Source organism: Onychomys torridus, chromosome 15, assembly GCF_903995425.1.
Source record: "Onychomys torridus chromosome 15, mOncTor1.1, whole genome shotgun sequence".
NCBI classification, from domain to species: Eukaryota; Metazoa; Chordata; class Mammalia; order Rodentia; family Cricetidae; genus Onychomys; species Onychomys torridus.
This window is the reverse complement of record NC_050457.1, coordinates 54,343,406-54,415,494: the sequence shown is the minus strand read 5'-3', so window position 1 is coordinate 54,415,494 and position 72,089 is coordinate 54,343,406. Positions and strand designations below refer to the sequence as shown.

General features: G+C 36.7%; 1 pseudogene; it reads right to left on the bottom strand.

Annotated features, from left to right (window-relative positions):
• Positions 1-45,137: 45,137 nt before the first annotated feature.
• LOC118596060 lies at positions 45,138-45,506 on the bottom strand (annotated as a pseudogene).
• Between the last annotated feature and the right edge of the window lie 26,583 nt (positions 45,507-72,089).

The window sequence follows — 72,089 nt, the reverse complement described above, 5'->3', positions numbered from 1 at the left end:
GGTAGGGGGTGGTTTGGATTGGGGGCAAAGGCTGGAAGAGCAGAAGCAGGGAAGAAAGGGGGATCTGTGGTTGATATGTAATGATTAAAAATTCTTTAATAAAAGAAAAGAGAGAGAGATCTGAGACCCATGTAGTCCAGTCTTTTCTCTTGCTTGTGGGCTGTATGGTACAGACTGTCCCAGCGGCACACCAGTGTACCTCAGCCTCCAGGACACTATGATAACTATCCCGTGCTGTAGTGAGTTTTCCTCCCTAATAAATTCCTTCATCCTTTAAGTAGACTCTGTGGATTTCTTGTAATAGTGTGCAACAGTCAGTGTTGCTTGCTCTGCAGCTGGGGTCCCACTGTCTCTGATCCCAGGGAAAGGCTGTGAATAGACACAGAACCAAAGGACACAGGCTCTGGGAGGTTGTAAGCAATCTCATTTATTAAAAAAAAGGACTGAGACATTTATGTGTGTACTTTTTAGCAGGCTCTGCTTCCAGCTGCCACGGTATTTCTTGGATGGCTCTGGGTCATACGTCAACAGTGGTCGTCTTGAGGGTCCAGTTTCAGGGTCCTCTGGGTCAGGATACTACTGTGTATGTCAGATCTCTTTGTTAACTTAAGACATGGTAGTGCTTTAGGTCTTATCAGCCTGAAGTAGGAACATCTACTATCTAGGTAAAATAACAGGCATGGGCAACATTATGGATCTAAAATTATATTTGGACATATTTTAACATCAAAGTTAATGGAGAGAGATTGCTAGGGTGTAGATCACTATGAAACCATCACTACACCAATTGTCACTATGATGGGAGCAAGGACTGTAGAGTCAGAGCAATTTCGTCTGATGTTTGCAGTACCTCTCCATGGAAAATTACGGTTACAGTCAGAGAATGGGAAAAGTATAAGTTGTAGCTATGTAATTGTCCTTGAATTTTGTTGAGAAGATTCTGGAAGTTGAAACCCACTGGCCTCATTTTCTCTGTAGATATGATAGCACAACAATCTCTGATAAATGACATGAATAAAGATATATGTACCTTAAAGTATGCTTATGAGTGTTTAGTCCTTACATGAGCCTGATACTTTGGTACATGGTATATTTCATTACCTTTGTAAGGTTTCTTTCTTTTTCTTTACTTTTTGTTTCTTTGGTTTTTCTTTTTTTTTTTTTTATTTAAATTTTATACATCAGCCATGGGTTCCCCTGTCCTCCCTACTCCCGCCCCCACCCCCACCCTAATCCCAGCCCCTCCCCTCCATTCTCCTGTCCTCCAGGATGAAGGCACCGCTGGGGATTCATTTAAACCTGGTGGATTCAGTACAGGCAGGTCCTGTCACCTCCTTCCAGACTGAGCAATGTGTACCTGTGTAAGCCCAAGGTTTCAAACAGCCAGCTCATGCACTAAGGATAGATCCTGGTCCAACAGACTGGGTGCCTCCCAAACAGATCAAGCTATTCAATTGTCTCACTTATCCAGAGGGCATGATCCAGCTGGGGGCTCCACAGCCTTTGCTTCATAATTCATGTGCTTCCACTTGTTTGGCTATTTGTCCCTGTGCTTTTCCAATCTTGGATTCAACAATTCACTCTCTTGCAGACCCTCCTCTTTCTCGACAGTTGGACACTTGGAGCTCCACCTGGGGCCTGGCTGAGGATCTCTGCATCCACTTGCATCAGTTATTGGATGAGAGTTCCAGCACGACAGTTAGGGTGTTTAGCCATCTGATCACCGGACTATGTCAGATCAGGCTTTCTCTCGACCATTGCCAGCAGTCTACAGAGGATGTATCATTGTGGATTTTTGGGGACCTCTCCAGTACTCTGCCTATTCCTTTTCTCATGTAGTCTTCATTTATCAAGGTCTGTTATTCCTCATTGTCCCTTTCTGTTCTTGATCCAGCTGGGATTTCCTGCTCCCCTAAGCTTTCTTTCCCTCAAATCTTGCCCTTCATTACTCCCACTGTCATCCAGGTTGTTCAGGTAGATCTCATCCATTTCTCTATCACTGGGTGATCCTTGGGACTTTCCTAGCATCCCGTTTTCTAGGTAGCCTCCCTGGAGTTGTGTAGCAGTCTAGTCATCTTTGTTTTACATCTAGTATCCTCCTATCAGTGAGTACATACCATGATTGTCCTTCTGAGTCTGGGTTACCTCACTCAGGGTGATTTTTTCTATATCCATCCATTTGCCTGCAAACCTCATGATGTCATTGTTTTTTTCTGCTGAGTAGTACTCCATGGTGTATATGTACCATATTTTCTTTATCAATTCTTCAGTTGAAGGGCATCTAGGTTGTTTCCAGGTTCTTGCTATTACAAACAATGCTGATATGAACATAGCTGAGCAAATGCCCTTGTGGTATGACTGAGCATTCCTTGAGTATATGCCCAAGAGTGCTACAGCTGGGTCTTGGGGGAGATGGATTCCCAATTTTCTAAGGAAGTGCCATATTGATTTCCAAAGTGGCTATACAAGCTTGCATTCCCACCAGCAGTGGAGGAGAGTTCCCCTTGCTCCACATCCTCTCCAGCATAAGCTGTCTTCTGTGCTTTTGATCTTAGTCATTCTGATAGGTGTAAGGTGGTATCTCAGAGTCATTTTGATTTGCATTTCCTGGATTTTTAGGGATGCTGAGCAATTCCTTAAATGTCTCTCAGCCATTTGAACTTCCTCTGTGGAGAATTCTCTGTTTAGTTCTATAGCCCATTTCTTAATTAGACTGTTGGGCATTTTGATGTCTAATTTCTTATGTTTATATATTCTGGATATCAGCCCTCTGTCAGATGTGGGGTTGGTGAAGACCTTTTCCCATTCTGTAGGCTGTTGCTTTGTCTTGTTTTTTTGGTTTTTCGAGACAGGGTTTCTCTGTAGTTTTGGAGGCTGTCCTGGAACTTGCTTTGTAGACCAGGCTGGCCTGGAACTCACAGAGATCCACCTGACCCTGCTTCCCGAGTGCTGGAATTATAGGCGTGTAAGCCACCACCACCTGGCTAAGGTTTCTTTTTTAAACAGTTTATAAAAACAGGGTTTCCTCTATGTAGCCCTGGCTGTCCTGGAAATCACTCTATAGACCAGGCTGAACTTGAACTCACTGAGAATGTGTGCCCTCTTGAGTGCTGCGCTCAAATGCATGTGCCACAACCACCGGGCTATTTTTTCCTAATGTAAATTGTTTTTTACTGCTTTCAATACTGCCTAAAGGCATTTTGAAAGATCATGTGGAAACTTACTATTATAGAAGCTTTTTTAAATAAAGAATAATAAATTTAAATGGAGTTTTCATATGTACAGTGCTTCAATTAGACATCATATGTGACAAGTAAAACCTAATAACTGGGATTAGTTACCTCCTTTTAATCACTGGTCAAAGGGTCCCATAGACCCACCTCAAACATTATCAGCTACTTCCAATGCTACTGGTAACCTTTTATAACCTGATAAACCTCATCAAAATTGAGATGATGATAAATGAAGACCACATGAGAAGATGAAGAAGCAAAGTGCTAGAGAGGTCCCCAGAAATCCACAATGATACATCCATTGTAGACTACTGGCAATGGTGGAGAGAAAGCCCCAACTGAGCTAGTCTGGTGATCAGATGGCCAAACACCCTAACAGTCGTGCTGGAACTCTCATCCAATTACTGATGGAAGTAGATGCAGAGATCCTGGGCCAGGCCCCAGGTGGAGCTCTAGAAGTCCAATTGTCGAGAAAGAGGAGGGACTGTATGAGTGTGAATTGTTGAGACCAAGATTGGAAAAGCACAGGGACAAATAGCCAAACTAAATGGAAACACATGAATTATGAATCAAAAGCTGTGGAGTCCCCAACTGGATCAGGCCCTCTGGATAAGTGAGACAATTGAATAGCTTGAACTGTTTGGGAGGCACCTAGGCTGTGGGACCCAGACCTGTCCTTAGTGCATGAGCTGGCTGTTTGGAATCTTGGGCTTACATAGGAACACTTTGCTCAGCCTGGAAGGAGGGGACTGGACCTGCCTGTACTGAATCCACCAGGTTGAAATGAATCCCCAGGGGATTCTTTGCCCTGGAAGAGATGGGAATGGAGGGCAGGGGCTGGGAGGAAGGTGGGGGTGGGGGCGGGAGTGGGGAGGACAGGGGAATCCATGGCTGATATGTAAAATTAAAACACAAATATAATAAAAAAAGAAAAAAAAAACTCTTCAAAATTATTATATAAAATTGTTTTGGTATTGCTAAAGTTCCCCTACATGTGAAAACCTGTATATAATATTAATTGTTTTACACTTACAGAATCTCATAGGATCAGAGTATATGCACATTTCAAATCAACAGCTTTTTATGATTATAATCAATTAAATCATTTATGGAAATTAAAGTCTGATTAGTTCTTGGCTTAGAAAAGAAATGATGTTTCTAATATGCTATACATACTAATGCAAAATATCCTCAACATGTTTTATGATCTTAGCTTATATTTTGCTGTGTTTTTCTTTATTAGTTATAAAGCTCTTAGGTACAAATTTTATAGCATAACAAGCTATTAGGTGGTTGTCACAGATTTGAAAAAAATAAGCTTGCTTTTGACACCTCAAATATGAAGATCAGAAAAAAATTAATATATTAACCACACTACAAAATATGGCAGTGTTTAATTTCTGGAAGCATTCCCTAAACTAAGAATAAAATATAAATACACAGACCCTAAAACTCTAGTTAGCTACAACACAGACACATCAAACTTGTCTTGAGAAGTATTATTTGCTATCAAGGTTGCTCTAAGAAACACTTCATGTTTCTTGGGGCAATGATAATATATATATTCTCTTGCACCTCTATGGATTATAGAGAAGCTGTGAATGCAAGCTTGAACCCACAAAATCAAGTGGTTATACAATGAAATAAGATCCTACTAAAATTAACTTTAACTACTTTGTTCTTTATGATTCTCAAATTCTGTGAAACATTGGGAATGAATGCAAGCTTTTTAATTCAGATCTAGAATCACATGATGGATGGATGATATGATGGTATACATACATGTCAATGTTGGAAAGAAAGCTGGGATTGTTTCCTTAGGTAAAAGTTTCTGAGACAAAATAACACCATGATGCCAATCAGAAATTTATATTTTATTAATTATGTGATGTAGTGGATAGCCATCCCAGCTTTGGCCTGGAAGTTCCAACCCCCATTGAGGCTTCAGTAATGGTCACACCCACAAGGCGGGAAGGAGGAGGAAGCAGAAGACCCAAGATAGAGAGGAGGTCGCTCTCTTGGTTCTGGGATGCTGGATGCAGTAGTAGGTAGACTGAGCAGAGTTCTCCAGAGAACACTGCCAGACTGTGCCATACTTTTACCAGACCCTACAACCTATCCCTTCATTTGTAAGTTACCCCACAAAATAAACCTCCCTTTTAACTACGTGGAGTGGACTTAATAATTTCACCAATAATGTTTCTTCTCAAGAAACTTACAATGTGAAAACAATATCAATGACCACAGTTGTGAATTTCACCTAAGCTAGGAGTTCTTTGATCATCCAGGGATGTCCTTTTTATGTCCACTTTTCAGGACAGTACAAAACAAGAACAGTATAATTTTCATAAAATTTTAAATAAAACCATCAGGTGGTTGCGGCCCATGCCTTTAATCCCAGCACTTAAGAGGCAGAGGCAGGCAGATCTCTGTGAGTTCGAGGTCAGACTGGTCTACAAAACAAGTTCCAGGAAAGCTAGCACTGTTAAGTAGAAAAACACTTACTTGAAAAAAGATACCAAATTTTTTTTTAAAATAAAATCAGGGTTGGTTATTTAGCTCAGTGGTAGAGCGCTTGCCTAGCAAGTGCAAGGCCCTGGATTCGGTCCTCAGCTCTGGCAAAAGAAAAAAAAAAAAAAAAAAGGTAAAATTAATTAATTAATTAATTAAAATCAACACTATTTTTATGACTAATGACTTCACAGTACTTGATTTTGTTAATTATTTACAAATAAGTATGAAATATATAAAAAATGTACATATATACATACATATTAATTGATAAGAATAATAAAGCAAGAATACTGGATTATTTATTATGCAGAGTTGCATTCATCTTCTTTAATTACTAATTTAAATGTATTAAAGTTAAGTATATAAATCATGATAATAAATGAGATTTTCAATTAGAAAACCTTATTTCATGATGCTCAGCAAGAACCATTAAACTGATTATGGGAAACAAGAAAAGACTTAATTTTCCAAATAGAAGTATCATTGATATACATGCATTATACTATGGTTTCTATGATAACATGAGGATAATAAAATTTTCAAGATGTAGTTTAGACAAAGACTACAACATGCAGATATTCACAGGGAAGATGGTTCACTGAGTATTTCAGAATCCTATTTTTATTTGAGGAAATAAAAGGGTGATCAATGTTCCTCTGTCATCCAAAGGGATCACAACATGAGCACAGGGCCTGTGAACTCAAATATATTCATATATTTTTAGCTTCATTCATCTGCTTCTCATGATATTATACAAATAGTAAAATTAAGAAAATGATCAACAAAAACTTCAAATTACACATTTTTGTTCAGCCACTGCAAACACAAGACACAAGTCAACTGTCTAAGACTCAGTCTTCCTGTTTTATAGAATATAACCCACATGATTCATAACTACATGTTTAATAACCTTAAACATTAGTAGGTTTTATAATCAACTTAGCTTCCTGGTTCTTACAACTCTACTTGTGCTTTTCTTGGACAGAAATAATTTTGTGTACCTTTTAAGTTAATATTTTATTATAGATGATATACCGTCTTGTATAAATATTTTGGTGCTTTTAAGCTTCTGTTCCTGGTATTACTTCTACAGCTACAGAAAAGAGGCTTTGGTGTCTCCCTATCAAGTATTTCAACATTTTAAACGTTTAGATGGAATACAAATACAAAAATCGACTAAATCTTTACTAACACTTACTGTTCTAAATGTCATTTTCTTTTGTAGGGCAGATTGGAAACCTATACTTGACAAAAGTCAAATGAAGAGGGAAATGTCAGCTCTGAAGTCCCTGTGGAGCATATGCAAGGCTTTGTAGTTGTATCCCTAGCGTAGAAAAAAAAAGTTGTCGACAAATGTGTCACAAGATAGCACAAATAATTAGCATGCATTTGCTTACATAAATAAACCATGTAAATATGTATACATGATATATATTATATATTATACAAAAGCATAGCAAATGTGAAGCTATTTAATTTTATGAATCCATGAATCAAGTAAATATTTGCTTATTGACCATTACTTTCTTACAAGATCAAAATTATATACTTTGTGTAGTTCATCAGATATTTATATACTATTATTCACATTTCCAATTGTTCTCAAGTTAAGCAAGTAAATGGATTATAATTAGATGCTTATTTTAGATTTTTTTCTAAATCTTTATGCTGATCAATTTCCCTCTAATCTTTTCAGTTGCTCTAGTTTATTGAAAGGATTTTATAAAAATTAATCATCATGTTCTTCTTCCCAGCATAAAAATGTACTTTTTAGCCACTGTGTGTTTATTTTACTTCCCAATCAGCAATTATAATGCCAAATAATTTAAATTATCTTACAAATTTTGAGGTAAAAATTGATGATAATTGCTAAAATTCTAGAACAGGTGTATTGGGAAAATTGTCAAATGAATTGACCCAAATAAAGTTTCATATGAAATTGCTAATAAAGCATGACTGTTGAAAACTCAGCAAAATCTGTCTATAGTTATTTCCAGTTTAATGAATATGTGAACAAAAACACAATAAAAGTTTTAAATGTCTTGACTAAATTTTTTCTTATTATGTTCAATGAATGTGTTTTTGCCATTGCTTTTCATAGAAATTTATTACTCAAATTAAATATTCCAATGTATTCTTTGAGCCATGACTCACAAATTACTAACATAAGATAACATTTCAGTAAGAAGACTTTATTTGTTCAATGTATGAATAAACTGTTTTTGGGTTCTATTATAATTTGTAAAGTGCTTTGCAAATCAATTTTGTATGTAACATTTGAAGAAAGAAAAAAATCAACTTTAAACTTTGTATTTGAGTCATAATATTTTTGCTCTCCTGTGATGTATATACTGGATAAAATTATTTCTTTTTTTTGTGTTGTCATATATATGTGTGTGTGTGTGTGTGTGTGTGTGTGTGTGTGTGTATAACTTAATTTCACATATCAGCCATGGATTCTCCCATCCTCCCTCCTCCCAGCCCCCAGCCTTCTCTCCTAATCCACTCCCTCATTCCCACATCCTCCAAGGCAAGATCTTCCGTGGGGAGTCAGCCCAGCCTTGTAGATTCAGCCTAGGCAGGTCCACTACCCTCCTCCCTACACCAAGGCTGAGCAAAGTGTCCCAGCACAGGCCTCAGGCTCCAAAAGGCCAGCCCAAGCACCAAGGACAGATCCCGGCCCCACTGCCTGGGGGCCTCCCAAACAGTTCAAGCTAATCAATAGTCTCACTTATCCAGAGGGCTCAGTCTAGTTCCATGGGGGCTCCTCAGCCATTGGTTCACAGTTCATGAGTTTCCTCTAGTTTGGCTATTTGTCCCTGTGCTTTTTCCAATCATGGTCTCAATATCTCTTGCTTATACAATCCCTCCTCTCTCTCACTGATTGGGCTCCCAGAGCTCCACCTCGGCCGTGGATCTCTGCATCTGCTGCCATCAGACACTGGATGATAAAATCATTTCTAACCAGGAGAGCAGACTTTCAACAGGCCTACTTCAAACGTAGCCATGATCGCTTTCATTCAGGTATCAATCTAAAACTACCAATGACTTTGCTTTTGCCTTTCAACAACATGCTGATTAAAATATTTGAAACTACTGATCAATATTCTTAAATTTTAATAGTCGTTGAACTTGATGTCAGGAATAATTATTATCCACTTACTTTAGTTATTTGTAACCCTTAGTTCTGACACAGCATGTCACTCTCTCAGTTTTTGTCTACAAACAGCATTATTCAACAATTTCTCACTGACTAACTTGTATTACTGGTTGCATTTATTATCTGTGGTTCTTGTCAGTGTGGTGGTAAATATATCTCACAGTTGGATTCACAAAATTAAGTTATTTAATGGATTTGTAGTTCAGTTGATTGAGGTCCACAGGTCTCTGTGAACTTCTGGAAGCCATTTTATTTTTCCCGTAATTGTCAGTCACTGTCATTTCCACTTGGCCGCTGGCCTGAGACTAGTCTCAATACAGTACACTAAATGTGGTAGCAGAGTAGAGATAGTGGGGCCTAAATTGACCAGGACACACACACACACACACACACACACACACACACACACAATCTCATGTACACTAAACCTGTTAAGACTCTTTATGACTTTTTGAATATTATCTTCATTTTACTGATAAGATAAAACTATATCTTTTTTATTCAAAGTACATAGCAATATGTTGCTTAGTATTTAAACACATGGAATAAATCATACCACATTGTAGAACAGAATCGTACATAAAAATAATTTTGATGATTTCAAAATTCAAGGCAAAATTCAATTGTTACAAAATGTTACAACAAAAAGCAAATCTTTTCTACTTCCATGTATTTGGTAGCTCTTCAAGAAGTAATGGCCATTTAGGAAGCTAAATTCATAGCTCTTCTATTTCCAGAAAATGTACTTGTAATTTTTTTAACATTATCTTAGGAAGCAGATCACACCTTTGAAGGGCAAGTTTGCTTCAAAATGATTTCCTGTGAATAGTTTGGTGCTGTTAGGAACTTGCTGGGATGAAAGGGTTTGTTCTTCATTTTTCAGTGCCAGCAGTTTTTGATGTAAAAATCACAAGCACAGCAAATTTTTTCCTTGTATTGACTCTGAGAACACTAACAAATCACAAATAAATAGAAGCTCTGTACTCCAGAGGAGCTCTGCAGAACAGGCTACACTCAACATGGAAAACTCAAGCTAGCCACCAAAATAAAAGAGTGTAAGCAAACATCGGAAGCTACATGCAAAAAAAAAAAAAAAAAAAAAAAAAAAAAACTTACCTATTATGCTCAGCATTTTCTTTTGTGGAAATGCTTCAGCTAAACATAATATATGTAGTTTTAAAGTCAGATTTACATATTTTATTGATATTTTATAAGGAAATAAATACAAAATTAGAAAGCTGTACTTTAAAATATAAGATACCAGAATTTTCTATTAAAATGTCAATATTGTCTTGAAAAAAAAACTTTTGTTCTCAATAGTAAAAGCATTATTAAGATATTAAACTTAGAAATGCTGGAGTAGATTCATAGGAGATATAAATGTACACACATGTAAAGGAATTCAATAGAATAAAGAGATTTGAGAACACTGGTGGTTTTATTCAGTAATAAAGCAAAGTCTACCATGCATGAGGATTTAACTTTTATGAGGTTGAAAAATACAGGAAAATCAGTGACAAAGTGCAGAGGGGTGCAGAAAGTGAGAATAGTCTACCACATTTTCACATGAAGAACAACATGCATGGAGTAAGAGATAATTTGATGAACTCTTAGTCAAACATTGAGTGACATGTTGGTACAACCATTGTTGCTAACATATAGTTATTATATTCTTCAATGTAGGTAACTTGTTTGAGATTTTAAGAATGACTTTTTTCCCAAATGAATAGTGCTCATTAGTAAGAATAGCCATGGAGAAAGAGGAAGGACTGTAAGAGCATGAATTGTTGAGCCCAAGATTGGAAAAAAGCACAGGGACAAATAGCCAAATGAATGGAAGCACATGAGTTATGAACCAAAGGCTGTGGAGCCTCCAGCTGGATCAGGCCCTCTGGATAAGTGAGACCACTGAATAGCTTGAACTGTTTGGGAGGCATCCAGGCTGTGGGACCAGGACCTGCCTTAGTGCATGAGCTGGCTGTTTGGAACCTTAGGCTTACAGAGACACATTGCTCAGCCTGGAAGGAGGGGACTGGACCTGCCTGGACTGTGTTTCCATTCGTTTGGCTATTTGTCCCTGTACTTTTCCAATCTTGGTCTCAACAATTCACACTCTTACAGTCCCTCCTCTTTCTCAACAATTGAACTCCTGGAGCTCCACCTGGCAGGGACACTGCTCAGCCTGGAAGGAGGGGACAGGACCTGCCTGTACTGAATCCACGAGGTTGAAATGAATCCCCAGGGGAGTCTTTGCCCTGGAGGAGATGGGAATAGAGGGGAGGGGATGGGGGGAAGGTGGGGGGGGGAGGGGGGAGGACAGGGGAACTCATGGCTGATGTATAAAATTAAAACACAAATATAATAATAATAAAAAAGAATAGCCATGGAGTAATGACTAAGGAACATGTTTATAGAGAATAAGGCATAATTAACTTAAAAGCCAAAAATGTATGAAGAAATTGCATATTTTAAAAGCATTGATGACCATAGTTCAGTGCCTTAAGCAGTCATCATCAGAGAGACTTCCAACAGCAGCAAATAGGAACAGATGTAGATACCCGCAGCCAGATATTATGCAGAGAATCTTTACTGGAGATCTCCATCAAATCCCTCTGCACTGAGCTCATGGATTCCCACAGAAGAGGAAGCAGAAATACTGTAAGAATCAGATGGTTGGAAGATACCAGGAGAACAAGGCCTGTCTGAATTAAGCAAGCAAGGTGCATATGAACTCACAGAGACCGAAGCAGCAAACACAGGGGCTTCATGGGTCTCTGATTTGTTTGCCTGCTCTTGGGACTCATTCCCTCATGCTGGGTTGCAGTATCCAGTTTCATTATTAAAGTTTTTGCTTCATCTTATTATATTTTATTTTAGCATGTTTGAGTGTCATCTCTTAGAAGTCTGTTAATTTCTAATAAGAGAAAAAAAAGGGAATGATTCCAGAGGAAGGAAAATCGGGGAAAAGCTGGTAGTAGTAGAGGGAGGGGAAAGGATTTATTTTCAAAAAATATGAGTTACCTAAATAGATTACAGATAAATGGAAAATTAATGAGATATATAGTGAAAAGTAAAAAAGAAAAGAAAGGAAGATAGTTAGATGATAGCTAGAAGATAGATAAATAGATTAGACAGATATGTAGATTAGATAGATGATAGAGATAGATAGACAGATAGATGATAGATAGATAGATAGATAGATAGATAGACAGACAGACAGACAGACAGACAGATAGATAGATAGATAGATAGATAGATAGATGATAGACAGATAAATGAGAGACAAAGGAAGATAGTTGTATATAGATAGACTTGTAAATGATAAGTGGACAAAACTGTTAAAATGTTTGCATGAGTAAATGGGGCAGTTATTAATCCTAAATGAAAGAAATACTAAATGAATCTTCAGAAAAATAAGTGGAATTATGGTCTTCAATCATGAGAGCAAAATTCCAGAATAATATAGCACTAGGAACAAATAAAAAATACATAAATAATGGCATTAGTTAGCAGGAATGACCATTGATGTGTAATAGCAATTCTGAAGTTACAATGTGATTACAAATAAGATTTTAGATCATGAATAAAGCCACAATGTTAAAAAAAGGTTGGGTGTATAATCAAAGTAAGTACTAGAACTCAGAGGCTGAGTCAATTATCCAACTTTGGTAATTCAAGTCTTCAATAAAATTAAAATGAGTAGTCAAATGAAATGTGAATTCAGAACTGTAAAATATTCCTTATAAGAAAATGCATAGTGCAATTCCATGGAGAATCTACAATGGAAAAGCATTTGAGGAATTATCTATGAGGAAAAAATTCCCAGTGGCACAAAAACAGCTGCTCCCACTTAGCCAAGCAAACAAGAACTTCATATATGTGAAAAAATAGGATATTCCTTCTTGATAACTCAAATATTCTCATTTTCAAATATCTGAGTATGATTTAGAGCTTCTGTTAGTAAGGTTAAGTAAAATTATTTTGACAAAACAATGACATGTGGTAAATATAAGTATAGTTTTTAATGGAGTATAGTTTCATGAATTAAGTTTACTCCACACACATAAATGTACACATGTGTTTATTTTGTGGTAAATAAAATTCTTTCATCAATATGTTTATTATGGAATACTACAACCATAATCATTATATGAAAATTGTATGACACATTACATAGAATAGGTGTAGAATAAACCTTCACCATTGAATTCTAATGGTAACTTCTAGGTTACTATCTGTCTTGTATTTTGTTTTCTACTTATGCAAGGTAAATGTAAAACTATATCAATATACTTAGCACATGTGATGAAATCCAAAATCAGCAATAGAAATATTTTATGCATTTTGATATGTGAGTCCTGAGGCTCCCATTAGCTTGCTTATGCTTTAGATTTCAGTATCAATGAAGACATTTAAATTAGAGTAATGTTAAACAAAATTCAGGTCTTAAGTATGTTACCTATACAGAAATTGCTAAATTTATACTAAATACCTTAAGATATTAAATGCATTGAACTTTGTAAATCTTTGCAAATTTATATGGAGATAGTCTATGGAAATATATAAATAGCAATGATCCACAGAATAAAATAAATTTAGAAAATATTGATACAAGAATAGATTTTTCAGCCTTAGAAATGTCTGGGTAATTTTTAAAGCATGTATGACTTTACTTATGAAATTAGGATCTTTATCTTCAGCCATTCATAGTTGACATGTTGAGTCAATTTAGTTGAATCTTGGAATGAGATATGAAGGTTCAATGACGTATTTCTTACTGTTTTTCATTCCTGCTCTAAGAGTGTATAAAAATACTATAAAGATTATAACAGAATGCTACAGAATTCAAAATTAGTATCTGAGGAAAGGCAACTATTATCAATATACTTATAGGTTGCCAAAGCAAGTAATGTTCAGTTTTATTTGCATATTATTTTAATAGTATCACTGATGGCAAAACAAAATAAGTAGAAAAGAGAGATTCATGAAACAAAAGTAAAAAAATGTATCTGAAAGAGGAAGTTTCATAACAAAAGTTAACAATCATAACAAAAATAAGTAACATAAACATCATATCATTAATATGAAAAGTACTACTTAAATGTTTTGTATCTCAGAAGTGAGTGTGTCATTTGAAATGGTCGTTCTTAAATTTAAATTTTGATGGTCACTTAACACTTTTAAAAGTAAATAATTAAGGGTGGTGAGATGTACAATAACTTTTCAATGAGATATATATGTTCAAAGGACAAGAAAAATTATATTTCATTAATTTGAGGGTTTTTTATTAAATTTGAGTTTTAATTTTACACATCAGCCATGGGTTCCCCTGTCTTCCCCCCTCCCACACCCACCCCCAACTTCCTCCCATCCCCTACCCTTTATTTCCATCTCTCCCAGGGCAAAGACTCCCCTGGAGATTCATTTCAACCTGGTGGATGCAGTACAGGCAGGTCCAGTCCCCTCCTTCCAGGCTGAGCAATGTGTCCCTGTGTAAACCCAAGGGTCCAAACAGCCAGCTCATGCACAAAGGACAGGTCCTGGTCCCACTGCCTGGATGCCTCCCAAACAGTTCAAGCTATTCAATTGTCTCACTTATCCAGAGGGCCTGATCCAGCTGGAGGCTCCACAGCCTTTGGTTCATAATTCATGTGTTTCCATTAGTTTGGCTATTTGTCCCTGTGCTTTTTCCAATCTAGGGCTCAACAATTCACACACTTATAGTCTCTCCTCTTTCTTGAAAACTGGACACCTGGAGCTCCACCTGGGGCCTGGCTGAGGATCTCTGCATCTACTTCCATCAGTTATTAGATGAGAGTTCCAACATGACTGTTAGGGTGTTTGGCCATCTGATCACCAGGCTAGATCAGATCAGGCTTTCTCTCAACATTGCCAGCAGTCTACAGAAGATGTATCATTGTGGATTTTTGGGAACCTCTCCAGCACTCTGCCTATTCCTGTTCTCATGTGGTCTTCATTTATCATGGTCTGTTATTCCTTGGTCTCCCTTTCTGTTCTTGATCCAGCTGGGATCTCCTGCTCCCCTAAGTTTTCTTTCCCTCAAGCCTTGCCCTTCATTACTCCCACTGTCATCCAGGTTGTTCATGTAGATCTCATCCATTTCTCTGTCATTGAGTGATCCCTTTGTCTTTCCTAGGATCCCGTTTTCTAGGTAGCCTCCTTGGAGTTGTATAGCAGTCTAGTCATCTTTGTATTACATCTAGTATCCTCCTATGAGTGAGGACATACTATGTTTGTCTTTCTGAGTCTGAGTTACCTCACTCAGGATGATTTTTTTCTAGATCCATCCATTTGCCTGCAAACCTCATAATGTCATTGTTTTTCTCTGCTAAGTAGTACTCCATTGTGTATATGTGCCATATTTTCTTTATCCATTCTTCAAGAAGATGTCAGAAAATGGAAAGATCTCCCATGCTCATGGATAGGCAGGATTAATATAATAAAAATGGCGATCTTACCAAAAACAAACTACAGATTCAATGTAATCCCCATCAAATTACCAACACAATTCTTCACAGATCTGGAAAGAATAATACTCAACTTCATATGGACAAACAAAAAACCCAGGATAGCCAAAAAAATCCTGTACAATAAAACAACCTCTGGAGGCATCACTATCCCTGACCTCAAGCTCCATAGAGATACCATAATAAAAAACAGCTTGGTACTGGCATAAAATCCCCCATGTGGACCAATGGAATCGAATTGAAGACCCTGACATTTACCCGAACACCTATGAACATATAAGTTTTGACAAAGAAGCCAAAAATGTAAAATGGAAAAAAGAAAGCATCTTCAACAACTGGTGCTGGCATACCTGGATGTCAATGTGTAGAAGGCTGCAAATAGATCCATATCTGTCACCATGCACAAAACTTAAGTCCAAGTGGATCAAAGACCTCAACATAAATCCAGTTACTCTGAACCTGATAGAAGAGAAAGTAGGAAGTACTCTTGAACGCATTGGCACCAGAGATCACTTTCTAAATATAACACCAGTAGCACAGACACTGAGAGAAACAATCAATGGGATCTGTTGAAACTGAGAAGCTTTTGTAGAGCAAAGGACATGGTCAACAAGACAAAGCAACAGCCTACAGAATGGGAAAAGGTCTTCACCAACCCCACATCTGACAGAGGGCTGATACCCAGAATATATAAAGAACTCAAGAAATTAGACATCAAAATGCCCAAAAGTCCAATTAAGAAATGGGCTATAGAACTAGAGAATTCTCCACAGAGGAAGTTCAAATGGCTGAAAGACATTTAAGGAATTGCTCAACATCCCTAATTATCCAGGAAATGCAAATCAAAATGACTCTGAGATACTACCTTACATCTGTCAGAATGGCTGAGATCAAAAACACAGAAGACAGCTTATGCTGGAGAGGATGTGGAGCAAGGCGAACTCTCCTTCATTGCTGGTGAGAATGAAAGTTTGTACAGCCACTTTGGAAATCAATATCATGCTTCCTTAGAAAATTGGGCATCCATCTCCCCAAAGACCCAGCTGTAGCACTCTTGGGCATATACCCAACGAATTCTCAATCATAACACAAGGGCATTTGCTCAGCTGTGTTCATATTAGCATTGTTTGTAAAAAGCCAGGACCTGGAAACAACCTAGATGCCCTTAAACTGAAGAATGGATAATTTGAGTTTTAATGGATATACATACATTGGAAATTAGAGATATACATGTATTTATGTATTTGTTTCAGATGAAAATAATTCATTGATGTTTTATATTGAATGCCCTCAAAACAGTCTTTCATAATAGACACATTTTCAGACTTTTTAACATTTCATCAACATCTTCACATCTAAACACATTTCTGCATTTTATATAGGCTGTAATTTAGAGTTTTAATGACACTCATTTAGTCACTAATTCTATAGTCAATGGTGGAAATTAGGAAACCTTAAATGTGTAGGTAATGAATTACAAGAAAATTTGTCTTTTCATGTTATTATTCAGATGAAAAGGTCTTTGGAAATAATTTAATTCCACACATATCAGTTCAATTTTTTGTAGTGGATATTATGTGTACTTAACAGATATTACTAGACACCTAGACTAATAATTTAATGGCAGGCTAATATCAGAAAAGGTTAACTCTTTTGAACTTGTTGGCCAGTGAGTTCTCAAAGAAGTCCAAACATGGCAGGCCACTGACAATTCTTAGTTAATATAAGACACTATTGCTCCATACAGATACCAACTAAAAAAGCAATAAAAAATATTGTGGCTACTTTAGTTCCTTAGATCTAGAAATATAACTCTATTAGTAAATATTACCTTGCAAACATGAAGCCTTAATTTTATCTCAGAATTTATGTTGAAATAAAAAAGGAAAACAAAAGGCTGAAATTGTTAGCACACACTATAATCCCAACATTGGAGTTATACAGATGTGTTCATTCCTGGGACTGGCTTAGGGAGGAAGTCTAACCTCTTAGGTGAAGTCCAGGTTACTGAGAGACCTGTTCTCTAAGAAAAATTACTGATGTCTGAAATTTATACTCAATGTTGTCCTCCAACCTACATATACACCTAGGTGCCTGCAACTGCATAACACATACACACACACACACACACACACACACACACACACACACACACTTCACAATTACAAGTCTAGTTTAGTCCAGCTATTTGATGAGTAAATATTTCCAGTGTTTATAAAACTAGCACTGAAATCTGTAGATTAAAAATAGATTGTCTCACTTTTCAAGATAATTGAGTCTCATAAACTTAATTGAAAGACATAATCAATGTAAAATGACTCTCTTCAGTCTATGGAAATGTAGAATTCATTTTTTCTGTTATTGAATATATATATATATATATATATATATATATATATATATATATATATATATATATATATATATATATATATTAGTATAATATATTCCAAAGATTCCATGGAGTGTAAGAACCAGAGGGGATGAAAGTCACCATGTAAAACTGGGTCCTTTAACCAGCAAGATTGTCTCATGTATAAACTCATAGATCCCAAGGCTGCATGCACAGGACCTGCATGGATTTGTATCAGATTGGGTCCTAGAGCTGAAAGGAAAAGTGGGTAGCCTCTATCCTTCATTTTGAAACCATCACCAACTGATAAACACTTTAAGATTAAAATATATTCTCCTCCAAAGGAAACTCACTGAGAAAACAAAGTGCTCTTTGAGAGAGGCTGTATGCCCCCCAGTAGCTGATGGAAACATTAGGGGTTCTTTTTTATCTTACAATGTCCTGTAAGTACTTTTCCTTTATAAATTTTTAAATTTTATCTTACTTTTTAAATTTTTATTTTATTTATATATACTTTCTTCAGTCTTTTTAACCTTTGTGCAAGCATTTTGTCTTTCAATGTTGTGTTTGAGATTTCTAATCATGTGGAAAAAAATGGTTATCTTTTTCTCTGGCCTTTTCTTGGGCTCTTTTCCTTCTGTTTATTTGTTTTGTCTATTCCAATGTTTCAGTTTTTCTAATTTAATTTTATTTCATTAATATCCCTTAGAAGCCTGTTTGTTTTCTCATGAGAGACAGAAGTGGTGATTCTGGTGGTTGGGAGGTAAGGAGGAACTGGAAGGAGTAGAGAAAGGGGGAACTACAATTGGAATATATTGTGTGAGGAAGAAAAAAAATCTATTTTCAATAAAAAGTGGGGAAAAGATATCATCGAGTTGTCTTTTGTTTTGCTTGATTACTTGTTTTTACTGTTGGCCATCTACTAATAGGTCATGTAGCCTACCCTTAAGAGTAGTTTGTTTCCCAGGTAAGACCACCCTAGAGAAAACTAAATTTCCCTTTGCAAGTAGAATTTTTAGTTGTTTCAACCTTGACACTAGCCATGTTTGCTAGACATTGGCATGTTTGCTGCTTCATAAATAAAAGGAAAGGTAGGTACTACCCAAACATCCCTGTATTGAAAAGATTAGACCCAGCTTGACTGTGGTGGGAGGTGTCATACTGGGAGGTCTTCAGTCATTGAACTCTTCTTTCTTTTCCCAACAAGGAATTCTGTTCCCTGCAAACTCCTTCCTGTGAGGAAGACTACCTTGCCGCAAGTTTAGAGCAGCAGGCCAAACAATCATACCTTAGAACTTATATCTACAGTGAGCTAAAACATTTTTTCTCTTTTTAAGTAGATTTTCTCAGGCATTTGTAGTAATGGAAAGCTGATGACTTCACAAACCAGCTCTGACACTCTCTATTAATGTGGTTGGGGTAGACCACGTATTTTAGAGTGCTTACCTTGAGTCCACAAAAACATAGATTTAATATCAAACATCCCATAAACTGGATCTTGTGGTACCAGCCTGAGATTACAGCTCTCACAAGATGAGGGCAATTTAATCAGAAATTTGTATACATCATCTGTTTCATAATAATTTTGACAAGTCTTGGGAGGAAACCTGATACAAAGCTTAGAGTTGTATGAGCAAAGCCAAAAGAGAGCAGGTAGAGAATGTGTAAACTATGATACTGATTGAGATATATACCACAGTATCTGCTCTTGGTGTTTCCAATGACAATGAGGATTTTTTGGACAGTCTATGCTTTAATGTTTTATTTTATTTATGTGTGGGCATGACTCAGTGTATGTATGAGAAATGTATTGGGAAAAGAGAGATACAGAGACAATGTGCAGGTACATTTGTAAATGGATGTTTGGGAAGGTCACAGAATTCTATGGAGCTAGAGTTATACTTTGTGAACAGCTGGATGTGTGTGTAGAGTCCAAACTATAGTCTTCATGATTGAGCAGCAATCAAAGTTAACTACTCAATGATCTTTCCAGCTCCTGGAAAAGATCACTGTTTTCTAATAATAAAAATAACCCATTTTGTCTATACTTGAAATTGTATAGAAGTGAATGTACAGATAATAGACTGCTTTATCTGATGAAAGAAAATCATATTGACCTGTAGTGGATAGCCATCCCAGCATTGGCCTGGAAGTTCCAACCCCCATTGAAGCTTCGGTAATAGTCATGCCCACAAGGCAGGGCAGAGGAGGAAGTGGAAGACCCAGGATCTAGAGGAGGGCTCTCTCTTGGTTCTGTGATGCAGGAGGTAGACCGAGCAGAGTTCTCCAGAGAACACCGCCAGACTGCGCCATACCTTTGCCAGACCTGACAACTTATCCCTTCATTTGTAAGTTACCCCACAAAATAAACCTCCCTTTTAACTATGTGTAGTGGCCTTAATAATTTCACCAGTATCTGGCACTCACATGGGGCAAATTCCAAAGGCCTAGGCAGGTCCCTCCCTCAGCCTCCTCCCTTGCTGGCGGGTACCTAAACCTGCCTGCAAAGTTCCAATTAACCAGGGGATCACCTACATTCCTGAAAAAGGGAACAGCTAGTCCTGTCTCAGTTCCCTAGCTTAGCCCCTAGATCAGCAAAAACCACTGTGAGTGAGGCCTTCCCACTCCTCCCTGAGTGCCTGCTCCCCGCCATCTTGGCTCCTGCCTTCAGCTGCCGCCAGCCAAGGTCACCCCAGGCCCTGCTTTGGAGCTATACCAATGCCTCCTGCTGGCTAAAAAGTGCTACTGCACCCCCCAAAACCACGGAAAGGTAAGCTTATTTCAAGTAAAAGTACTTGATAATTTTACACCTTAAAAACTGACTAACAAATTTTGAGTAATTCTTGTAATATGGCTGACAACATTACCTCACAATAATTTAAAAACCTTTTTGCCTGTATGATGAATGACATTTTCCTGGAAATATACAACCTCCCTAAGACATATCTGGCCTATACCATTTTGACATTCATTGTAATAATTCAAACAGTGTTCAAACACTGGTTTAATAATAAGAACAAAGATGAGTTATTATTGGGACTGATACAGGCTTTAAAAGAGAGCAATGAAGGCTTACAGAAATAGATTCTCTTTCTGGAATCTGCCAACCAGGATTTACAGGCTTTAAAAGTTAGCAATGAAGGCTTACAGAAAAAGATTCTTTCTATGGAATCTGCTGACCATTACTTACATAAAAAGATTCTTTCTCTGGAATCTGCTAACCAGGACTTACATAAAAATATTCTCTCTCTGGAATCTACTAACCAGAATTTACAAAACAAGCTTGTACCCAAAATTGCTTTTATTGATAATAAATATGAGTATTTAATGAATAGAACACTAACTCTCCAGAGTGAAGTTGTAGCTGCTACTCAGATACTATATTAGGAAGAAAATTATCATTACTTGATAAGATAAGGTCCATGGAATCATATGTTTCAGAAGAACATAAAAACTTCCATGATTCCATGAAAAATCTGGAATCCCTTACAAGAGAGGAGGTTTACTCCCTGGAACAGACCCTAGGTTCTCGTTTACAAGCCCTGGAGGAAACTCTCAATAAACATGACAAGGAACCTAATAAGCAGAAGGGCAAGACCATACAGGTTGTAACATCTCCAAATAGCTCTCATACAATGGCTTATCCTGTTATCATCCATGAGAAGCCAGCAGATGACACACACCCCGAGCCATATATGACATATACATTACAACCAATTTCAACAAGGGACTTTAAAAATATAAAGGAAGTAGTAGTTACATATGGGATACACTCCACATATGTAAAACAGATGTCTACCTCACATAGAATCATTCCAGATGACTGGCATCAGTTAATTTCAGCTGTTCTAGAATATAGCCAGCAGTTACAGTGGAAAAGCTGGTTGAGAGAAGAGGCAAGAAATTTAGAACAACAAGGTAAACTCAGAGGTTTTGAGATCTCCCAAGATCAAATACTTGGTGAGGGATGTTTCGCTGACAGGAATGTACAAGCCATTTATGATGAGCATACAATACCCCTATGCCGTATAGCAGCTCTAAATGCTTGGGAAAAAATTACAGAACCTGGAAAAGCAACTGAGGTATACACAAAGATATTTCAGGGACCACATGAAACCCTTCACTGATTTTTTACAAAGGCTGAACACAGCTATAACAAAAGCTGTATCAGATAAAGAATTAAGAAAAGTGTTAACTGAGTCCTTGGCATTCGACAATGCTAATGCAGAATGCAAAAGAATACTTACACCATTAAAGATCAGATCAGCTCCTTTGGAAGAATGGATTCAGTATACTAATAGTGTTGAATCTCTTAACTACAGTAATGAGGCTTGGATAGGAGAGACAAATCCCAGAGGTGTAAGAAGGCCCCGTGGTACCAAATGTTTTAAATGTGGTACACCAGGTCATATAAGTAAAAACTGTACATGGGGCAATCCTAGAAGTAATACTCCTTCTAGGAATAGCCTAAACAGAAGACCCCAACCACCTCCTGGATTATGTAGAAGATGTGGCAAAGGCCGACATTGGACCAGTGAGTGCAGATCAAAAATAGATATACGAGGCAACCCTTTAGTAGCGGGAAACACCTCAGGGGTCCTCTTGCAGGCCCCCAAATCAAATGTGGTAAGAACATTCCCAGCCACTGTGGAAGACATTCCTCTCCAGGACAACTGAATAAACCAATGTCTAATGTAAAAACTGATACTGCAATGGATGATAAAACAGCTCTGATAGATGAATCGCAGTTTACAAAGAACACAATAAAACAAATATTTTGGCAGACTTCCATAAATGAACAAAGGCCAAAGCTTAGAATTCGAATTAATGGCTTGGTTCTGGAGGGCCTGGTAGACACAGGTGCGGATGTGACTGTAATTACACCAAAATCATGGCATCCAAATTGGCCTCCTCAAGAGGTAGATGTCCAACTTTTAGGAATTGACACCCTATCTCAGATAAAACAGAGTTCGAGATGGGTTGAATGCATAGGGCCAGAAGGACAGAGAGGAAGGCTGAAGCCATATGTAGCAAATGTAACAGTAAATCTATGGGGCTGAGATCTGTTACAACAGTGGAATACCCAGATTAAAATTCCTACACTCTCAGAAAAGGAATACAGGCCAATGCATGTTTCTAGGAATAATATCATAACATGCTATAAAAACCAGTCACCAAACATCCAGGCTGTACACAAACAGAGCACAACTGCTGTTGAACTCTCAGAAGTACCAACTGCCTTACCTTTAAAATGGCTAACTAATAAACCTGTCTGGTTTGGACAGTGGCCTTTGACAAAAGAGAAGCTACAAGCTTTAGAACAGCTGGTTCAAGAGCAGTTGAATGCTCAACACATTGAGGAATCTACCAGCCCTTGGAATTCTCCTGTATTTGTTATTTAAAAAAATCTGGTAATTGGAGAATGCTGACAGATCTGAGAGCTATTAATAAAGTAATTCAGCCAATGGGCTCCCTACAGACTGGGATGCCCTTGCCCTCTCTGCTACCCAAAGAATGGCCTATAATAGTTATTGACTTAAAAGACTGTTTCTTTACCATACCATTACAAGAAAATGATAGAGAAAAATTTGCCTTCACAGTTCCTAATTTAACAATTCTCAGCCAGTCAAGAGATATCAATGGAAGGTCCTCCCACAGGGAATGTTAAACAGCCCTACCTTATGCCAATACTTTGTGCAAAAACCATTGGAGATAATTCGTGTAAAGTTTCCACAATCCATAATTTATCACTATATGGATGATATCCTATTAGGTGATCCAAAGTTAGACACATTAGAAAGCATGTTTGAAGAAGTAAAAAAAGTTTTGCCTCACTGGGGACTGCAAATTGCTCCTGAAAAAATACAAAGAGGAGATTCTATTAATTACTTAGGATATAAGATAGAGTTACAAAAAATTAGACCCCAAAAGGTACAAATGAGGAGAGATCGATTAAAGACTCTTAATGATTTTCAAAAGTTGTTAGGAAGCATTTCCAACTTATTGGGTATCATGGGAATACCCAAAAATGGACTACAAAATTTGGCTAATACTCTAGAAGGGGACAAAGAATTAAATAGTGCAAGAGAATTATCAGCTGAAGCTGAGAAGGAATTGGCTCTAGTAGAAAAGACAATTCGAGAAGCACATGTGGATCATGTGGATCCAGAACTTAAATGCATTCTTGTCATATTCCCCTCCAGACATTCCCCCACAGGTATTTTGATGCAGAGGGAAGATATTATATTGGAATGGATATTCCTACCATGTAAACCAAATAAGAAATTAAAGACTTATATAGAAAAGATCTCTGATTTGATTCAAAAAGTTAAATTAAGACTTTGTCAGCTGACAGGAATGGACCCAGCAGAAATTGTAGTACCTTTAACTAATGAAGAAATTTCATCACTATGGAAAGGTAATGAATACTGGCAGAGAGCCTGCAGTAACTTTTTGGGAGAGATTAACAACTATTATCCCAAAAGCAAGAGGATAGAATTCATAAAGAAGACTGAATGGGTCCTTCCTCACATTGTATGACACAAGCCAATTTCTGGAGTCCTCACATTCTATACTGATGCAAATAAATCATGGAAAGCAGGATACAAATCAGGAGACTTAAGTAAAGTGGTACAAAGTCCATACAGCTCTGTACAAAAGGCAGAACTGTATGCTATTCTTATGGTACTGATGGACTTCACAGAACCCCTCAATATAGTCACTGACTCTCAATATGCAGAGAGAGTTGTTTTACACATTGAAACTGCTGAATTTATTCCTGTTAATACAGAATTAACTTCATTATTCATACAACTGCAGGAAATCAGAAGAAAAAGGGAGCATCATATATATATCAGATCCCATACAGGTCTGCCAGGACCTCTAGCACAAGGTAATGATGAGTTTGATTAGTTACTAATAGGTAATGTGCTAGAAGCCTCAGAATTTCATAGGAAACACCATGTAAATAGCAAAGGTTTGAAGAAGGATTTCTCCATTACTTGGCAACAAGCTAAGGATATTGTCTGAAAAAATGTCCTTCTTGTTCCTTCTATAACCAAACTCCATTACCTGCAGGAAGCAATCCAAAATGTATACAAAGAAATGAAATTTGGCAGATGGATGTGTTTCATTTTGCAGAATTTGGAAGATTAAACTATGTACACCATACCATTGACACCTATTCAGGATTTCAGTGGGCAACTCCTATGAGTTCTGAAAAGGCTGATTCTGTGATTACACACCTATTAGAAGTTATGGCCATCATGGGAATACCTGTACAAATTAAGACAGATAATGCCCCAGCATATGTCTCCAATAAAATGAGACAGTTCTTTGCTTATTACAATATAAATCATGTTACAGGTATACCACACCATCCCACAGGCCAAGCAGTTATAGAAAGATCCAATCGAACTTTAAAGGATATGCTAAATAAACAGCAACTAGTAACAATGACTCCTAGAAATAGATTGCATAGTGCTTTATTAACCTTGAATTTTCTCAATGCTGATGAGAAAGGAAGAACAGCTGTGGAGAGACATTGGATGACAGACAAAACCCCTGAGCTAAACCAACCAGTTTATTTCAAAGATGTGTTGACTTTAGAATAGAAACCTGGATATGTCCTACATTAGGGAAGGGGTTTTGCTTTTGTTTCCACAGGAGAAGAAAAGCTATGGATACCAACAAAATTAATAAAAATTCGATTCAAACAGGAGAAACCTCTTGATGAGGAGAAGTAAAAGATCATCCACCAATGTGACATCTCTTCATGTTGTAAGAAATAATTAACAATCAAAGGTTGGGGTAGGGTTCTGTTTTTGTCCTTCCATGATAATGGAAACACCCATCTTCCAGAAATCATAAGGCCTTGGATATCCAGATGTTTACAGCAGAAAGAAAGACTCTATTGTTACCAGTCTACACAGGGTAAGATATCACTGTCTAACATCTATATTTCTATCAATCTAGAATAGTTGTGATTCCAATTTAATTATAAACCAAGCTGGCTTTGGAGATGGCATTGGCTCATTCCTTCTCTAAACTCAAGCATATTGATAAAAGAAAAGGTTGAGAGATTCTTCAGTCCCATATCAGAAGAGCCCTCTGGTGTGAGACAGAAGGAAACCAATTATAAGGGACCATTACCTTCAAGATTCTAATTCTCAATATGCTTACTCTTGATTTCTTAGAATCTTTTCTTACATGTCATGACTTCTTTAAATCCTAACCTTCTATTCTGATAAAAAATAAGTTTTTTCCAATAGCAATCTCTGAAGTCTCCAGAAGGAAGATGGGGCCTCAACAACAACAACTCTACCCAGTCCAGAATGATGCCATGGTAATCATCATCACACTACACTTCTTGCCAGAATTTCAGACAATCTTACCCATTACTCAGAGAGTTGCTGCAGAATCTACAGTTAGTCTAACTGAGATGTAACTATCTGAGCTTTCTCACAATACCCAATAGAGATACCATTGCCCCATAAACAGCAGGAAGCAATTCTAAGAAAACGATGCCCCTTATCCCTAAGGTTTCATATTTTCAGGGTTATGGATAATGGTTCTAGGGTTGGGGGTGGAAGAAACTGTTAAACTCAGTACTCTCCTTAAGGAAAGAAAATATGTCTCCAAAAAAGGGAAAAGAAGAAATGGAATAGATAGGTATAAAATATTATGGTAGGCTATCATATACATTAGGAAACAAATTTAGTAATATAGCAGCCCTTGCACTGTTATGAATTCTTGTATGTTGATACAAATATAAACTTTTTATATTCCTATTTAAGATAATTTGTATATTGATACAAATACAGAACTATGTTTGTTATATTGTACACATATTTTTACTCTTATTTGAAATATTTGTATATTGATACAAATGCGAATTTATATCTGTCACACTGTATGTATGTTCTACTTCTGTTTAAGATATTCTGTATACTGATATATATTTAGGATTATTATCATATTGTATATTGCACTATACATTCCTACCTCTGTTAAAGATATTTTTTGTGTATTGTCACAATTTAAAGTCATTGTCCTTTTATTGTACATTGGCTTACAGACTGTTTGCCTTATTTATAGGAAGCCTTAGTCCTTAGGTTGTTTAGGTAGATAAGACTTAATAGATTTATTGTCACCTATGCTTGTCATCTCTATAATTACGTTAGTTAGGTTATCCAGAATTATAAATACATAGGTCAGATGGACAGGTAATCTTCAAACACTTCATGGACCTAGAGAATATAGCATTTAAATAACTTAGAATTCTGTTGACGTGAGACACAATTGCTCCTGGCAGCACCAATTTGATCCTGAGAGAATGTGGGGCTTCTAAGACATTTCCATTTGGAAGTTTGTCTTCTTGGCACAAAATGGACTACTGGGCAAAGAACTGCCCTTACCTCAACTGCTGACAGTACAAATGCTGTCCTTTCTGGACAAGTGGGACACAAGGAAAGCGACCACTAACTATACTTTGCCAAGACAGGGTAAGATGGTCTTTCAGAATTCCTGCTTCTGAAAATGGTCTGTCAGATACTTTAGGCCTGTAGCCAATTTGAATGCATCAATGATGCTGAGAAACATTAGGTGACCGTCCAGTCTGCCAGCTGTCTCTGTCTACTCTTGCAAGACTCCCGAAAGTTGCTTGCGTCCTTGTCCCATTTCTCAGGTATTATTATATTCCTTCTCAGGTCTTTGATGAGGTAGATTAAAGATTAACAGTTATAGTTACAACTTAGTATCTATACATATATAATATCTTAAATAGAATATATTAAGTATTAAACTCAGGTTCTTTAGGATAGGACACCTTTTAGAATGATCTTTGTAACATGCCACCTACCCATGGTCTAGACTTCCCTGGATTTTACTATGTGTTTTTTGCTTAATATTGTTTGCTCTTATTGTAATTCCAACTTATATAGGTCATTATCCCTCATTACTCCTGGACAATATTTGATAACCATCTCTTTGTATATAGTCTTGTATTAGGTTAGAACTTTCTTATTTAGACAAAAGGGGGAGATGTAGTGGACAGCCATCCCAGCATTGGCCTGGAAGTTCCAACCCCCAATGAAGCTTCAGTAATGGTCATGCTCACAAGGCAGGGCAGAGGAGGAAGCGGAAGACCCAGGATCGAGAGGAGGGCTCTCTCTTGGTTCTGGGATACAGAAGGTAGACCGAGCAGAGTTCTCCAGAGAACACTGCCGGAATGCGCCATACCTTTGCCAGACCCTACAACCTATCCCTTCATTTGTAAGTTACCCCACAAAGTAAACCTCCCTTTTAACTATGTCGAGTGGCCTTAATAATTTCACCAATATTGACCAGAGCATTCATGCTTGGGAATAAATCTTCCTGATTGCTTTTGACCAAATTCACAGGGAAGACAGCAAAATAGAACAGAGAAGAAATATTTGAAAATCTTGAGACTTTGGTATACAAACATAAAATTTCATTCAAGGATAGGAAATTGTGGTTTAAAAGCTAGGTGCCTTGTATGAGAGAAAGCAAAAGATGTCTATAGGGGATCTTAAAAGTCACCAAACATGTGGTCATCATTAAATTATGGATATGGAAATTTTCTTGGAAGATCGCCTTTGGAGATTGGAGTGCGGAGCACTCATAGGCTACTCCAAGGCTGGTCATGTGAGCCCAGATGAACCTCAAACAAGTGATGGACTTGTCACATTCCATATAGTAATAGTCTATAGGTACATGTGACTACAAAAATAGTCACATCACAAAGTCTTCTGCTATAATTTCTCAGGAAGTTCTGGGATGCTATCAGTGTGATTTGGACCATTTTTCCATGGAATTTCCCCTCCACACAAATGTGTGGCACTGTGATAGGTAAAATGGTGATGCAGTGAAAACCTCAGGACACTAAAGTCCCCACAAATGTGCAGTGCTTGTCAGGTATATCTAAAGTCAATGAAATAAGGCAAATCATGAGAATGGCTATGTAGCCTGGAATTAGCAAAGCAATATGAATGGGGTTCTGTAAGACTTGGGTGTATTTTCATATGATCTGCAAATAGATACTTTGATTTCTCCATTTCCTCTTGATGTCCTTCAGTTTTCCTATTGTTCAAGCTAAGATTCAATTACTCTGCTGCACAAGTATGGAGAGAGTAGACAGCATTGTCTTGTTCCTGATTTTAATGGAATTGTTTTGAGTTTCTCTCCATTTAAGTTGATGTTAGCTTTAAACTTGCTATAAACTGCCATACTATGGGCACTGAAAACAACAATTAATAAATAGGACCCCAAGAAGTTGAAAAGCTTTTGTACAGCAAAAGACATTGCCACTCAGACATGGAAAAGTTTTCATCAACTCCACATCAAATTAAGGGCTAATATGTAAAATGTATAAATAATCCAAAATATTATCAAGAAAACTATCAGTACATCAAGAAAACAAATAGCACAATTAAAAATGGAGTGGAGATCTGATTAGCATTCGAAAAAAGAAGACAAAAAAGGACTGAAAAAGACTTAAGGGAATATGTAATATCCTTTAGTCATCAGGGAAATGCAAATCAAACCTACTTTGAAATTTTGTCTTGCACTACTCAGAATGGCTAAGAACAATAAAAACAAGTGAGAGCACACGATGGAAAGCATATGGAGTAAGGGTAGCACTCATGCACTCCTGTTAGATGTTCAAACCTGTATAGTCACTATGGATGAAAATCACTGTGACATTTCCTCAGAAATGTAGGAATCAATATACCTCAAGATACAGCTATACCACTGTTAGAATGCACCCAAAAGGTGCTTCATCCTACTACACTTGCTCATCCAGGTTCATTTATACTCTATTCATCAGAGCCAGAATTTAGAAACATCCTAGATTCGCATCAATGGATTAGTGGATAAAGAAATGTGGCATGTATTACATAATGGGATATATGGTGGTTTGAAAGAAAATGGACCCTAAAGGAGTGGCACTATTAGGTGTGGCCTGTGGCCTTAATGAAGGAAATTTGTCACTGTAAAAGCAGGCTTTGAGGTCTCATATATGGTTAAGACAAGCCCAGTGAGAAAGTCCACTTCATATTGACAATTCATCTGTCTCCAATCACAAATTCTTTGTAATATATAGAAAATTTATTATTTTATACAGTGTATATACACATGAGTACATGCATATATAAAACATAGGAAATCTATAAAAATTGTGGTGTGTAGGTAAATATCCATTAAATTAATAATTATCAATGTGTAAGTTAGATTTAAGATATTTATACTGAGAATGTTTATTCATTCAATTTATACCCATTTAAAGATTTTCTCAATTATAAGATTTTTTAAATTTCAATCTTACATAATTTCACATAAAATCCATTTTTCTTATATTAAATTTATTCTAGTATCCAGATATAAACTGTTATTTGACTGTTCATATTCTAGTACATAATGTCCTTTATTTTAGTATAAAAGTAAGAAGCATTTTTGTTCACAAATGTTCTTTAAACATCAAATCCTACAGGTACAACCCAGCCCAGGAGATTTTAACAGTACCAGGTGTGAGCAGGCTATGTAGAGTGTGATACTCTTATTCTTCAACACATAAGCATAACAACCTTTTTTAACTAGAGTTAATTGTCATTTCTTACCTACGACATGGTATAATTGTATAAATTACAACACCCTCCTTTGTCCTCTGTGCACAAAAAGTATAGTAGTGCCCTGCCAGGATCAGTGTAATAGAATGCCTTGCTCTGTCTCTCATTCTTTATGTCCTTATTGGCCAGGCTACAGCAGGACACTCAACTGCTTTTAATGACTTTCATTACTCCCTCTTATTTTCTGGGTTAATGACATATTGAAAGTGCTAATGGCATAAAATTTTCAAATAGCTCGCACACTGTTCATGAAAAAGGCAGTATATTTTACTTTATATGCGTATAATTTTTTTTCCTACTGGATTAACTGCAACATTTTGTTGCTGTGTAATTTCTCAATTTAATTGAGGAGAAAAAAAAACACAAAAGCATCGTGTTTCAGGGTGAAGCTCTGCTTATAAAAGAGGTCACATTCCATACCCTGCCCAGCAACTGTGGGGATGTCATACAGACAGGAAAGAGACCCATAGGCTCCAGTCCTCTGATGCTTTCATGTCTAAAATCTGTGACATATACTCCAAAATATGAGAACCCACTGATTATTGTACACACAGTACCAGAAACTATACAAAATTAAACTATTTGTTGGCAGCAACTACTTTTACCTTGAATATTATGTTACTTTTCTAAGTAAAAATGATCAAAGTAAGATTTAATTTAATTATATTACAATAATTCAAAATATGGTAGTTTCATTTTTATAATTTTATATCAATTTTAAGAGGAACAGATGATACCATTTATGAGTAAATCATTTTGGATCATATATTCTGGTTATTATCATTCATAGTTCAAGATGTATTAATACAGTGGAACTATTTTATATCAAGAAACTTTTGGAGTTAGTGTCAGGCACCAAAGAGGGCAGCAATAGCATAGCATTGCCATCATGCCATGACAAAAATAAATGTGTCTTATCAAATAAGTCCCTTAGAAACTTGAGCTTTGTCAGTTGAGATTTTGGTCAAGATATAACTCAGCTTTAGGATCCCATTATCTTGCTTCAGTAGTGGTTGAATGTTACTCCAATGTCTTACATGTGTTTCTGTAAAAATTCAAGAGCTAATGCCTTTTACCAGTCTTCAGCAAGAAGAGCTTCTAATAAGGGTCAATAAGGAAAGACAGACAGGGCAGAAAAAAAGAGTAAACAGTGATGGGGTCTGGTCTAGGGATTACTTTTTCCCAGGCACATTGAATTTCTCTGAAACACAATTAGAACCATTGACATAGCACAACTTTTAGAACAAGAAATAACCTCTTGTTTTCTATCACATTGCCAGTATTTAGTCTTTAATTTCAGATCCCCACTCCCTTCCTCTGTAGCTGAGGTTTTCCTGGTCCCACCTGACCTCTGGACAGGTCAGGACAAATCTCTTTCACCAGTCAGTCCTGCAGGCACCCAGACCCATGTAAACACTTAGAGGTTTATATTAGTTATGAACTGTATGGCCATTAGCTCAGGCTTATTATTGACTAGCTCTTACACTTAAATGAGCCCATAAACCTTATTTATGTTTAGCTACATGGCTTGGTACCTTTTCTTAGTTCTGCCTTGTCATCTTGCTTCCTCTGTGTCTGGCTGATGACTCCTGACTCAGCCTTCCTCTTCCCAGAATTCTCCTTATCTGCTTATCCTGCCTATACTTCCTGCCTGGCTACTAGCCAATCAGCAATTTATTTATCACCCAATCAGAGCAACACATTCACAGCATACAGAGTGACATCACTCATCACTCCTCCATGGGGGTAATGTGCTTTGTTAATATGTGCATATGTATGAGTACCATATGTTTTAAGAGTCTGCAGTTAGAACTGGATCCCCTGGGACTGGAGTGATGAACCATCATGTGGCTGTGAAGAAATGAACTTGTGTTCCCTGCAAGAGCTTTTAACTTCTGTTCCATCTATCTAGCCCCGATGGATGGAAGAATTATGGGAGAGAGAACTTGGTACCCAAAGATAATGGCAATTGTGTGCATATCCTGAGAAAGTCAATCAAATTGGTTGTAATAGCCCATGTTATCAGTAGTCATGCTTTTTAAAGAAATATTTCTGAGTACAGGTAAAGAGTTTAGTAAGTAAAGTGTTGCTGTACATGATGTCTGATTTTATTTGTCAGGTTGGGAAATTCTAGAATAGCCTATGAAGGAAACTCAGTCAGAGATTGTATATATGAGGTTGGCCTGTGGCTGTGCTTGATAGAATTACCATGAATGGAATAGTTAAATTGTAAAGACCCGTCCACTCTGAGTGATGTTATTTCCTAGGTCTAGGTTCCTGGATTGTGCAAGATGTAAGAAAGCAAGCTGATCATGAGCATGAGTGCTTCCGTTCTTTGCCCTCTGTTCTTGGCTATGATATAATGGGACTGCTTTCTCACTTTCCTTCCACTGTGACTTCCCAGCCATGATGGAATGTTATCTAAGCATGTGAGTAAAACAAATGCTTTCCCCTTTATGTTATGTTCATCAGAGTATTTTATCACTGCAACAAGAAGAGAAACTAAGACAGCGTGTAAGCATGAAGACCTGGGTTTGGATTTGTAGTTCAGTATAAAAAGTCGAACATGGTGAAGTACAGCTATGACCCCATCACTGGGGAAGAATATAAGGATGGGGCTTTCTGTACTCCTAGTCTTGCCTAATCTGTTAGCTTCTAAGGTGGAAAGAGAAGACATCTAACATCAACTTCAGGCCTTTGCAGGTACATGCACACATGTATATACACAGCCATGCACAATCACCATCTGATAAACAGTATGTACACAGATAGAGAACCAGAATTCCCCACCTACACACACACACACACACACACACACACACACACACACATAAACACACACACTCATTCACACACAATCACACACTCATACACACTCATTCACACACAATCACACACTCATACACACATGCACAAACATTCACCACACTCACACACACATTCACACCCACACCCACATTTCACACAAATTCACACACAAATACAATCACACACACACACACACACACACACACACACACACACACACACACACACATTTTCCCTTTTCTGAGAGTGTATGTGCACACCTACCCATACTTTCATACATACATTCACACACACACACACACACACACACACACATACATAGAGTATTTCTGTGATGGACATTGTAGTTGGTCATGGCCAATCTCTTTTGTTTCAAGAGATTCACTTTTAAGTCTGGTAGACACAAAACATGCCATCTTAAGAAAAACGGTATTCAATTGTTTATCTTTGCTTTATTGATAATTTCTTTAAATCGATAAATGATAGATTCTCCTAGAATGGGCACAGAAAAATGCCTATATATCATGTTTCCTTCAAAGTATGCCCTTCATTTAACTCTGTAACTTAAACCTTTCTAATTGTGCCTCCTAAACTGTCAAGGCCAATGTGCTCTGCTTAAAGCCTTTGAAGATGGTCATCTTGCCTAAGATCATGCCTCACAAAAATGAAAGTCAGGCACATTTGACACTTAATTAGCCTTTGATTAATTAACCAACTCAACTGTAGGAACTCCTCCACTCCAAAATTCCTACTTGAATTTCATTGGTATTTTCATAGTTACTCTAAAAAATATCTATATGACTAAATATGAAGGAAAAACTGCAGAAATCAAGTGCTGTTCTTTTATTTATCTGTTTTAGATTTTGTATTATATCAAGAGTCAATAAATACTTCCTCTAGTACTTAACTCTTCCTTCTATGATCATTTAATTATATGAATTCTGGTAGCATTCTTTGATGCTTCTCTTAGCTTCCTTCACTAATCAGGGTATAATTTTCTACTTAAGCCATCTCAGGGGATGGTAAATGATAAACAGAAGAATTCATTAGTGATCTACTGCATTGTGCTTTGAAAGCAAAAGTACATTTTCATAACTCTGTGGAAAGTACATTTATAATGCAATATGATATTTTCCATTCAGTTCTTAAATAAAAACTATAATTCATGGGAGGACGTTTTGTTTTTGAAATCACATTCTAATTTCACATCAGGAAGCAGTTTTTCATCTTAATGTTGGCATGTCTGATGTATAAAAACATAGAACATGGAGCTGAGATTTCCTGTTGATCTGCTGTTATGTTACTTAGTCTTCTCAGGGGAATGGAAAGACAAATGGCATTTCCTCAGACCAATGTATTACTGTGCCGTTTTCAGCTCTGGGCATATACTGGATTTGGTGATAATCAGTAAAGAATAGAAATCCCCTTTGAATAGTAGCACAGAGAAGCACTGCACATTTATACAAAAATATTATCTGTAAACATCTATCCTCTAATTGCAAATGTGCAAACACCCACCAGATTACCTCTGAAAAAATTTTCTGTAGAGCCATTACTCTTAAAAATGAATGAAATTAAGGTGATTGAGCAGCAGGAATATCATTTCTAGACAGAAGCTGTCAGGCTTTTCTCATCCATCTTGGCAACAAGGATATCAATCATTGTTTTTTCTCTGCCTACAGTCACAGGTTTCATACTCCCAGCTGTGTGTGGTAGATCTGTGAGTGGATTGAGTTCTTTCTGCCTTCCTTGTGTTTTCTTCTTCAGTACTTGCTAAGTTTTTGTAGAGACATGAAAAAAATAATAATGCATTGCCCATAAATAACAAACAGTCTTTGGAAAGTTGTAAGCAAAATTGCAGAAAGTAATCTCCATTCCTTCTTGCTCGGAGGATACCTACAAATAGGCAAAATATGTTTTAAATATGTATATGTCATATACTATGTTCTTCTATTTATAGCTTTAAAATATAAATCAGTTCTGCTTTTTGTAATAGGTTCACTTCTGAAACCAAACAGTCTTGATAAAGAAGCCTGTAATATGTGTAATAACCAGTCTTTTTTCCTTCCTTCCCTTGCTCTTCCATATCTCTACTGTTCCCTGATGACTCTCGTTTTTTGTGAACAGAATTCCATTACACATTTTTTACTTGTCTCTTATGATTTTTACCTTCCTCCTCAAGCTTTTCTTTCTTTTTTTTTTAGCTGAGGATTGAACCCAGGGCCTTGCACTTGCTAGGCGAGCACTCTAACACTGAGCTAAATCCCCAACCCTTTCTTTCTATTTAAATAACTTTTGAAAGCATACATACACACACTCATGCGTGTTTAATTTTTTTTTAATTTATATTTATATGTTCATTTTGTAGGGTGCAATTGGAGGTGGGTAAAGGAGAATGGTGGCCTGCATAAGAGGTCAGAATAGAGCTTGTTTGAGTTCTGTCTTTTCACCATGTAGGTTCTGGGGACTGAACTCAGTTTTTTGTTTTTGTTTTTGCTTTTTGTTGTTTTTTTTATGCCTGGTGGTGACCACACATACATGCTGTGCAATCCTGATGGCCAACACCACATTTATTGTTTACCCAGTTTCCTGCTCAAGGATATCTAGGCTGGTAGAAATTCTTAACTATTGTGACCAGTGCAACAAAGGTGATCATGACAGAATCTGTGATATGTTGACTTAGCATTCTTCATTTTACAATCTGAGAGTGGATAGCTAATTTTTGTTTCTAATGGTTCTCTAAAAAAATGTCACAGTTGTTTGGATGGCAATTGAGTTGAAACTGTAGATTTCTTTTATTAATTTAGCATTGTCATAATATTAAATCTACCAATCCATAATATTAGAAGTCTTTCTACCATGTATTGACTTTTAAATCTCTTTAATCAGCATCTTAAATTTTTCATTGTAAATATCTTTCCCTCTCTTTATTAGGCATATGCCTAGAAAGTTTTGTTGTATTATGGAGCTTTTATTTGAATATCTAGAGTTCTTTATTCTGTAGACAACGTTTAGCTGCAATGTAGGGTAGTATTAGTATATGGAATGTATACTAATTTTTACATATTGAGTTTGTATCCTTCAACTTCACTGAAACTGTGTATGAGATTTAAGAGTTTTCTGTTACACATTTCATCATCTGTTAATTGTAGATTTTGTCACATGTAAGTAGTGACATTTTAACTCCTTCCTTTCTTATTCATAATCTTTAAACTGGATATATCACTATATTACTGAGTTATTTACTTCTATGATGCTATGTATCATGTATTATTACAGCTTGCTGTTAAAAGTCTTCCATGCAAAGCAATTGTGTTTATAATCATTAATTTGTCTTATGCCATTATAACAATTGTGTTAATTGAATGCATTCTCTTTTCTGGCATCTTATTTGTTTATTGTCAAAACTGTTTTATTAATAGTGTCAGCTAGGCATTTATCATATATGGAGTGTATGTGACAAATTATAGACATTTTGCCATAACAAATCAAATGCTCTATTGCTAAAGAAAACTATTTCAATACTCTGCTTATTGAGATATTTAAATTACAGACCAACCATTAAGAAAATAAAGATGTAATTTTTTCATGGAATCTTTGTCAAAGAATCATGCACAGTCAATGAGTTCATTAAAAGATGTTCTATATCACAAGTCATGAAAATGAACCTTGCAACAAAAATATACCAATTTTCAAATATAGTTGTGGCTATAAGAACACAGTGGCAATGACAGGGCCACAATGATGCAGTGGATTGAGGGTATCCATATGTAACTGGTAGAGTAAAAGGGACAGCCACGTAGACTATGACAGTTTTAAAAACTAAACATAGTGTTTTGTGTGACCGTATGATTTATGCTAAATATATATGTAGACAGTATTAAAGAATGGAAAGTGTATATTTTTAGCATAATACTAGAAGACATCTTTCTGTTCTGCCACTCACAAGAAGTCTGTTTAGGATGATGATGTCTCTTCAAAAGTATATCCACATATCTGGTATCAATCGCATCCCTTGGCTTTTGTATTAGCTCCAGAAGAGCTCATTGGATTAAAACAATAAAGTCTTAGGTTTCACATATCGGAAGGCCAGAATGCTGAAATGAAAATCACCCCAGAACAATTTTCTCCTGAAAAGTCTATGAAATAGACATTTCTGGCCAATTAGAGCACTTTGTCATCTTAAGCATTCATCGTATCTATGCAGAAGTCAATGTTTACATCCATCTTCTTACAGAAGTATGCCTTAGATTAAGTGAAGGCTTTTAGATTGATTCTGTTGACAGAGGAAATCTCAGAATAGCCTAGTATAGACTATGTTCTGAAGTTATTAGTGTTAACACTGATGAATATTTATAATGAAAAGGAACAAGCTGAGCAAGTAAAATTCAAAAAGTACAGATTGAGAAAAGGCACATGAGGAAGTGGAATGGAATTATGTCCTGTATTCAAGGTGATAAACAGATTATGATACAGAATGAAGGGAGTGATGATTTCAGGGCAAGACACCACCCAGCTAAGTTTCCAACTAGTGATAAGAAGTTCAAGAAAATCTTAGAGCTGGGAAGTGGTGCACACCTCTAATTGAAGTTCCCTGAAGGCAGAGGCTGGTGATTCTGAGTTTGAGGACACCCTGGTCTACAGAGCAAGTTCCAGGACAGCCAAGGTTAGGCAGTGAAGGCAACCACTGAAAACAGATAGCTAGTGAAGATGTAATTGGACAAGGGGCCATGTTTCAGCCCTAGCAAGCAGCAGAATTTGGCAGCTTCAGTCATGTGGTTCTGGCGTTAGAGTTAAGGATAGAAGAAAGGGGTATCGAATTTGCCTCTGCATCTAAGGAAAGATGCCCAGGCCAGGAATTTGTCAGGGGTGTCCCTGATTAGAGGCCCAGAGAAGCCATTGTTTGAAACTGCAAGTTGAAGCCTGGATTGCTGTGGGAACGCAAAGATGTCGGAAATACTGGACCCGTGTATTACCTGCTAAGAAAAGCTGCTGACAGGAAGTAGAAACAGGCCAAGAGAAAGTGTATTGCTGTCAAAAAAGCTGAAAGAAGTCAGAGATCTGAAGAGCATTTTGACAACAAACTTAGTTATGCAGAGTTTGAAGTTTGCCCAGCTGGTTTTAGTCCAGTGTTTTCTCACTGTGCTCTCTTCTCTGTGTTTTGAAAAGATAATGTATATCCTGTGTCATTATCAGTTGGAAGTATGCGATCTGCTTTCTGGTTTTGATTTTATAGGGGGTTACAGTTAAGAGATTGTTTGAGTCTCAGAAGAGACTTTGAACTGTAGACTTTTAAATAAGCTTGAAGCTGTTATATGAGACAATGGGGTCTTTTAAAGTTGGACTGAATGCATTTTTGTTTTACAATATGGCCATAGCTTTTATGGGCCAGTTAGTTGCATATGGTGGTTTGAAGAAAATGCCCCACAAAGGAGTGGCATTAATGAGAGATGTGGCTTTGTTGGAGTGTGTATGATCTGGGAGTAACTGTGTCACTGTGGAGGTAGACTTTTACCTTTCTTTCTTTCTTTCTTTCTTTCTTTCTTTCTTTCTTTCTTTCTTTCTTCCTTACTTACTTACTTCCTTACTTCTTTTATTAGTATTATTATTATTATCATTAAATTTTCTATTCATTTTATATACCAACTATAGATCCCCCTCCTCTCTCCTCCCCCCACTCAGCCTTTTCCCCCAACACACCCCCCATTCCCACCTTCTCCAAGGCAAGGTCTCCCCTGGGGAGTCAGCAGAGCCTGGCCAGTCAGCTGAGCCAAGTCCAAGGCCCTCCATCCTGTACCAAGGCTGTGCAAAGTGTCATGCCTTAGGCACTGGGCTCCAAAAAGCCTGCTCATGTACCAGGGTTAGATCCAAGTCCCCCTGCCTGGGGGCCCCCAAAACAGTTCAAGCTAAACAACTGTCTCACATATCCAGAAGGCCTAGTCAAGTCTCATTGGGGCTCCACAGCTATTGGTCCACAGTTCATGGGTTTTTACTATTGTGGCTGGTCATCTCTGTACATTTCCCAATCATGATATCAATGCCCTTTGCTTATAGAATCCCTCCTCTCTCTCATCGATTGGACTCCCAGCCATGGAACTATGCATCTGCTTCCATCAGTAACTAGATGAAGGCTCTATGATGACAGAGCATTCACTAATCTGATCACCAGAGTAGGCCAGTTCAGGCACCCTCTCAACTACTGCTAGTAGTCTAAGGTGGGGTTATCCTTGTGGATTCCTGTGAACTTCCCTAGCTCTCTGTTTCTCCCTGTTCCCATGATGTCTTCCTTTATCATGGTATCTCTTTCCTTGCTTCTCCACTCTGTCCTTGTTCCAGCTTGAACCTCCCATTCCCTTATGTTCTCATCCCCCATTCTTTGCCCTCCATTACCCCCCTTTAACCCCAGTTTTCTCACTATATATCATCTATTTCTCCTTTGCTGGGCTATCTATGTGTCTCTCTTAGTTTCCTCCTTGTTAGCTAGCTTCTCTGGAGCTGTGGATTGCAGTCTAGTTATCCTTTGCTTTATATCTAGTATACACTTCTGAGTGAGTACATACCATGTTTGTCCTTCTGGGTCTGGGTTACCTCACTCAGGATGATATTTTCTCGATCCATGTATTTGCCTGAAAATTTCATGATATCATTTTTTTTTTAAGTTTCATATATGCGCAAGCTATGTCCTGTATGTCAGACTACTTCTGGCTGCTTGTGAATCAAGATGTAAGAATTCTCAGCTCCTTCTCTAGCACCATGTCTGGCTAAATGCTGCCTTGCTTCTTGCCGTGGCATAAGGGACTAAATCTCTGAACTGTAAGTGAGCTACCACTTCTAAATGTTTTCCTTTATAAGAGTTGATGAGGTCATAACATCTCTTCACAGCAATAAAAACACTAAGTAAAACAGCACATCCCACAGGCAAAGGGCAGAGACAACTCTCCTAGGCTCATCTCATCAAGGATAGCTCTCCCAAGGTATGGTGAGAGATAGAATCATCTTTCTTGAATGTACAAGGTGGAGTGTGGAAGGTGAAGCTTTCTCATGAGGGATAGAACCTTTATCCATCAATAAATGTAGCTCTCACCTGTTATTGAAGATTTTTATATTTTTCCAAAGATACAGGCCATTCCAGAAAGCTAGCACTCGTCAAATTGGAGAAAGCAATTGACCATGGGATGCACAAATAATTATCCCTATACCTTGTGGATAGGGAAAGATTTAAGAGACTGAGGACCATGATGTCTCCTGCAAAACAAGTCTTCTCTATATGGCAGAAAAGCTGGATCAATGATATGGTTGCCAAAATAAAGCCTAAAAGATGATATAATATATAATATAAAAAACAATATATGAGAATCTTTCTATTCTAGAGTCCAGGTAACATTAGTTCAGATAGACTACTTTTCAACTTGTATATCCAACTACATAAGTTGATTACAATTCCTCTGTTTAATTTTTTCACTTATTTTTTATATTTATTTATTTATTTATTTATTTATTTATTTATTTATTCTAAAATTGTATTTTGAAAATCTCACACATGAGTTCTGCATTTTTGTCATTCTCACACCTGTCCCCAACCTCACCCATGTTCTTCCCACTGCCACACAAATTCATAACCTTGTCATCATTTATTATTATTGTTATATGAGAAGGAAGTCTGTAGGTCTTTCTTCCACCTTGCAAGGGGAATGAACAAGGTTCTATTGTATAGTTCTTGCTCAGGGATCTGACTAAAAATGTGCATAAGATGTGAAAGGTTCAGCATGAAACTCCACAATAACTATACATCAGTGAAAGGATATATATACAGGGTCATGGCACAATAGTTTCTAGATTGAGGAATAGCAAAAATGTCACATGAGTAAAATGCATCCAATAACAGAATCCAGAGAAAACCAAGTATTACAATGGCCCTTTTTACTTTTGGGTCTCAGCTTAGCCTGGAAAGAGAAGTTTGCTCATTATAGTGTCAATATAAGACTTCAAGAATCATAGTGACCCTGTAGCCTCATATAATAAATTTTAATATTATGACATGTTTCTTCTTGACAAAAAGATAGTGCTAAGCCTATGAGTCTCAAAGAAGATATAACAAAGTTATTTGAGTGGCCAAGTTGACATATTTAATTTTCCTTGGTCTTCTGAAAAATAGATTTGAACTTAATATTTTCTACGAGAAATTTTACAAACTTGACTTAGATTTTGACATATTATCAAGACCTTTAGAAAAGAACTTCTAAAAGACTGAGTATAGCGTTGTGCTTACTTCAGTCACTCATTCTTTCCAATCATCCTATCTTAAACTTAGCTATGAAAATTGGTTTGAACTATTTCATAGTCAGCACTGTTATACAGTCTGATTAATTCTCTATCTCACTCTCGATAGATAGCATATATACAAATATGCAAAATGTTTATTTATGTACAAATATATGTATATCAATTAAGAAATGGTAAACGTTCATTAAAAATGTTATCCACTTGAGGACTGGGAAGATGGCTCAGCAATTAAGAGCACTGGCTCTCCTGTAGAGGATCTGGTTTCAGTTCCCATCATTTACACAGTGGCTCTCAACCACTCATCATTTCAGTTCTAGGAATATGAACATGGTATAAATTCACAGAGGCATACACATATGCACAAAAAATAAATTAAAAAAATTAATTCCACTAACTAAAATTAATTTATGCCATTCATTCAAATACATTTTGGAACACAACTTAGTTGTTTTTAGAGCCATAATTTTTTATTATTATTATGTGTTTTAAATTTTATACATCAGCCATGGGATCCCCTGTCCTCCCCACTCCCACGCCCACACCCACCTTCCCTCCATCCCCTACCCTCCATTCCCATCTCCTCCAGGATCAAGGCACCCCTGGGGATTCATTTAAACCTGGTGGATTCAGTACAGGCAGGTCCTGTCACCTCCTTCCAGACTGAGCAAAGTGTCCCTGTGGAAGCACAAGGTTTCAAACAGCCAGCTCATGCACTAAGGACAGATCCTGGTCACACAGTCTGGGTGCCTCCCAAACAGATCAAGCTATTCAATGGTCTCACTTATCCAGAGGGCCTGATCCAGCTGGGGGCTCCATAGCCTTTGGTTCATAATTCATGTGCTTCCATTCGTTTGGCTATTTGTCCCTGTGTTTTTGCAATCTTGGATTCAACAATTCACGCTTTTGCAGACCCTCCTCTTTCTCGACAGTTGGACACCTGGAGCTCCACCTGGGGCCTGGCTGAGGATCTCTGCATCCACTTCCATCAGTTATTGGATGAGAATTCCAGCACAACCATTAGGGTGTTTGGCCATCTGATCACCAGACTGGGTCAGATCAGGCTTTCTCTCGACCATTGCCAGCAGTCTACAGAGGATGTATCATTGTGGATTTTGGGGGACCTCTCCAGCACTCTGCCTATTCCTATTCTCATGTGTTCTTCATTTATCATGGTCTGTTATTCCTCATTCTCCCTTTCTGTTCTTGATCCAGCTGGGATCTCCTGCTCCCCTAAGCTTTCTTTCCCTCAAATCTTGCCCTTCTTTACTCCTACTGTCATCCAGGTAGTTCATGTAGATCTCATCCATTTCTCTGTCATTGGGTGATCCCTTTGTCTTTCCTAGGGTCCCATTTTCTAGGTAGCCTCCCTAGAGTTGTATAGCAGTCTAGTCATTTTTGTTTTACATCTAGTATCCTCCTATGAGTGAGTACATACCATGTTTGTCTTTCTGAGTCTGGGTTACCTCACTCAGGATGATTTTTTCTAGATCCATCCATTTGCCTGCAAACCTCATGATGTCATTGTTTTTCTCTACTGAGTAGTACTCCATTCTGTATATGACCATATTTTCTTTATCAATTCTTCAGTTGAAGGGCATCTAGCCTTTTTCCAGGTTCTGGCTATTACAAAAACTGCTGATATGAACATAACTGAGCAAATGCCCTTGTGGTATGATTGAGCATTCCTTGGGTATATGCACAAGAGTGCTATAGCTGGGTCTTGGGGGAGATGGATTCCCAATTTTCTAAGGAAGTGCCATACTGATTTCCAAAGTGGCTGTACAAACTTGCATTCCCACCAGCAGTGGAGGATAGTTCCCCTTGCTCCACATCCTCTCCAGCATAAGCTGTCTTCTGTGCTTTTGATCTTAGCCATTCTGACAGGTGTAAGGTGGTATCTCAGAGTCGTTTTGATTTGCATTTCCTGGATAATTAGGGATGTTGAGTAAGTCCTTAAATGTCTTTCAGCCATTTGAACTTCCTCTGTGGAGAATTCTCTGTTTAGTTCTATAGCCCATTTCTTAATTGGACTGTTGGGCATTTTGTTGTCTCATTTCTTGAGTTCTTTATATATTCTGGATATCAGCCCTCTGTCAGTTGTGGGGTTGTTGAAGACCTTTTCCCATTCTGTAGGCTGTTGCTTTGTCTTGTTGACCGTGTCCTTTGCTCTACAAAAGCTTTTCAGTTTCAAAAGGTCCCATTGATTGATTTTTTCTCTCAGTGTCTGTGCTACTGGTGTTATATTTAGAAAGTGATCTCTGGTGCCAATGTGTTCAAGACTACTTCCTACTTTCTCTACTATCAGGTTCAGAGTAGCTGGATTTATGTTGAGGTCTTTGATCCGCTTGGATTTAAGTTTTGTGCATGGTGACAGATATGGATCTATTTGCAGCCTTCTACACATTGACATCCAGGTATGCCAGCACCAGTTGTTGAAGATGCTTTCTTTTTGTCCATTGTACAATTTTGGCTTCTTTGTCAAAACTTATATGTTCATAGGTGTGCGGGTTAATGTCAGGGTCTTCAATTCAATTCCATTGGTCCACATTTTGTTTTTCATGCCAGTACCAAACTTTTTTTTATTACAGTATCTCTATAGTAGAGCTTGAGGTTGGGGATTGTGATGCCTCCAGAGGTTGGTTTTTGTTTTTGTTTTTTTTGTTTTTTTTTGTTTTTTTGTTTTTTTGCAATGTTGGGTTATTTATTTTGTGCATCTCTGCCAATAAATGAGATCTCAGTGGTGGCATGGGTTTTGCTGATCTCTGTACTGTGCAGAGCTAGAGGCCTGGAAGACAATACCCAGATCCCAGCACCAGCTGGGGAGGGCTGAGAGAGCAAGACAACTGGGTTGGTAGAGACATCAAAGCCTGGGCATGAAAGGGTAGGAGTGTACTGCAGGGGCCTGTCCGCTCATTCTTTGTTCTCACTCTCTTTCCTTTTAGGGACCCAGGCCCCTTGGACAACAGTGCTGAAGCTGAAAGATTAAAGGCTGAGAAAATTGTTGGCTCTAAGTCACTGGTCTGAGCCTGCTTTGTCAGAAAGGTTATATTCAGGTCATGACTATTTTGGGGTCCACTTTCCACTAGAGGTGTGATAAAGACCTCTCCTAGCTCCTTTTAAGTTTAGGAGAAGGGCTGGGGAACCCTATGGTCTCCACAACCTTAGTTCCCACAGGCAAGGACTGATTTAGGATAACTGCATAAGTGGAAGAACTGTAGGCCAGGATTAAAATGCAGAGCTGGGGTACAAGATTGCCTGGAATCTGACTGGGGTCCTGGCAGTGAAATCTGGGACTGTTGAAATCCCAGTTTAGGTGCTTGAGACTCAAGCTAAGGGTGCAGGTGGCCAAGGTAACTGGATCCCAGGACAGGTAGTTTTGCAGTGAGAATAAAAGGGATGGCCTGGGGCCATGGATGGATCCTGGACAAGGGGCAGACTGCAGGGTAGAGGGGACTGGGAGAACCCAGAGCCTGGATTCTGGAATAGTAGCAAGTCAGAATTCCAGGATCTCTATCTGCCCTCCTCCTCCTCTTCTCTATCAGGCAGGAGAGGGAAAGAGGGTGCAGGAGAAGGGATCAGACCATGGGTTGAGTCCCTGTAGCCAGATGGATACATTTGGGGCCAGGGAGACACATGAAAGGTGAGAGGGATTTAATGCTGCATAGGTCCTGGAGGGGGCTGAGAGGGGTCAGGAGGCTGGGGGGGGAGTGGTTGGGGTGGGTCCTGGGGTTGTATGACGCAGTCCTTTGTGGTGACCCCAGACACAGTGTGTATGACCACAGCCTTCCTCTTCGTCATCATCACTCTCGGTGGAACTCTCACCAAAGGCCCAGAGGCTTCTCATAAATACAGCAGCATTTTGAGGAGGGCGCCCCATGTGCTCATTGTCCACTGTGTAGCTTGTCCATTCTCCTCTGGTTTCTGTGGAGTTTGATCGTTAGGCTCCGAGTCTGGCTAGGTTGTCACGGTAACCGTTGTCTCAGTGACGGTCTCACCCTGCCCGGCCCCTTCCTTCGCCATGGCTAAAGCAAAAAGCCAGGAAGCAGGATGAGACACCCTTCCCTTTTTCTGCGCCTCTGAAACCTAAGGGATCGGGTACAGGATTCGGAGTAGCGGCCAGGATCCTCTGGCTTCTTATTCTCCCCCTTCCTCCAGGGCCTCTCCAGAGGTTGTTTTATTGTACAGGATTCTTTTGGCTATCCTGGGTTTTTTGTTTTTCCATATGAAGTTGAGTATTATTCTTTCCAGTTCTGTGAAGAACTGTGTTGGTAATTTGATGGGAATTGCATTGAATCTGTAGATTGCTTTTGGTAAGATTGCCATTTTTACTATGTTAATCCTGCCTATCCATGAGCATGGGAGGTCTTTCCATTTTCTGACATCTTCTTCAATTTCTTTTTTCAGGGACTTAAAGTTCTTGTCATATAGGTCCTTCACATGCTTAGTTAGCAAAGCCCCGAGGTATTTTATATCATTTGTGGCTATTGTAAAGGGTGATGTATCTCTGAAATCCTCTCAGCCTGTTTGTCTACTGTATATAGGAGAGCTACTGATTTTCTTGAGAGAGCCATAATTTTTTAACTCACGTATTTTAAATTAAGAACTAAATGATAAACATGCATATTTGGGGCAGTATTCATGGATTCAAGAACACTTCCTAAGCTGAGTGTTGGAAGTTTCCACAGTTACCACATAGCATTCTTCATAACTGCTTTTGTTTTCTTTTATAGAATTCCTTGAATCAAATAATTTCAGAATACATTTTTAATATCTTGTACTTTTTGAAGTGTGAACACAGTTTCAAACCAATATGTTCATAAAAGACTCTTAGCTAAGGGCTAATTCATTTTTCTATGTTACACCCAAAGGACAAGTCATCCAGAAAATTCTACATATTTTACTTTTTTTGGTAAAAAATACTTTGTCTTCAAATGCAGTAATATCTATAGAAAATTCCACATGTAAAGGCATTAAAAGACACATTATTATGAAAAACTTTGCATTATCTACTTTAGATAATATTTGGCTTCACTGATTTAAGGCTGCATTTATTTGTACTGAGGGATTCAATTCTCTTTGTCTAACATATAAGGTTAAATATTTTCCAAAGCAAGAACAAGGGTGATGCAATATACATGTGAAAGTTGGAGAGGCACAAAAGTTGTGAAATAAAAGAATTGATTTCAAAGGGGGAAATTAAAGATGTTCTGTAGGAAAATATGTCAAACTTGTAAAGATGCTCTGAATGAGAAAAAGGAAAAAATACTCAGATTGAATTATGGATTGGTAATATTTCAACAAATTATTTTACTTTAGCTTAGCTGACGCAATCTATTTCAGACAAAACACACATAACAGAAATGGATACACATAGACTAATGCAACATTTTGTAAAAATATTGCTGACAATTTATATGTCATTGAAAAGCAATGTTTAGCTTCAAATAATTCATATATATTGATACATCAAGAATATAAAATGAACATAAATATTAAGTGGTATTATTAAAGTAAACAATGTAAGGTATTAAATTTTCATATTGCTTGAGAGAAATGCTTTACAGGAATATACATAATGCTGTAGCCTTCCTATCACTCACTCCATAGTTTTTTTGCAAGATAAGCCAGTTGATGTGCTACCTGCAATTGCCATTTACAAGTAAATGATGCATGTCCATTCCTGGATTACACTGACTTTTCATATCAGTTCTTACAAGTCTGAGCAACTTCTAGAGTTCTTCACTCTAGCCTCTCAAAGATAGGTCAAATTTAATGAATTCATAGTAAAACAAGACAATCAAAGACACAATTGTATTCTTTTGCATCTTTTCCTGATGGGGCCCCTATATATTTTTCCAACAGCACATCATCTGTCAATCATTTTTATTCAAATAACCTTTCATTTTCACAATCGATTCTCCCCCTGTAACTTGCACATGGCAATTGATTAAATACTTGCCTTCTTCACTGCTTGTATCAGTATCTTCGTTAGGGTTTCCATTGCTGGGATAAAACACCATGACTAAAAGTTGGAGAGGAAAGGGTTTATTTATTTTACACTTCCACTGTTCTGTTCATCATTGAAGGAAGTTAGTACAGGAACTTAAATGGGGAAGGATCCTAGAGAAAGGAATTGATGCAGAGGCCATGGAGAGGTATTACTTAACTGGTTTGCTTCCCATGGCTTGCTCTGGTTTGCTTCCCATGGCTTGCTCTGCCTGTTGTCTTATAAAACTGACCACCAACCCAGGGGTGGCCCCACTCATAATGGGCTGGGCTCTCCCCCATCAATCACTAATTTAAAAATGCATTTCAGCTGTATCTTATGGAGGCATTTTCTCAATTGAAGTTCCCTCCTTTCAGATAACTCAAGCATGTGCCAAGTTGTAATAAGATTAGTCTATACAAACCTGTTTTTTGCTTCTTTCACAATTATTTTAATTATTATGGTAGATAACTTTAATTTTGCATTTTCAAAGAAATAATAAAAACTCAATTTGATTTCTAGGCTCTGTTCATTCCTTAAATCACACAATAAAATTTCTTGAAATAGTTTACTCTTTAGGAAAGGCTAAGTATCCTTTCTCCCAGTATTTCCAAAGACCATTTCAATAAAAGCTTTCCAATCCATTTACCTGCAACGGAGAATATTTTCAGGCTACCCATTATAAACAATTCGGGAAAGAGGTGACCATGTACCTATCATTTGGTTTAAACATTCTTCTTACTTCATCTTTTCATCACGAATTTGGGGACTTTGTTTCCTTTATCTGTGGTGATTTTTGTTTGTTATTCAACAATTAAAGCTTGCTTGAAGATCAGAGTGCAGAGCTAAGCCACTAGTCAGCCATAGAAGCCAGCCAGTCAGTGGTGGCATACACCTTTAATCCCAGCACTCAGGAGACAGAGGCAGATGGATCTCTGAGAGTTCAGTACCACCCTGGGCTTCAAAAGATTGATCCAGTCTGACAGAAAAACAGCCAGGCAATGGTGGCACACACCTTTAATCTCAGCACTTGGGATCTCATGCCTTTACTCCCAGTACTTGTGAGGCCCACATGCCCTTAATCCAAGCACTAGGGAGGTTGAGATGGAAAGTGATATGGCTTATGTGGATAAAGAAAAAATGAGCTCTATCTCTTTCAACTAAAGATTTCATTTTGTAGAGATTAATAACTTGTGGGTGGTCTAATAAAGAACTGGCCAATAGCAAGGCAGGAGAAATGATAGGTGGGGCTGGGCTGGCAGACAGAGAGAATATGTAGAGGGAGAAATCTGGAAAGGGGATCAAGAAGATATAGCAGTCAGAAGAGGAGGACCCCAGGGGCCAGCCACCCATCTACATGGCAAGTCATGGTGTGAGAGTAAGATTTACATAAGTAAGAGAACTAGAAAAGCACAGAGGCAAAAGATAATCAGGATAATTTTAGTTAAAGCAAGGTTGCTAGAAACTAAGCCAAACTAAGGGTGGGCATTCACCAATCTGTATTGACAATTTCAGGAAGTTTGTTGTTGGTTTTGGCACTTTTGCTCTCTTTGGGGTACCAAATCAAACAATAACATTTCCTGTCATAGTCAATAGAAATTGGTGAGCCTCCAAACATTTACATAGAGATGACATGATACAGACTCAGTAGGTTATATTCATGTATTTAAGAACACACACACACATATACATACATATACACATACACATATGGAAAGAGAGATCAACAATTAAAGGGAAAGAGAACATGAATTTGAAAGAAAGAAAGGTAATGGATGCTTGGGAGGATAGGGAGGTGGAAAGGAAAGAAGAGTGATTGAAATCTATATTTTTTAGGTAGATATATTCAAAATTGGCATTGTCAATAATATGTCATGGTTATAAGAGTCATTAATCAATGTAGAAAGCTGAACTGTGGAATTTTTTGTCTAGAATGTTTTGCAAAATAATCCTAGAGTAACATGTTGACTTGGAAATGTAAAGAAAGAAAAAAAAAAGAGAAGTCGAAAGAAAAGGAAAAGTAATAATATGAAAATGTAAGTTTAAAAATATAAATATGATGTATCTCTAAGGAAAATTTGGTAAAAACTTTATCTGAGATACACAGATTTGCTTGTATCCCTCCAAGACTAATGACAATGGACCTGGTTCGATAGGACATGATAATGTTCTTGTCAAATAAACTATAGTACTCATTTTCTCCTGTCCATAGACTGGGACTATTTCTGAGATATAATCTTATGGTGCTCAAATGCTACCTTTGTATTTTTGTAGTGTTAAAACAAAGTTCCTGAGGCTATACAATTCATAAAGAATATTTTTTTTTGTCTGTGAGTGCTTATGTGAGGAATTCTAAGACCAAATGTGATGTCTTGGTTCTTTTGTGTTGCCTTGAAGGTATAGCTTATGAATCCCTATGCAATGTGAGACATAACTAGAAATCTGTGAAGTTAAAAAATACTGCATAGCAGATGTCCAATAAAAGCTTTAACCTTACTAATAAGGAAAGAGGTCAGAATCCTAGTCATTCCACTGTGTAACTCCATGGTGCTTTCAAAGCAACCCTTGATGAAAATAAGAACTTAAGCAAGCAAACTGTGTGAACAGATTCCCAGTTTTCTTACTTCTTACCACTTGTCATAAAAAAATTAATGAGTTCTAATACTTCTCTAAGACCTTGGAGTACCACTGAATAGAATACCCATTTTCTAATGTTGGCAGCTTGGGAGGAAAGATGTTCCAGATGATTTTAATCACTAATTTGTTTTCCCAGAATTACTTTACCTGCAATTCCTCTCATATTGAAACCAAAGACTCATATAATTGTACAACAAATGTAATATGATATATACATATACATCACATATATATGGAGAATTTTATATATACATATATGTGAAGAATTTATGTGCTCTGGAGAATTATAAAGCCAATAATTTTGAAGTTTTAGAACATTTACCCCCGCCCCCCCATTTAACTTAGCATATATCTGATAAACACTTCTTTGTAAAATCTGCTGAGAAAATTTGGTTATTACTTTTTGGTTGACTCTAAGGTACAGTGTTTACATTGAGTTCTAAGTATCTGGTAAATTTCACTATCAAATTTTTTGACAAGTATGGATGCATTTTTATTGAAGAAGTAAAAGCAGACAGGCATGTGCCTTGACTTTACCAATACTTAGGTACCAATAACTCTTTATATGAAACATTAGTGTGCCCCAAACCTTCATTTTACTCTTCATATACAGATGCAATTATTTCCTTATCTTCACGTTGCTTCCATATTCCTCAAATTCTCATTCCAAAAGAGAGCTCAATTTCCACCTTGTCGAGTCACCTGTGAACATTCATTTGCTTTATTTGAACAAAACAATGCCTGATCAAACATACATACTCCCCTACTGAGTCTGCACACAGGCAATCCAGTAGCTGTGTCAATAGCAACAGAGGCCAATTGAAGATGGAAAATGACAAATTCTTCAGATGGAAGTGTTTACATTGGAGATGAGTACACATAAAAGAAGAAAATTCTCCCCAATTAGTATTTGAGTGACAAAACTTACATTTTGATTAATAAATATATGATTTAGTATATATACTAATGGTACAGTGATCCATAGTTATGTTGCTATTATGGGAAATAAACAACAGATTTAATTAGGTGCTTATATTTTTATGCTAAAAAAGATCTAAGTGGTTCATATAGTCTGAAAAATACTAATCAGGTATATTATTTTTACTATGTTAACATTTACCTATATAAGGCAATGCAGTGATATTGATCTTCTACTCTCAGATATCTTTGTCTTCATTCACTGAATGACTATTGTTAAGTCCATTCCGGATTTGTCACAGTTTATCTTTAAAGTATCACTGTTTCATTTTCTCCCCTTAACTGAAAAGCAGTTTGAGCAGACTGCTATGAGAAGCCAAAGGCAGGCACAAGGCAAAATGAGTGTATAAATGATTCTGTATCCACCTTTAGTCAATGATCTTTGAATACGTAGAATATCAAAATGAAAAATAAAAACCATCACTGACCAACACAGAACACTGTCTGATGCTTTTCACAGAATCGTGATTGTCAGTGTGAATCAATGAAAGAATTGAACACACAATGATGACAGGGAGGAAAATGCTGTGTGCAGCAAAGAAGCAATGAGCAGTTATAATGTGGGGCAGTGGAGGAAGCTGTCAGAGGCACTGAAAATGCAAATAAACAGGGGACATATAAATGTGGGTACTCAAATGAAGAAATTCTAAGGATAACTGCAGGAACAGAACATAATGTTACATAGAGTTTGTTAGAATTGCAAATGCCAACATTCCATCAGTTGGAATCTGTTTACAAGTATATTTAATTCACAAGAACTCCCTTTCAGGTAACAATGCAATAGTGATTCACTTCAGCATAGAGACTGTCATTGTGTGTTCATGTTAAAACCAACTACAAGTTCTAAGGAAGCTGCCATGCAATTCTCAAATTTCCTTCGATAAACTCTCAAAATCATATATGTGCTTACTCATTTATATTGGCCTTAATTATCTCATGCTTCCACGAGACTTTTTGTACTTACAGAAAAAAAGCTGAAATCATAAGTTGTTTTAATAGGCCAATAGAACAATTAAAGTGAGCTTAAAAGTACTGCTATAGGAGTGAATATTGATTCAGTTATTATAATGTGGTAAGTTGAAAGTGAAGTACTCTAAGAATCTACTATACCTATGATAAAAAAAAATCCACTGGAAAACATTCCTTCCTCCTCTAGCATCCAAAAATACTGTGTTAGGAAAGTTCATTTCCATGCCCCAGTTCACCTTGGCTTCCTCCCCATGGTCCAGACAGTTCCCAAGTCCTGTTTCCACAGTAATGTTAACATCAATTTCACAACTTTACAAAATTTCCTCAGGGCCTTCTTAAAAGAAAAAAAAGTATTATTGCAGTGATAACATCCACTTTCTCAGTTATATATACAGGAAACTAAAAGAAATTAATCTTCCTGAAGTTATGCTATCAGAGTATAAGACACCAGGATCCCTCAGATTGCCAATGAGACTGATAAGGCTTAAGTCAGAAAGTCCAGGATTCACAAGGCCCCTTCCTGTGGCCATAAGAGTAGGCACATTTGTGAAGAGAAGATGCTCTCAAGTGACCTGACATGCCTAATAGTTGTGAAGGGAGCTCAAAGAATGCAACTATCACAAACCATCACCCACATTGCTATACCTTTGAATTATATATGCTAACCGAAACACACACCATATATGCTTCTGTAAATAGCTCCAATAAAATCACTGGTTTCCTAACCTAGACTTGCTGCAGGATGTCTTTCTGTATGCTATGAATATGTGTTGCTCTGATTGGTTGATAAGTAGAGCAGTTTGTCCTATGGCAAGTCAGGTTATACCTAGGATGGAAATTGAAGGAGAGAAAGGAAGGAGAAAGGCAGAGTCTAGGGAGACACCAGCACCACCAAGAGAAGCAAGATATGAAATTATTGGTAAGCCATGGCCACATGGCTACTGATAGGTTAATAGAAATGGGTCATGTTATTAGAGTTAGTTAGCAAGAAGCCTGCCATAGGCAATGCCATTGGTAATTAATATTAATCCTCTGAATGATTATTTTGTAAGTGGCTGTGGGACCATGGGGCCAGGCAAGACTGGAGAAATCTTCCGGCTACATAGACTTGGGAAGGTTCATACCTGAGTCTGTCAATATTTTCCTTTCTATTATGAACAAAAATTTGTTCAAGTCCCCCAAAAAAGATATACCACAAAATTTGTTACCAGCATTCAGTAATGATACATACAATTATAGCTGATCTAGCTGAGCACAGGACACTTGGGTGCAATCAGTATGGCTCTTTTTCTCCAGGTGTTATGAGGTAGTATATAAGAACCTTTTCCATATGTTACTACATTAAAATGTTACTACATTAAAAATTCCCTGATGAAAAATTCTCTCTCAACTCTACCACAAAAAGATTCTGCTGAAGGCAAGTTCATTTCCATACCATAGCTCACCATGGACTCCTCCCCATGGCCTTTGCAGTCCCGTTTCCAACTGTAATGGAGTCATCATCTTTGCAAGGGTCTCCTTAAAGAAACTGACACATGTTGCTTACCTACAGCTGCTTTCTAATACATGGGCCAAATCTTGCAACCTCCTTAAATGTGTACATTCCCTACCTTCAAAATTAGTACCATAATGTGATAAAGCCATGAGGTTATTTTTTTTAATCATGTTGACCTCTTGAATTCTTACAACTGTGTTTTTTTTCCCCAGAACTAACATAAATACATTGTTGTCTTGAAATCCCTTCTTTCAGAAAATGCACTAACCATAAGTTCAACCAGAAGTTCTTAGGACTTGGGCAGAAGGAATCTAGACTCTTGGTCAAAATGTATTAATTATTTCTATTTTAATTCCATATAGAGTCATTGTTAACCTCTGCAACCTCAGGAGCCAGGCTTCTGTTGTCTATCATGATGGAGAAATCAAGAAGAACATAGGAGCTTCAAACCCTAGATGACAACATTTATAATGACACTATTCATAATCAAGAAACAAATAGTAATGAAAACACGAGGCTTCTCATTGCTTTCACTTCTTATAAACTCTGGGATTCCAGCCATGGAATGGCAGTACACATAATAGGCCAGTCATCCCACCTCATTTAATAAAGTTAAGAAAATCCTTCACTGGTAGATACAGAATTGCACCTCTCAAGCAGTTCTGGATTATGTCAGGATAGCAATTAATACTACCCATTATACATGGTGTTCTATCTAGCTATCATAGCAGTTGCATCCTTCTCTAGGTTACTGATAGGACAAGCAAGGAATAATTACTCAGTCCTTGGTGAAGGGTAAACACTCAATAGCCATCTTTATCCATATGATGTGTAGTAGCAGGACTCCTTTAAGAAGGAAATTCAGTGTTTTAATACAGAGATGTTGCCCAAATGGCAAATTGACAATAAAATACAGTATAATATTTAAAAAATCCATATATGTTGTAATAAGCAGGTTGTCTTTGCTCTATATGGCATTTTCTGTTTGACAGTCAGACATGCAAACGAGACTGAGCTATGTGCCTGAAAAAAAAAAAAAAAAACAATTACCAACTATCTTTGCCTTCTATTCTATTCCTGTGAAGAGCCACCACAGCCACAGCAGGTTTTATAAAGGAAAACATTTACTTCAGGCTTGCTTACAGTTTCAGAGGTTTAATCCACTGTCAACATAGTGGGAAGCATGATTGAATACAGGCAGACAGACTTGATGCTAGAGAAGAAACAGAGTACTGCATGGGGATCCTCAGGCAGCAGGAAGAGAGAGATCACTGGGACTGGAGCCAAACCCCCATGACACACTTTCTTCAATAAGGCCACACCTATGCTGACTGGCTTGAATTTACAGTACCAATAGATGAAATGTTGCCTTCTGAGAGAATCGTCATCAGTTAGTTATAAGAGAAAAAAAAAAATAATGTGTGTTCAACTACAACTAATCATAACAGATCCAGCTTCTGAGAATGAGTGACTTTTGCTATGGCATAATGGCCAAATGTTCAGTAATAAATGGAAAAGAAAGGGAATTTGTTGTTAATACTATCCCCTGAAGGATTCATCAGACAGGAAGGAGCAAGGAGAATGTTAAGCCCCTGGCAGAATGTGGTCTGTCTTTTCCTCCAAGTTGAGACATTTCCTCTAAGAAGAAGGAGAGAGGGAAAGACAACAGGAAACAGACAGCATTTACAAAGTACACTAGGGGAATGAAGTTATGAAGCTTAGAAATTTGTAATAGACAAAAGCTCCTATCTCTAGGTTTATATAATAAACATTTTCTGGAGAGACTCCAAATAGGCTGCCTATAGTGATGTGCCGGGTTACACAGATGAAGCTCTAATGACATACTCGATTGTGGTGAGAGATTTGGTAATATAGTTGTGTTTAAGCTTATCAACCTCTTCTAAGTAAGTTACCTCTGATGGATCCTAAGTGGCCTTTACCAATTCTTTGGTTCACTAAGATAACTGATAAAGGAAATGCTTCCATTAAAGGAAAGTGTCCTATATAGGGTAAATAAGCATTTGTTTATTTCACCAAAATTACCACACAACTGTTTTTAATATTTTTTTAATTACAAATGATGAAAAGAAACAGAGAAAGTCAAAAAGAAAAGAAAGAAAACAAAAAAGAAAGCTATAAAACCATCATCATTTAAGTATGTCTCTATTAATAGCATGAGTATCTTCAAAATACTTGTACATGTATACATACATACATACATACATACATACATACATACATACACACACACACACACACATACACACACACACACACACACACATATATATATGGTTGTGCTCAGATGGTGGGGACCACAAAAGACCACCACAGAGACCAAATCCCATATCTAAAAGCAAAAAGCCTTTATTTGCATGCTCAGAGCTTAGACTCTGCCTGACATGACAGTGAGATCAGAGAGCCCCAAGTCCAGACAGGATGGGGTCTTTATCATAGTAGAGGTTGGGGTGAGAAGATTTCCAGGGTTCAGGACCCTGATTGGCTGACATTTGTCTAGGGGTATAGAAATGTTTGGAATATCAGGTATTTCCCCTTAGATGCAGGCCTCCCTGGGTGGGGTCAGCTTACGGCTTTTCCTGGGTCCAGGCGTTGCCTGGCAGAAGCTGTGTCTGGGCTTCTAAGCCTGTCATGGCAGCTGTGTGGTCAAGCAGTTTTTAGCCACCCCCTACTTATATGTTTATATCTACATTAAAATATACTTAATATACATTTTAGGCTTTAGCCCTCAAACAGAGAATATCATTAATGTTTATAAGAGTTTGATGCATGGGAAAAATAATCTGTATTTGAAGTAAATTTTTCTAAGATTTCAAAATTCCCTCATATTACTAAATTCTTTAAAATTTAGATAATATCAAAATGAATCATATGTTTATAATTCTTATAGTGGGAAGCAACATTTTAAAAATTTCGTATTTATCACTCTATGTGTGAGTAATTATGTGGAACTGAAGAAGTAAAGAGGAATATAGGATAAACATCTAGTATTTTAATGTAATAATATTTTAACATAATCTAACTATTGCATTATACTATGATAGCTTAGAAATTTCTGTCCAAGAGATATCAGACTAAGTAAAGACAGATGAATTAAATTTTTATTGGGCCCTGCTTTTCTGTTCTCCTACCTTGTCTGAGTTACTGTTCCATTGCTGCGAAGAGACACAAGACCACAACAACTCTTACAAAAGGAAGCATTGAATCGGGGGCTTGCTTGTATTTTCAGAGGGTTAGTCCCCAGAAATCCACAATGATACATCCACTGGAGACTACTGGCAATGGTTGAGAGAAAGCCCCAACTGACCTAGTCTAGTGATCAGATGGCCAAACACCTTAATGGTCATGCTAGAACTCTCATCCAATAACTGATGGAAGTGGAAGCAGAGATTCTCGGCCAGGGCCCAGGTGGAGCTCCAGGAGTCCAACTGTCAAGAAAGAGGAGGGACTATAAGAGTGTGAATTGTTGAGACCAAGATTGGAAAAGCACAGGGACAAATAGCCAAACTAATGGAAAGACATGAATTATGAACCAAAAGCTGAGGAGTCCCCAGCTGGATCAGGCCCTCTGGATAAGTGAGACAATTGAACAGCTGGAACTGTTTGAGAGGCTCCCAGGCAGTGGGACCTGGACCTGTCCTTACTGCATGAGCTGGCTGTTTGGAACCTTGGGCTTACACAGGGACACTTGCTCAGCCTGGAAGGAGGGGATTGGACCTGCCTGTACTGAATCCATCAGGTTGAGCTGAATCCCCAAGGGAGTCTTGGCCCTGGAGGAGATGAAATAATGGGAGGGGCTGGGGGAAAGGTGGGGGCGGGAGAGGGGAGGACAGGGCAACCCATTGCTGCTATGTAAAATTAAAACACAAATATAATTAAAAAAAAAGAAAGAAACTGCAGGACCTAGCTAGACTTGGAAAGCTGTAGTGGGATCTAAGCAAGTCCACTGGCAAGAGGAGAATAAAGCTGAAATCTCCAATCAGAGTGATACTTAGTTTCTCATTAGTCAAATTTCCATAACAAAACTATCAGAAGTTTGTATCACATTGCCTTTAAGTAACAAGTTTGTGCTTGATATGAATCTGAGATGGGTGTCAGTCACCCATATTAGTCATTACACTAATTCCAGTGTCTTTGAGTAAGAAAAAGTTCTGGTGAATACTTTTTTTTAGACAACTTTACTATTATTGTTTTTTTTCTGAATTGAAAAATTATTAAAGAGAAATGTAATTATATCATCTAATTACCAATCTATGTAACTATGTACTATCCTCTAACTTTGTAATTATTTGTGCATGTTATCTTAATAAACGATATAGAAATATAGGATATATATATGATAGGATAAAAGGGTGAATTGTTGAACATACTTTTAAAGGTCAACTTGTATAAAATATTTTATATTGGTATATATTTTAGTTTATTTAGAAGATTTATTTAATTAATCAAATTAAAATTGATTTTGTTATACTTTATGTATATCTCTACTCTTGTTTAAGGTATTATGTTTGTATAGCTCATTTAAATTGTAATGTATAATTAATAAATAAAGATTAATAATTAGTCTTCTATGATAGTCAAACTTATAGTCATGGTAAGTTTTCTAGGTATACATAGATATAATTCAATTAGGTAGATAATCTTCAAATACTTCAAAAACCTACAGAATGTGGCATTTAAAATGTTTTAAAAATGTAGACTTTCCTGGACAATGATAACGTCTGCTCCTGGAAGCACCAATTTACTTCACAGCGAAAGACTGGTGTTGAAGACACTCCATATGGAATTTATCTTCTTCTTGGCAAAGATAGCAATTTGGGCAAGAAACTGTTCTTGCCTACACTGCTTGACAAAATGTTGTATCGACTGGACATGCAGGACCCATAGGAAGGTGACGACTGAACTTTGCAAGACAAGATGGTTCTTCAAGTTTCTGTTTCATAGAAGAAACTGCCAGATATACTGTCAAGAAGCCTGAAGCCATTAGGCAAAGATAATTTAGATATTAAACTTTAGACTCACAAATATAGGATAGATGATAGAATATTTTCTTTAATTTTGCCAAATACAAATAGACTAGATGTTGTAACAGTAATTCTTGCAAGAATTCTTTTGTTATATGTAATTTTACTACGTTGAAGTTAAAACCTTTCTTTGGAATAGAAAGAAGAGGGGTAATGATGGGGATGTTTTTCTGTATGCTGTGTATATGTGTTGATCTGATTGGTTGATAAAAGCAGCTGTTTGGCCAATGATAAGACAGAATAAAGTCAGGCAGGACATTCTAACTGAAGAGATAGGAGAGAAGAAAAGAGAGCAGAGGAGACACTGCCAGCTGCCAAAGAAGAAAGAAGACGTTAAGGTGCTGATAAGCCATGACCCTCCTGGCAAAATATGGATTTATAAAAATGGGTTAATTTAAGATGTAAGAGCTAGCTAGCAAGAAGCCTGAGCCATTAGGCTATACGGTTCATAATTAATATAAATCTCTGTGTTTATTTGGGTCTGAGCAGCTGCAGGACTGGCAGGTGAGAGAAGTTTGTCCTGACTGTGGGCCAAGCAGGACACAGGAATACTTCTAACCACAAATAACACCTTAAAGTTATTTAATTTATACAAGTATTATATTGATAATAAGGCTTACATTTTGAATGATAAATATATGCCCTCAAATGAAAACTAATATTTTGTATTAAATATTATAATAAATTTTAGTTATGTTTATGATGTTTATATTGTGAATAATTATTTGAATGTACCTGCTATAGCTTAATTTTCTAGATTTTGGGTTTTTATTGGAGTTGAAGATTTTTTTAAGATACTTTCAGATAAAATAGATAAATTCAAATGACATGTATTGAAAATGTACAATTTGTACACAAGGTAAGTGTAAGCCACATAATATTCTTTGTAGCAACTCAGTAACTTGTTTGGACATTTCTATTCTCACCCATAATAATGTTTTACCTCTGCAATGTCTCCTTTGTTAATCGTTCCCTCTGATTCTTCAAGGTGCCTCATGTTCGTAATAGGCTCAGGTTTCTGCATTGTTCTTACTGATACAATTAGAGTGAAATAGTAATACAAAAATCAGTGATTGAAAAATGATGTTTTATTCCAATATGTATGTTAATTAATTCTAAATATATAATCCTTTAGATTTACCAAATTTGAATGCTGTGGATACAGGTCAGTATAGAACATTTATTTCACATGCATAACCTCAGGTCCCATGCCTAGAATCTCATATACAGCTGAAAACACACACACACACACACACACACACACACACACACACAAACACATCCATTTTTTAAATTTTTAACTGTGCTATAGATGCCCCAGAGCTTCTTGCCATATTCGAGATATGAGGCTATTTCTTTGAAATGACTTACTCTACTATTTTACATATAAAAACTTTTTAAATATTTTACCTGTCAAATAAAGTAATGTCTGCTCACTGCTTTTCCAAATTAAACATGGCGGTTGCATTGCACCAAATTTGTCTTTCATATTGATAGTGAGTTGTTGCCTTGAGATTCATAATGGAGAAATCTGTCTTTAAAATGTAAATGATTTTTTTTTCTTTTCATCCTTCTTCATATCTGAGTGCCAAGATAAGCAACTATTACTTTCTCAAATGCTTTTATTTTTAACTTGAAAAAATGACTTGAAACATTTCATTGTTTGTCAAAAAATGAAAATACATGGAGAAATGGCTTCGAAGGTAATTTTTCCCTGACATTTTATTCTATTTGATTTAGTTAAAACATTAAGTAGTAGTAACATGAGCCATCTCTTAGAAAAAAAAAAGTGGCTTCTAAAATATGTAACCTGAAGTACAATCTGACTTCCACCTTTTAATACTCTTGACAACTTCCCTATATTGACACATAAATCTGCTTTTATTTTACTAGATAAAAGCTTTTCATGTTTTATATATGAAACAAGTACCCAAGATCTATTCAATTCTAAGGAATCAAATTAATAACTAATTATATGAAGAAAAAAATAAATGAACGACTTTTACATAATTTGTGGAAGGTAGAAAAATTGATTCTATGGTTCATAGGCTATGTAAGGACCAATCAAGCTGATTCCAGTGAGAAAGGTCTGTCATCTCAGTTACTTGGGAGTCTGAGGCAAGAAAATTATGACTTCAAGGCCTACCTGTACTACAGAATGATTTCAAAGACAACTTGGACAACTTAATGACATCTTGACTCCAACAATACTGTAAAAGAAAAATGGGGAAGTAGCTTAGGGATGGTAGAAATACATATTTGTGCTGTAATTGTTCACTAGACAATTGGTTGAATATCTATGCTTCACTTACTAGAATATCTGATTATCTATACATCATTATTTCCTTTTCAATTTATAGAAGAGTGGAAAGTGGAATATTTTAATAAGTTATGGGATGAATAATAATGAGTTAATGAATTGGCAATAGGAATAACATTTCTCTTTGTAGCATTTCCCATGGAAGGAAGAATAGAACAGAAACTCCCTAGTCTACCACAGACACAAGCTGGCCTTTTCTGACTTGCTAACAAGATAGTTTCTCTTTAATTCACACTTCATTACAATGTGATTTTTCTATTGAAAATATGGTATATTTTTTTTAATTATTGAGATTTAATTTTGGTCTCAGGTAGTTTGGATTAAACCACTACCCCACTAAAGTTTCAAGATTCCTCTAGCAAGACAATGAATCCAGCTAGGAAACAGAATCAGGTGGAATTAGCAACCTAGTAAATGCATGGTTTTTGTTTTGAAGAAAAATTACTTAAATTATCATATTTAAAGAAAATAAAGAATGATTATGTACAAACAAATTAAATAGTATGATATTTTTACCCTCTCCCCTATTTCCCTTTCTCAAACTCTCATCTGCATTATAAAGAAGTACTCAAGCTTCCTTTATCCTCATACACTAATAGATTAAGTTATTGTGCATATATTCTTTTATTTCTTAAATATTGATGTCTTTAAATTCTGTGTTTGTATGGGTATGTGCACTTGGATACAGGTTACATATTTTAGAAGCCACATTTTTTTTCTAAGAGATGGCTCGTGTTAGTACTACTTAATGTTTTAACTAAACCAAGTAGAATAAAGTAGAATAAAATATCCAGGGAAAAAATTGCCATTTGGATATTTATCTTTGGCACATATTTAATTTAACATAATCAAAATTGAAAGGACATATGTTTTTTAAAGTTCTATTGATACATTCAATGTATTTTTAATTGTTGGGACTGGCTGTACTTAGAGATAGAATAATGAACATGAAACTGTCTATAGAATGCAGAAGTACATCATTTTCAGAACTACAGAACAGAACTAATATGTGGTGACTTCCGGAACTAGAATCCATCAGAAAGAAATAGAAAAGCAAATATGTGTATGTGGTACTCCCTGCTAGATGATGACAATGAATCATTTTCTATTTTCACATTATTTTTGGAATGGAAACTTAAACCTATGGTTTGCTTTGGTTAGTAGTAAAATTAGTATACATTTGAAATCAATGCTACAGTAGCTGAACATAGTCAAGAATTCTAAGTAAAATTGCTGATATGTGGAGTAAACTCTGAGTTAAATCTAAATAGTCCCTAATAAAGACATGTTTTAATTAAAATATCCTATAACATTTATTATTCAGTAACAACTATGAAATTTTTCATGCAAGAGATATTCTATTTTGATAAAACTCTGATACAGTCATGAATATGTCTTCAAACTTTTATCATTGAAAACAAAAAGATCATGAATGCATATGAAATCATAAAGATCTCTCCCATGAAAACAAAATACATATACATGAAAGTATATTATAAAGTGATTTCACATGAAAATATTAAATTCTGGTACATACAACTGAGAGTCTTCATGTATATTTAGTTGACAAAAATACAAGACATTTGACATATAGGTAATAATATTCACATAGCATTGCCATCAATAGATGTCATAAATAAAGAAATAGATATTATCTATGAGTTTAAAGCAGGAAGACAGGTAGTAAAAACACTATTAAAATTGTTTGGGGTCTGAAATTAAACCTGAATGATAAAGCTTTTGCCTAGTAATTGTAAGTTCTGAGTTATACTTCTATAATGCAAGCACAAAACTAAAATTATATGAATTACTATGTGAGTGGTTCTGGAACTATCTAGACTATTTTTAAATTAACAGGTGAAAATTAAAGTAAATAAACATTCATGATTTATTATTAGTTATTTTTAAAGCTTTTTTATAAACAAGAATATTTGGTGTCTTACTTATGGTTTCTGTTGCTGTGATGAAACACCATGGCCACAAATAATTTGGGGAGGGAAGGGTTTATTTGGCGTAGAATTTCACATTGTAATCTATTGTTGGAGGAAATCAGAACAGTAACTCTAACAGGACAAGATCCTAGAGGCAAGAACTGATGCAATAGGGTGTTACAGCCTTCTGGCTTACTTACCCTGGCTTGCTCGGCCTGCTTACTTATAGAACTGAGGACCACCAGCCTAGGGCTGGACCCACCCACCATGAGCTGGGACCTACTACACTAGTCACTAATGAAGAAAATGCCCTACAGGCTTTCTTGTGTTCAGTCTTGTAGAAAGCTTTTTTTTTTTTTTTTTTTAAAGTTAAGGCTCCATTCTTTCATATGATCCTAGTTGCATCAAGTTGACATAAAACTAGTCAACACAGTGGCCATGGCAAAGAACATTATTCAATACAGTTAGTTCACTTTCTATTTTAATAATTTAGGCCTAAAATGTCAGCTTATCAGGACCCTTGCTGCCAAAAACGACAAAGTGAACTTGATTCTAGGTACTCATGTACTGGAAAGAGTAGAAAACCAAGTTCTGACAGTTGCCCTCTGACCTTTGAAATGATACATAAGCACTCTTCTCATTAGCATACTAAGAAAGAGGGAGAAAGGATGAAAGAAAGAAACTTTTGAAAATTTACAATACATTTAAATTCATAAGTGGCAACAAATTCATTTTATGTTTTCCTGCATAATGATATAAAATAATAGAGGATAAAAGAACCATCTTAGAAAATACATAAAGGAACATTACCACCAAGGTACAAATGAAATCTAAAACATACACAAAGGACAATAAAAATCCAAGCAATTATAGTCAAATATTACAGGTGAGAAAGTAGGAAAAAAAACTTTTAAATTAAAAAAAAAAAAACTCTTTTTACTTGTTCTTTGAGAAATTCACACATGTATTTTCCCTTTCCTTTTTTATTCATTTAAATACAAACCACAGATCCCCTTCTCAATCCCTCCTCCTACTCCCTCCCACCTCCACCCCAGCCCCTCCTCCAACAGGGTAAGTTCTCCCATGGCGGGCCACTAAGCCTGGTACATTCAGTTGAGGCAAGACCAAACCACTCCCCACTTTCTTAGGGGCAAGCAAGGTGTTCAACCATAGGTACTGGGATTCAGAAATTCAGCTCATGCACCAGGGATAGATCTTGATCACACTACTGGGGGCTCCTCAAACAGACCCAGCTACATAACTGTCTGACATATGCAGAGGGTCTAGTCTGGTCCCATGCAGATTTCACAGCTGTTGGCCTAAAGTTCATGAATTCTTTTGAGCTTGGTTTATTTGTCTCTGTAGATTTCTCCATCATGATCTTGACCTTTCTCCCCCTTCCTACCACCTTGCTCATGTAATCCCTCTTTAAAGAAAATGTGGTACATAAAACTAGCTAAGAAAGTGGCCATGACAAAGAACATTCTTCAGTACAGTTAGTTCACTAGAAAATATCATCCTGAGTAGGTAACCCAGACTCAGAAAGACAAACATGGTATGTACTCATTCATAAGTGGATACTAGATGTAAAGCAAAGGATAATTAGACTACAATCCACAGCTCCCGAAAATCTAAGAGTCAAGGAGGACCCTAAAAGGGACATACAGATCACCTTTGGAAGGGGAAACAAAGGAGATCCCAATGAGTAAACTGGGCATGGCAGGGGACAATAGAGGGTAGAGGATAGGGGATGAGAACATGAGGGAACTGGATGTTCAAACTCAGGGAGGGATGGAGCAGGAGAGCAATGAAAGAGATAGCTTGATAGACAGAGAAATTGTGGAGTAAGGGCAAAACCTGGTGCTAGGGAAATTCCCAGGAATCCATAAGGACAACCATAGATTAGAATTCTAGCAACAGTGGTGAGGGTGCCTGAACTGGCTTACCCTGGTAATCAGATTTATTAATAACCTGTCATCATAGAGCCGTCACCCAGTAACTGATGCAAGCAGCTGCAGAGATCCACAACCATGCACTAGACCAAGCTCTGGGAGTTAGCACACATATTTGATCATATTCATCTCCCCCACTGCCAATTGTTCCTGATTTAACACTCCACTTTCCTACATTTTCTTTTTCTTTTTTTTTCTCTTATCTCTCAAGACTAAATGATGCTACCCAAATATTCTTTGATGATTGGGCTTCTGTTCAGTTATTGGTCTACCAAGGGCTACACTCTTAGAGAACTGCCTCTTCCTCTCCAAGCAAGCTAAACATTAGTGATCATTCCGTGGCCATGGTGGGACTATATCCCCAGCTCCCATCTTCATGCAGTGATTTGGTCTGCCTTTGGTCTTGCACAGGTTTTGCAAGTGTTCTCTCAACTGTTGTGAGTTAATATGTGGAACAGCCCTTCTGTGTCCAGGACATAGTGTTTCCTGGTAGTGGCCCACTACCTCCAGCTTTTACACTCTTTTTACCTCCTCTTCCACAATTATCCCTGAGCCTTGCTAGATGGAGCATAGTGTTTATGTTGCATTTAGAACAGAGAATTCTGCATTCACTTTTACTCTGCATTGTAACTTTTGGTGATTGTTTTAATCACCAACTACTACAAACAAAACCTTCTTAGATGAGGGCTGAAAGATGCCTTTATCTAGAAACATAAGGACAAGTAATCAGGTGTCTGTTTAATACTATGTCCACTTAGCATCATAATAGTAGCAGATTTCCAACATTGTGTTATGTGTGGTTTGGTTTACTTAGGTGAAGAAGGTGCCTTTGGATGGCAGACATTTTAAATTCCCATGGATCTAGGTTTACAACTGATTGTGATCTGCCCAATAGAAATGTTGGGAACTAAACTCTGTTCATCTTTGAGAGAAATAAGTCATCTTAGCTACAAAATCATTAACCTCTCCAGGCCCTGGGTGTTTTAACTTTAATAAAACAGCAAATTTTACCAAGTTCACATAAACATGAAGAATGTAGAGGATATTGGATATAGCAATAAGTAAACATAAAGAATGTAGAGGATATTGGATATAGCAATAAGTAAAAAGAGTGAATAATGTATTGTGTAATGCAAGGGACGTGGGGTTAGATGCATGCATTTTTGTTGTCTAAGTGGAGAGAGGGTAAGATCATTACTTGAGTTTAAACTAGGAAGGAAAAATACACATCCTCCATAAAAAGACAGTACATAATTTCTTTCAAGAAAGATAAAAAACGGAAGAAATATTAGAAAGAGATGGACAAGGGGATATACGATGAAAAGTAGAATGATAATCATTGAATGTGATGATTGAGTATTAGAACACATAAGAAAGCAGAAAAAAGCAGGCAAGAATCCCTAGGGTAGTACTTTATTGTAAATATGATATGCTTTGTAATCTTATGCAAACAATTTAGTGCCTTGGGATCTCTCTTTCCATATGTAATTTATAGTTAATAAACATGCATGACTCATCTACATAGCATAGCACAATATGAAAATATAGTGAGGAATAAGGATGTTTCATCAGTTTAAAACATTACCTGACATTATTTCTCTGTTTCAAGCTTGGGAACAAAAATGACCAAAAGCAAAATATCCTACAATTTATATTTTGTCATCTTTCACTGTTCCTAGGTTGGTTGATATGCTACATTTGCTTAAAACATTTATTTTTCCCATTATAGCGTGCACCACTTAATGCCAGTTAGCAGAAAACATAATATCCCATTAAAATTATTCTCTGTTGGGATATTTTATTAAAATTACCTCAATCGATGCACTCTTACCAACTTTAAAATAAATTCCACTTGAATGTCCTGAAGTATATGAAATAAAAGACTCTCTTAATTGGCCTTGTGCATTCATATAATCTGAACACAATGTAAGTGGCCATAAAAGTTGCAATAACCCTTGGGACATACATGTGACAAGTAGCTTGTGGTATGCAATAAAGACTCAAGGATAAGAATATGAATCAGTTTTCTAAGTATTCTGTTCACAGTAAGACAGCAAAAGCACAGAACATATTTTTATTTGTACATGCAAAGGAGTTCCTGATAATAAAAATGTCAGTATGTGATATTGCTAGAAATACTTCAACTCGCTGCTCCTAGAGGAATCCATAACAGACTAACTAGCAATGCTCATTCTCTGTGGAATTCAAAATGCAAATTGATTTGTTCATTTTCCTGGTGTCGAGAAACATAATATGTCCCTGCTACCCATGAGATTCTTCAGATTTTCTTGACTGAAGGCTAAGTTCTTATTAATACTTATGAATAAATGCCCCTGGAGTCACACTAAACACATAAAAAAAAATCTCACTAGCATTCATTGAATAATGTTTAGAATGATTTGGAATTTCAAATGATAAAGATTGAAGACTTTAAACAATGTTTAAATTTTTAAACTAACCAAAATTCTCTTTATTCTTTTTCCTCTGGCTCAAAGCCTCACAAAGCTAAAGCTACCTTTTAAATTCTTTATTTAAAAGTACTTGCACTGAAGCTAAACCCACTATTAAAGGTGGTATTTACAATAGTCTTTTCTATACAGATAGAAATTTTTTCAATGATATAGAATGTGACTGCTTACCTTAGGAACTAATTCTTAAGCACTCTAGGGCAGAATGATCTTAGTTAATAAATATGTGCTCTATAGACTCACACAGTATACAATATAGAGCTGCTGAAAAGTAAGATTAAAAACATTACATTTTCTCTTTGGGAAGAGAGTTCTTTTTGTTGTTGTTGTTTAGAGGAACACTGAAATAATGTTGGCAATCTATATTCTGTTTATAAATCCTATATTGCTATGGGAAATAAAAGGTTTGAAGCTTGCTTGGCACAGGAATATCTAGAGCAATATATCTAGATATAGAGAGATAGATATAGATGGATATAAAGGAAATCATAGAAAAATAATCAATGTATATTTTGTTATGATTTCATCATGGAACACACACAATGCATGTGGGAATGAGTAGAGTCAGACAGAGAAGGAAACTACAGAGAGTCAACTAGGCATTACTTAAAGATGAACATGACAGGAATAACAGATACATCAAGGCTTCTGTAGCTGATTAAGACACTAGATACATAATTCCATTAGTTAGGACATTTTAATAGTAAACTGTAATTTCAAGTAAATAAGTAGAACTGATAATACTGACATTAATATTGTGAATAGAAGAACAAGGATGTCCAAGGCTGTGCTTTGTAAAATGTGATGATGAACATATGCAGCTCTGTACATGAGTAAAACTGACAGAGAGAAAGAGAAGCACACACAGATCCTCCCTTCCTCTCCCTCTCCCTCTCCCTCTCCCTCCCTCCGTCCCCTCTCTGTGTGTGTGTGTGTGTGTGTGTGTGTGTGTGTGTGTTTGCATGTGTGTGCGTGTGTGTCATTGAGAAATGAAGCATTCATCCCTCTGTATTTCCTACTGCAGACATAAGGTGACCAGTTTCTTCATGTTGTGACTCATCACAAGTAGAACTTCACTCAACACCATAACATGATAGCTGTTTCCTTGAATTGTTAGTAAATAAATCCTTCCTTCCTTAAGGGGCTTGTCAGTTGATTTTGAAGCAGGAATAATATGTTTGGGCCTGTGGAATACAGTGAGGCTAGAGTAGTCTAGAGCTGGCCAACTATAGCAGGAATTTGTAAGACAAGACTGCCAACAGAAATACACACCTTGTAAATTCCCAGTTAATAAAATTTCAAAGGGGAAGGAGTCAATTGTGAATTGAAATAATTCCATTCTTTTTGCCCTCTGCAAAACCATGTGTGAATTTTGAGTGATGTTGAAAATAGACACCTGGCACCTAAATGGCATTGGAGACATTAGGGTGTTAAAATTCCAAGGCTATGCTGTCTACTTCCACTGAGGAAAGCTGCATGTGTAGAGTGGAGCTAGCCAAAGTAGAAAGCCAGGTTTGCTATTCAGTTATATATTTATAGTATCAATTAAAAAAAAACCAGAAGCTCAAATTTAGGAGACTGCATAGTGTCTCAATAGACATTTTGGTTTCCAGACAGTTTAAAAACTCTTACTACATAGGGTGCTTTCAAAGATAGACAAGATGCCCATGTGAGTATAATTTTTAAAAAGTTAAGGTTATAATTGGAAAGTGATATAACTGAGTGTCACGTAGGAAATGTGTAGACATGAAGTTTATCATTTGTTACAAATGTAACTAATTTACAATAATCTGGAAGACCAATGTGGATTTCAGTGAGCAGAGAAGACCGACCCTGAATTTGGTCATCGCCTTCTCATCCTGTGTTCTGAGGATTAGAACCCAGCACTAAGGGGCACCGTGTTTTATTTGTGTGTCACTTTGATTTGTTTTGGTATTTTCATCTAATTGATTTTCTTTTTCTCTTTTTTTTAAGTTTATCTGTTTTGAATTTTGTTGATATTTTGCCTGTTTTCCTTTATGAGAGAGAAAAAATGAAGTTAAATGAATACGGACATGGGGATAATTTGTGAGGAGTGAAGGATAAGAAAGCATATGATCAAAGTATATAGGAAGAATGAATAAAAATTAAACAGTAAAAAAAAAGAAAAAGAATGTGAACTAAGAATCATTAATTTATCTTTACCTTCAGACTGTGGACACAATGGGAACATCTGTGTCGTGATCCTACCAAGATCTCTATAGTCACTTCACAATTTTTATACTTCTCTCAGCATGATAGATTGTACCTTCAACTCTTACCCCAAACGGACATTTTCTTCTTCATTTTGCTTCTTTTTAGGTATCATGACATTACCACTAAATAGTAATACAAATGAAAAAGGCAGATATATACTTACAATAGAAGAGTTGGCCTAGGCAGAGATTTATTAACATATGAAATTGTTGGTGACCATTCAAGAGGAACAGAAAACACCTTTGGAACTCATGAGAAAAGGCTCACCATTTAGCATAGACACAATTCGTGTTCCTTGGAGAGGCAGAGCCCCGAGGATTGTGTTTCCTGAGGACTGCATGCTGTTTTTGAGCAAAGCTCTGCTTATTGCCTTGGTGGGTCACCATGTCTCTCATAATCTACAAGTTGTATGAAATTTCTAAGTGGGTTTCTAGCCCTTCACTGTACAGTGTAAACTGTTACTTACAATAATAGTGATTGAGTTTTCCCAAGCTATTGTTGATTAGAAAGAATTCAGAGATGGAAATTGTTAGTAAAGTTGGGTTAAGATGTTTTTGTTAATGGCTTTGATATAGAAAATCTTGGGGAACAATTTAAAGTTTAGAAAGGCACACAATTAATAGTTGAGTAAGGGACTCATTGAGGTCGAGGAATAAGAACAAAGGCAGTCTGATTATTATTAGCTGACATGCCTTTCTTGCTAAAGATGGGTTGGTGACCAAAGGTGATGATTAATTTCTTGTACCCTTTTTTGCCATCGGCTTCCTGATGTGATTTAATAAAAAACTGTTGATGACTGGGTGTAATCTCAGGACTTAAAGTAGAAATGACAAATTGATTATATATATATATATATATACATATATATGTACACACACACACACACACAAATATATATATATATATATATATATATATATATATATATATATATATAAAGTTTAGATTAGTTATTTTTTAAGATTACTTTTGGAGATAAATAATAAAATGATTGACTTTTTTTTTTAAAAAACAGCAGCTGTCTGCCATTACAAAAGGGACTGGCTGAAATATACTTGGTTTGCTTAAGACTTTGTTAATCCAGTATAAAAGAATCATTGCTTTGGGGTTAATATCTTATGGTGGGAAAATTAATACAAAGAAAAATGTTTAACTACTTGTGGGCTTCTAAGAAAAATAGATAACTTGTGATCATAATATGATTTCTTCCTGTGTAAAGACTTTAATTTGGTTTTGGAAAATAAATAATTTGTGGGTGTGAGGTAATCTTTCCTTGCTTAAAATTTTTTATCTTAGGAGGTATAAAAGGAATAAGAGGAAAATAAGAGAAGAAGAAAAGATGTAAAAGAAAACATCACGGAAGATGTGGAAGGGGAACTATGGGGAAGAAGAAGTAGAAGCCAAACCATGGGGTAAAAGAACAATACAGAGAGAGAATGGACTAAGAAAAAGCAGCAGGAAGAAAAATAAAATGAAGAATTCAGCTTTGGCCCTCAGAAAAGTGTCCTGTTTGTGTATATAGTTGTGCCAATTCCATGCCTCCTCTTCAGTACCTGACCTGCTGAGAGCTAGTTCTCTTGGCATAAAATTGAATAAATTCACTGTATAAAAAACAGAAAGCTAGCAATTATCTTACAATTATCTTATTATATCTATAAAATGCCTAGGAACATTCTAACATTCCTTCATGATAAAAATCATAGAGAGTTAAGAGAAAGTTTCTCAATATAACTGAAATGATATACAACAAGCCTGCAGCCAACATTATGCTAAACACACACACACACACACAAAAAAAAAAAAAAAAAAAAAAAAAACAAAAACAAAAAAAAAACTGGAAGTATTCCCAATAAAATAAAAAAGACATGATGGTCACTTTCAGTATGGTACTTTTCAGTATGGAAAAGAAAAGAGATATAGAGAAGATGAATGCAAACAGGAATGAAAGACAAAAATATTTTTATTACAGATTGAACTGGCTTATTTTTTTTTTGTCACTTGATACAAGATAGAGACATCTGAGAAGATGGAACATCAATAGGAAAGCACCTCCAAATGACCAGCTGTAGGGAAGATTTTAATGTATTTTCTTAAGTAGTGATTGATGTGAGAGAGATTGGCCCATTGCCATACTACTTACCCATACACTGATGGTCCTAATTACTATAAGAGTAAAGGTTAAGGAGACAGCCTTGCCTTGTTCCTGATTTTAGTGGTATTGCTTTGAGTGTCTCTCCATTTCATTTGATGTTGACTGTTGGCCTGCTATAAATTGCCTTTATTATAGTTAGGTATGTTGCCTGTATTCCTGATCGCTCCAAGACCTTTATCATGAAGGGGTGTTGGATTTTGTCAAATGCCTTTTCTGCATCTAGTAAAATAATCATGTTTTTTTTTTTCCTTTGAGTTTGTTTATATGGTGTATTACATTGATGGACTTTCATATGCAAGCATCCCTGGGATGAAGCCTACTTGATCTCCACTGCAAACTACTGGCAATGGTGGAGAGAAAGCCCCAACTGAACTAGTCTGGTGATTAGATGGCCAAACACCCTAACTGGCATGCTAGAACTCTTATCCAATAACTGAT